We start from the raw sequence: 72089 nt of genomic DNA, 5'->3' as shown, positions 1-72089 counted from the left end.
TTTTATGAGTTTTTATCATATTTTAAAGATTTTTGAAGTCAAGATCAAGTTTTGGAGCTTGGAGACCCAAGGAGTTTGATTTCTCCTATCTCTGAGCTAGGGTTGCACCAAACCTCGATCTACAAGAGGTAAGTGTAGATCCTCATCCTTCATTAAGTTTTAAGTAAGTTTTAAGAAGTTTTATGAGGGTTAGATGCATGTTAGGGTTTATGTAGGTTTTATGCCAAATGTATGTTTATGTACATTTATGTTGTTGTTTGTTGGGGTTTTTGGTTAGTTTATGCCCTATATGCATGTGGGAGTGAGAATGCATGTTTGGGGGAGAGTATGTGAGGCTTGGGTTGTTTTGGTGTTGGTTTGGCTTAAGGCAGATTCGGACCTGTCGTTCAGGAGAGACCAGGTTCGGCCGCCGAACTCATGTTCGGCCGCCGAACCTGCATGGAAGGCAGCTTTGGCCGCCTAATGTGCCCCCGAAGGCCAGGACTTTCGAATCTGTTTTGGGGTTTCGGCCGCCGAAAGTGCCTCCGAAAGTGTCTGACTTTCGGATCTGTGGGAACATTCGGCCGCCGAACCTGCCGCCGAACCTGCATGGCTTTTGGCTCTGGAAGGGACTTCGGCCGCCGAAGGTGCCGCTGAAGGTGCTCTGTCCAGCCCTTTCTTGGGTGTTTTCTATGCATGCTTTGCTGATATTTTAAGGGGTTTTTGGGGAGTTGTTCAGTGTTATGTTAGAGTATGTTTGGTCCCTCATTTGAGTCCACCTATGTAGGATCGGACCTGAGGAACCGAGGTGATCAGCAGTGAGTTAGCTGCTTCAGGGTTAGTAAAGCGTCAGCCAGAGGTGAGTAGAACTAGACTTTATGTTTTAAAATAAATTAAATGTTTTAAGCATGTTCATGCATCATGAATACCATGTTATATAGTAGGTTGCTTGCATTAGAATTCACGAATATGTTGCATTGCACAATTTGATGATGATGATGTGGATGAACATTGGATGATCCATGAGCCCTCACTATGATACGATACGATATGACATGATATGATATGATATGAGATGGAAAGACCAGGTGTGGCCATATCGCCCCTGGCAATATGTTACATGTAAGAGAAGACCAGGTGAGGCTGTATCGCCCCCGGCATAGTTGGACATGTTATGACATGAGATATGTAAGAGAAGACCAGGTGAGGCCGTATCGCCCCTGGCATAGTTGGACATGTTATGATGAGGTTATGCAGAGGGCTATTGGTGACAAGTTCATCCATGATGTGTATTGTTGTGATGTGATGCATTCCATGATGACATGTTTTTATAAACTGTTTTTATATGTTCTGCTCACTGGGCTTTTTAGCTCACTCCTTTCCCTTAACCCCCAGGTTTGCAGGGTCAGAGATAGCAGGAAGTCGTCAAGGGTAAAGTCTATGGCTATGGTCATGTTTATGTATTAGAATAGTAGTGGACATGATGTAATGAAAAGTTATGTAATGTTGTAAAAAGGATGTATTGTAAAATAATGTAATGAGGTTTAGATTTGTGCTTAACCCTAATGTTTATGGTTTATCCCTTTGGTATACATGATCTATGTTTTATGATGATTATGTTAGACCAAGCTTAATGTATGTTTATGATACACCATTGGAGCATTTGATGAGGGCTCCAGTGTGTGGTTTATGTTTATGTTATGTGTATGCACAGATTAAGCTTGGCAAGAGAAAATAAAAAGTTTTATAGGTTTTTGAGTATGTATGATCATGTATGGGATTATACCAGTTATTCAGGATGTATATTAGACTTGCTACGGGTCCCGGCGACCTTAAGTCGATCTGGATCCTAGCGCCGGTAGCGGTCCGGTTTTCCGGATCATTACAAGTGTGGTCTAGCATGTGCTGGACCTAGCTTGTACTAGGGTCATACCTTCACATGTCAGATTCACATTATTTTTTTTTTAGTGGAAGGGGTTTTGGGTATCCCGAGTCATTCTATGGTGTTCAATTTTATAAAAACTAGCCCATTTTAAAGTTTTAGATTCACTAAATCTTTATATGATATAATTTATATATAATTATGAAATTTGAGAATAGAGAAATTAAAATATAAGGGTTTAGTGCACAGTTCATAGTGAAACTGTCCACTACCCATATTAATTTCTTTATTTTTTTTAAATTAAAATTCGAATTGATCTGACTTTTATTTAAATAAAATACAAAATTTTATTTTTTAGATTTTTAATTATTAGGCTCGGTGGACAGTTTCTTTGAGTTATATATATTAATATTTTTTATCTCGTCCAAATTGACTCTTCTCCTCTCCTTAAATATATTTTTCTTGATTCATATGAAATAAAAAGAAAAGGAGAAGAAGAAATAGAGTTATAAAAAATTATTTTAACAGTAATATTTATTATTGTTATATTTTTATAAATGTATGATAACAATTATTGTCGAATATTAATCCATAAAATAGTAAAATTAATTTCGATATTAAATTTTTTAATGTTAATTTTAATATTTACGACAATATCAATTCAAAGCATAACAAAATTGTGATCCCTTAAATGTTTCAAAGGTAAATTTCTAAAACTCCCTCTGTCAATTCATATGATGGAAATATTTTCTTGTTAGATAATTTTTATTATATTTTATTAACTTTTATTTTATCATTTGGGTTGTTATAGGCATTTGAATATGTTTTTACTTTAGGGTTTATCTTCTTCTGCAATTGATTAATGGTTCATATTTGTCTCAAAAGTCTTTATAAATAGCCAAATCAGGCCAGCAACTATGAGAGAGAAATTGTTTGAATAACACAGGCACCGGAAAATATTAAAAATTAAAATGTATAAGATAGTGAGTTTACAAACAGGGGAAAATCGATTGCTAAGATAGTGAGTTTAGGGTTTCTTTGGAAAAGAGGGAAATTGTAATTTTCGATGATGTTTTCTTCTTCATCTTCACGTAACTACTACTTGACGATGTCCAGGAGACGTCCTTCAAAGCTATATGGTCCTGATTATGACTATGAAAGTGAAGTGAGGATTTATGGGTATGGTCAGAAGGCGCCTCGTTTGGTGGCTTGGATCGATCAGAATGCTGGTAGGAGGTTTTATGCTTGTAGCTGTGCAGAAGTAACAAGCCAGTAATTAGAATGTGTGAGTTTTTTTCTAATTTGTTTGTTAATATCTCATGGTGACCATTATTCGCTATATACTGTAGAACATTTTTACTTGCATGACACTGATAGTAGAGGGTGGGCCAAGACAGTAATTAGTGAGCAAAGAAATCAGATACTAGGAATATAAAATTTAATGCACAAATTGAAGGAGGAACATGGCCAGTTGATAGACGAGAATGAAGAGCTGAAAGGCTTAACTGGAGAAAGGAACAATACCTTCAGAGCTCAGATTCTAAATCTTGAGTTTCATGCTGTTGAATTGAAGTGATGATTAGTTCTTCAGTTCTAAATTTTTGTGGTCCTTATGTATGGATGCTTAGTAGTCTTATTTGAGGACCGAATTTTGATTCAATGGGAATGAGTAGTTTGAGTTATTTTGTGTAAATATTAGTTTCTCCAATGGATGTACTGATGTAAGTTGAAGAGGTGCAACTAGAAGAGTTGCAGGACTGTCCTGCGGTCTAAGCTGAGGTGGTTCAGTTGGAGTTCCTTCTGACTGCGCAAGATTGATCTGAAGAGGTGCGATTGGCTCTCCTTTGTTCTGTGCGTGTTCGCAGTCCACTTGTTGGATGTAACAGTTAGTTTCTTTCAGTTCTGGCTCTTTTTGGCTCTCTTCCCTGCAAGGACCATTGTTTAGTATATCATCTTGATTTATATAAAAAATATCTTTGCTCAAATAATCAATGATATCTAAATCAACATGTTCTGTTTGATCAGTTTGTTTGGACAAACAGTATTCTGGTTGTGTTTCTTCAGCAGCTTGTTCTTGAACTTGTGAACTTTCATCATCATCCCATACATCTTGAAGCTCTTCCTCTCTTCTTAACATGATTGCATTTAATGAGGTGGCCATTTGATCCATCTGCTGTTGCATCATTTGCAAAGTCTTTGCCAACTCACTAATGGCGGGGTTTGAACTTGGAGGTGCTGGTTGGGCTTGGTATCCTTGATAGTCCTGGTAGTCATTAGCCTCAGCGTAGCCATAGTTCGGTTGGCCTCCCCAATATGGATTGTATGTGTCATGGTAGGGGTCATGTCTTGGCTGTTCATAGTATCCTCCATATGCATGAACTGGTTGGTCATTGAATCCTCCAAATGTATGCATTGGTTGGTCATTGAATCCTCCAAATGTATGCATTGGTTGGTCATCCTCATAAAGTGTAGGACATCGGGAAGTTAGGTGTCCCACATATCCACAGATCATACAGGGCTTTGGTGGCTGGGGCGCTTGAATCTGTTGCACTATGTCTATGGCAAGATCTTTTATAACAGATGTGAGTTGAGAATAGAGAATAGATGTACTTACCTCATCCATGATTTAGATCTGCGATGGTGACTTCTTCAGAGGTTGATTCGGTGGTGCTATCTCTTTTTTTTTTTTTTTTTGGTCCTGAAAGAAAAACAAATGAGTTAAATCAATTCCCCAGCAACGGCGCCAATTTTTGACTCGCGGTTGTCGAAGCCGGTCAAAAATAACCTTTCTGGTTATCAACAATTTACAACTGCAGATAGTGGTGAAAGGATCGAATCCACGGGGAATTGAAGACTTACCTATTTTCCTTATCAAGACCAATAAAATAAACTGAAACAAAAATAAATTGCAAAAGAAGAAAACTGAAAACGAAATAAACTGAAACGAGATAAAACTGAAACGAGATAAAACTGAAACGAGATAAAACTGAAATAAGATAAAACTGAAACGAGATAAAACTGAAACCAACTAAACTGTAAGTAAAATGGGGGGGTTTTGAGATTGATTTAATTAACAAACTACTAAAAGCAATTAAAATAAGCGAATAATAAAATAAAAGAGAAATAAATAATAAGAAAGATCTAGTTGAAGAATTGGATCCACTTTAGTTGTTGGGATTGATCATTGACACTTAGTTTCTTTTGGGTTGATTCAATAGATTAGTTATGGAGATGAAAGACGCTTCTCACCACCATTATCTCTCCTTAAGATTAAACCAATTAGGGAACGTCCTCTAATTAATTACTAATTAACAAATTGTCAAGGAACGTCCTTGGGCCTTAGGCATCAAAACAATTGTCAATTGCATTAAGAAATAGAGAGATCCAATCCTAGCTACCCAAACGTATGGAGATAACGCTAGATCATACAATTTCCTTGGGTTTTATCCCAAGTGTTCTTATGTAAGAATAATCTAAGCAATTACGGACTTAAATCATCCAAACTAACATATTATTACTTTGCAATCAAGAATCAACGTAGATCTAAACAACAAAGCAATATTGAAATCAAGCATGAAATTGCATCAATATTGAACAACCAAAAGTTAAACAATGTTTGATCAAGTCTCCCAATCCATAAAACAACCAAAGTATCACCTAATCTTCAACTAGAATAAAAGGTTTCAGCCTCTCATGGCTGAAACAAAAATAAAAATAAAAGAAAAGAAGAAAGGTAGAAGAAGAGATGTGAATTTCGTAGGTGTCTCCCAAGGGGAGCTTAAGGGGCATGTAGAGGCTCCTTATGTGGCCTTTTATAGTTGAAAAGTGTTGCCCTAGGTCATACTTACTGCCCAAGAGGTATTTTCTGCCCAAGTTGTGTCTGAAAAGGAAAGAATCGCGTTTTTCGGCTTCAGAAGGAAGGCTGCGCGCGAATGCTTTGCGGAAGGAAGTTGGTGCGCGCGGTTTGGTCTCCGAAAGGGAAGGAGGCACAGATTGTGCTTCCTAAATAAGTTTAGATGCTGACCTTGCTTCCTAATTAGTGTAGAGGCTGCCCAAGGTGCTGCCCATGCTCAACTTGTTGCCCAAGTTGTTGTAGAAAAGGAAGGTGGCGCGCAGATGGCTCTTAGAAGAGAAAAGCGCGCAGATTGTTTCTGAATAGGAAGGATGCACGAATTTTGGTCTTCAAAAGGGAAGATATGCTGTCCATACATTCCTTTTTAGGTGGAGCCTCTTTTGAAATTCAAATGTTGAACGCAGAAGAGGAAGAGCATCTCTTTGAGATCTTACTGCCTAAATAGGAAGATATGACTGTAGCAGTGTGTGCACATTTTTGAACAAGGAAAGAAAGACCTGCGATTTGAATTTCAAATAATCTTCTGACTGAGCTTTCCTTGTTTTCCTTTGCTTCTGCACTTTCCTCATTTGAAAACTTTCCTTTTCTAAAAACTTTTCTTATTTGGCACTTTTTGGCAGTTTTAAGAGCATTTTCTCCAGATTGTCTCTTTACACCTAATATCTGCAAAACATAATTAAAACCACAAAATTAAGCAGAAAAGATGTAAATAAACATCAAGAACATAATGATAAAATGGACTAAAATATGCTCTATCACATAACATTTTTAATAACAAATTTCAAAATTTTTTATCACAAGTTAAAATTTACAGCCATTTTTATCATAATGACAATAAAAAATAAGTAAACAAACATTTTTGTAATTATTAATATTATCCTCTATTGGTGGGTATATTGTGAAACTGATCCACAAGCGTGTGTCTGGAAATGGTAGAGCCTGACCCTTCAACCTCACTACGTCTGTTTGTATAAAACTTTTCACATTTCTCTTTGTACTAAGAAGTGTTCTAAGCTTCCTGCCACATTCTCAAAAAAAATATAGTGTAGCTAGATTTTTTGTCTTTCTCTTTTTGATTTCATACACAAGCTCCATATATCTCTTAGCAGCCTTGTTCTGCCATGCAATTTTCACCAAATTATCAATTGCTTCATTCCATAGAAAGCATCTCTATATACACATTATAATATAAGAGCAGTTAGTCATTTTACATTTCACAGTGGTACAATACACATATAATTTTATTCTTACTTTGAATTCTTGTCAATAAACATCCTTCATATCATTTGGTACAGTCTTCCAACAGTGACCTTCCACGATCAATCACTATTTTATTATAAGAGTGATTTGGCGAAAATTCCGATGGATACAACCTATATTGGTAGTTATTAGTATTTAAAGGATACCAATGAATTTAAAATTAATAAAAGAAATTAATAAAAAAATAATTCATTCTTACATATTATTAATAAGAGATCTGTTAGAATGACTGTATGTCGCCTGCAGAAGTGGTGGAATCTATAGATGACCTAAAAGGATAGAGTGATGTAGATGGCGATGCAGAAGCTGGTGCAAAAGCTGATGCCGTAGCAAAATAGAAGCTGGTGCAAAAGCTGATGCCGTAGCAAAATAGAAGCTGGTGCAAAAGCTGATGCCGTAGCAAAATAGGATGCATGATGAGGTGACTGTGCATGCCATGCCGAAGGTCATGGAGCTGCATTGGGACATAGAGGAGCTGAAGTGGGATGAAGAAGAGCTACAATAGGAGGTGGAGGAGCTATAGTGGGACATGGAGCTGATGGTGGACAAGTTATGAGACTTATGTACTCTTGATGCAAGTGGTACCCATATTTGGAGCTGTTATCACCAAGTTCCATGGACGTCCATGGCACTTGTGACTTATGATCTCTTGCTTCAACTGCAGGTGGCTCATCCTTACTTGAATGGTCAATTATCCAAATTGGTCCCTTGGCCTTTTAAACATTCCTCGTGCCCTACTCCCATCATTTTTATGATCCCTCACTTATGAAAAAGAAATAATAATTTTGTTAGTACAAAATAATTCCGTGAATACAATAATATTAAATAATAAACTTGCAAATATACTAAATTACTTATAAAATTTGAATATAGACCACTATAATACAAACGAGAATGTAAATTAATTTATTTATTTCGATGTATCACATTCAAACTCATTATCACCACCTATATCTTCATCTAAACTAGGATCAGTAAGGAAATCATTTACATCCATGCAAACATCATAATGAATTTTAGTCATTCCTCCACTTGGATCATTCATTGAATGTTGTTCATTTACATCATCCAAATTTACTTCTGCATTTTCAATTTCATTTTCTTGAAAAGGTATATTTGTCTTTGAAAACATATCAGTTACTTTTACAACAGGTCTACCTTTAACTTTCATCACACCCACCAATAATTTTTGTCACAGTGCTTACTCGAGTATGAAGCATAAATGACTTGAGTTGCTTGAGAGGCTAACACAAAATGTTCATACTTATTGACTTTTGCTTATTATTAATAGTAACTATTCTATACTCTCTATGTATCTTAGTTCAAGTATTTGGTATTGGATCAAATCAATCACATTTCAACAGTAAGATCCTCTTAATAGGTAACCCTACATACTCCAATCTCAAAACTTCTACCAACTGTCCATAGTAGTCACTTTCTTTTGAATTGTAATTGCTTCCTTTTATACAAATACTAAAATTCATTATGTTCATGTTAGAACTTTCCTTAATTGTGTTGAATTTTAATTTGTTAACTATATACCCATCAAAAGTTGTGACACTTCTCAGTGGACCTTTGGCAAATCGTTCAGAAATTGATTATCTACATTATTCTGCAAATCATGTGCATAATTATAAAACTAACTGAGAAACTCTCCAATTTTCCATCAAGAACTGTCTCTATGATATTTGATTGTACTAAAATTATTAATACATACTCGATGTATGTTTTCACTTCTAGACAATTTAAGAGAATGTATGTTTGAGCGGCTCGAATTTCATCTTCAGTCATATACCTTGATGTCCTCTTTTCTAGTGTTCTACTTAAGTATTTGAATACGCTTAATTTAACTAGTACATCACCATTAGTAAATTTACGCAAGTTTCATGGCATCTTTTGGTGTCTTATCATGACATGTGGTTCAAAATAATGAGCATAAAAAGCAGATGCTTCTTCCAATAAGTAAGCATTATATATTGAACCTTCCACCTTGGCCTTATTTTTAACATTGTTCTTTAACTTTCTTAGGTATATGTTGGTGCACCCTAACAGTTAGCAAACTTTTATGTGTGAATCAATGAGGTTATTATACTAAGAACTATACCTCTCAAATGGACACATCCACCGATATTGTAATAGTCCGGCAATTGATCCTTCATATGCAAGATGTACTCGAAAATGTTCCATTGAATCAAATAGGCTTGGAAGAAGTATTCATTCAAGCTTACAAATGATCATTGGAATCTGTTCATTTAACCTTTGCATGTTCCATCCAGTAACTGTAGTTGAAGTAAGTCCTCTAAAAAATTTATTAAGTTATATTATTGGCTGCCAAACAAATTTGGCAACAACTCTCTGAAAGCTATAGGAAAAATGTGTTGCATGAAAACATGACAGTCGTGATTTTTCATTCTAAATAGTCGAAACTTCCGGCTGTTAACACATCTTCCTAGATTAGAAATGTATCCATCAGAGAATTTTAGTGTTTTCGGCTAATCACACAGTATCATCTTTGATTTCTTATATAAATAATAACTTGCTTTTGAATATTTTCCACTGATTGGATCTTTATTTAATTATAGCTTTTATATGTTTCCCTCAAATCTTCTCGTGATTTTATATTATTGTTGTCTTCCCCTTCACATTCATAACCGTATTGAAAATATACACAAAAACATTATTTTCAATATACATAACATCCAAATTATGGTGAATCATGTTTGATGACCAATATGACAAATCTCATAATATGCTTCTTTTACGCCAACCAGTTATTATCGATATCTGACTATTTATTTATGGGCCTTTAGTCTTTCTTACCCGCATCAAGCCAAACGACTCAATCTCCTTTAAAATGTATTCCCCAGGTCTAATTGGTGGCAGTAATTTAACGAAAAATGTCTTATTTCGAAGGAAATGGTGATCTTATGGTAAGAACTTCCGATAGCTATCGAACCATATTTATTTACCTCCTCTCATCACGGTAAAAGCATTATGTCTCGCTGTGCTCCACCCTAAGAGCATTGAACAAATAGAAAAGTCACTAATAGTCCATATTAAAGTAGCAAGCATGATGAAATTGTTCTTATGGTTAGCATCGTAAGTGTCAACACCAACTTTTCAAAGCTCTTTCATTTCATTAACTAATGGTTGCATGTATACATCAAGCATCTCTTTTAGATTCTTAGAACCATAAATGATAATCGTTACAAACATATACTCATTTTTCATACACCTTTAGGGTGGAAACTTTTATAGAGCTAACACTATCGGCCATGAAGAATATTGCTGACCAGATTGACTGAATGGTTGAAAGCCATCAGTGCAAAGGCAGAGTCAACATTTTGGGCCTCTCTTGAAAACATTGGATGAGTTTGGTTGAAAAGCTCCCAAGCAGGTGAATTTGAACAATGACGCATGACATCATCCGCATTTGCATGGTCATTGTGCCGAGTCATGTGATTTGCTGTAACAGATGAAGTATAAAGCCTTTGCAAAAAACATGGTGTTATAGAAAAATAATACATCTTCTTATATGGTATAAGAATCTTACCTTTTCAAACTGTTTCTCTTTGTCATTTGAGCCTTGCATAGTCATAAACTTTGTATCTGGTTAGTCCCCTATCATCTCTCTAGCAAATCATAGAACCATTAACACAACAATGTATCTTTTTGACAGGAAGCCCTAACCCTTACATTAGTTTTTTCGTGGAATAAAAATTGTCTATCATGATATTGTCACCCGATAACATCTCCTTTATAAGTTTACAAATTTGATCAAAACACCTCTCTGAAAAATAATGTTTCGCCTTCGGGTTTAGTAGACATGAAACCGCTAATAATTGAGAGTGATTTTGACATTTGAGCCACAATTCTTGCTTTGCTACACTTTAGATATCATATAGTGTTTATGCAGCGGCATTTGGCAGTTCCCGTCTCATTATTTATTATGTGAGAACTAGCTGCATCCATGACCATATCTTCAAACCACTTAAAATGAGCATGATTGTCATTGTCAAAGTCTTGAGAAGAGTCTAATACTGCATTATCAAAACCATGATGCACTTCAGTTTCACTGTGCAAGTACCAAACAAGGTATTTTGCACAAAAACATACTTCATTATATGATACTTGATTGTATTTTCATTTCGAAAGCTATGGTTTTGACACTTAAATCAGATACAAGAACAACGAATATGATCACCATTTAAATAACCTGGATAATTCTTAGCTTTCTTTATAAATTCATTTATTCCCTCAAAAAATTAAGAGTTCAGTAAATCCTCTTTGAGACGAGAATACATCTAGCTTCTTTCAATGGTTAACAACTTTGATTAGTATGCTAATATGAAAGTGGAATATTTACTAGCAATGTATTTTGAAAATAAAGTTGCAACTTGGGTATAGTGTTAAATAGTTAAGTGACAATAAGAAAAGGAATTTCTATCTAACAAATAGGATTTTAATTAACTAATTATGGTTATTTCTAGTGCAAAGGGAATACTCTTCTACTCATTCACAGACACTTCATAAACAAGCAGAGTGCAAAGAACTCTTAACTAAAATGTTGCCTTCTCTTTTTCCATATATTTTTTTCTAACAAAAACCACCTCATTACAGCTTATTTAATATACACAAAAAAGAGGAAACATTATAATGAATATTGTTGCACCACACTATGTTCTAGTTGAATTATAAACATTATAATATCCATGAGTTAATATTTCATATAAATAATGTGCAATGCATTTGCAAACTAAAATCTCTACCATTTTTGCACATTCCATTTATTCTTTACCACAACATTATTAATGAAGCGTTACTGATCTATACTAAAATTTAAATTCAGGAATATGGATTCTTATAAAGCAAATGATGCATTTTTAAGCAAAATAACTACAGTTATATGACTATTGAGTAAATAATTTCTTCCCCGCCTTTCTTTTCACCTTTTTCTTCTTTAGAAATAAAGATAAGTAAATAAATAAATAAAAAAGAAACTATTCCATGATTTAAGAGCACCATTAACCAACCAAGACACACAAAACAAGTAATAAGGTCCAGAAGACATGGACCATATATACTCATCGTCAACTCATAAAAATACAATTAAAACAGAAAAAAATAATTTTAATTACATCGCGATATAACCACAAAATCTGAAATTCTGATTTTTTAATTCTTTATGGACATTTGAACAATGGTTACTGCTAATCCTCAAGCCATTCAAAATGTTGATTTGCCAGCAAAGCTGAAATACTCTCTTTGTGGCACCTTTTTCGAAGAGGCCATGATGATACCATGCTGTTAGCATACTTTTTATGAGAAATGTAAGTGCTTCTAGTGGTAGTAAGCTAATGTTATTCATACTTCCTGCTTTTTTCACATTTTATTGTTTGTGATTAATCAGGATTATGTATTTTCACTTTTTATAATTTAGTACCATATTTACCTACACAAGTTTTTGGTAAAGGCTTAAGCTAAGATTTCTTCTCATTTATCAATTCTTGCAAATATACAAGCATTAACTGTCTAATTGGGTGCAAGCATTCGACAAGTGCTTATTGAGAAAAGAAATCGTCCCAAGTGCTTATCTACTAAACATACAGTAGAAGATTTGCTACCGAATGTTTCTCTTAGACAAGCTATTGAACATTTCCTTAAATCTCGAATTCTACTCAGAAGTTCAGACAATGCCTTTGGATGTGCCCCACGTAGGAAAGTTCAATCTTGCTTGAATTTGCTCAATTTCCCAACTCCTGAATTTTTAAGAAATTGTAGTATAAAATGGTGCATAAATTCTTGGTTGACCAAAAACAGAAGGAGAATTTGGAATTCAAGTGAAAGAAATGTCATGTTTTTGTGAGAATTCATAAAAACAAAAGAAAAAAGCATTGTTGTTAGTTGTATGCTCTACAACCAATCTATTGGTTGTATTTAGACATTATCTTTCATGTATTTAACATTTTAATAAAATGCATTCATTTATCTTTAATATTCATTTAATTGAATTTCTAGTAAAGATAAAATCTATAAGACAATATTATTTTGCAAAGGAAATTATAATATGTTATAATTGTGAGATTCCTATTGTATTTATATAATATTTCTAAATGTTCCTCGTCAATGTTTTTGTTATTTTTGGACACTTATTAGAGATGTAGAGACTGATACATATTATGTTTTTTCATTTTCAAATGAAGTATTTAATTTTATAGGTTAAGACATGTGAGATATCTAGAACTATTATGTATATGCTTATTTTATATAAATAAGTACATTGAAATGATCCACCGAGAATTCCATATGGAGAATTACCTGTGTCTATCGATTACTCTAAGTGATGGTTGTGTAAATGATTTTCTGACTTGAAATCACTAAATCATCTTATATAGGGATTTCTATCCTTTAATTTATCTTACACATTGTTTAGTTCATGAGTAATAAATAGGGATACATTAGGTATAGTAGAAATTGTATGAAGATGTTTATATGATTGAGATAGAATTCGTCACCCTAGGTTAATTAGAAAATATTCCATTTATTATCTGCTAGCATTAATTATAAAATCCTTGCGCAAGGTGGAATGAAATTAATAAATTAGATTTGGAATTTTATTTGATAGGTTAATGGTTATTACAAAGAGAACTAACATGATTTAACATGATAGATATGCTCTATGCATTAATTGTTAAATCGAAACATTAGTGATAAAAGAATATTAATTACAATAAGAAACTATGCACTGAAAGTTGAAGTTAAACCACTATTGATATTTTAAATATTTGAATAGTCTTGACATGTTAGCAGACTATGTTTTTCACCTTCAAATTAATTAATTATTTAATTATATTTATCGCCAATATATTTAAAACCTAATGGTTCATACAAATAAAAAATAGCATGAGAAAGTAAAATAAGAAGTCAAATCAAGTAGGACTTGATTGCATATAAGTTTTATGACATTAGGGATAAAATTGTAATTTGCAAGGATTACAAGTTTGACCTATTAAATTAAATAGAGACTTAATTGATTTTATCTTAAAATTTTTATGGCATATTTATTAAAGTTCTGGACTATAATTATAATTTATTTATTTAAATAAATAAATATAATTATTATACTAAAACCTTAGGAAATTAGTATAAAAGGCCATCTGATCATAGCCTAGGTAGTCTCTAGTTTGGTCATTAGAATTTCACAAAAAAGGTGGAGACCTAGCAGCTAACACTTTTCTTCTTCTCTTCCCTTAGAATAGTTTTAAGTTCTTTCAATTGATATTCTGTGTAATATTATGTGTGGATATCATTAGAGGTCATACACTTGAAAAGTTTGTGGTTTGCGACAACTCAATCGAGTCGAACAGTTTCATGTTTTAGCTTCAAAGAAAATAACAATGTAATTGTTTTCTCTACACTTTATTGCATTAATCACTTAAAAATGTGATCCTTGTTGGGAAAAAAAAAAATTAATTTTCATGTTTTTCATTGCGCATCAATTTGATTTAAACCCAACAGTTGCCTCAATCTCCATGTGCTATAGGAAGAGGTTCCAATCAAATTACTGGAAAATCAGTTGGTGGCAAATCATTGCTCTATCATAAGCTAAAAGAAATAGATGCAGGAAAACATGGACCTGGACATCCTGTGGGTTTAGAAAGAGGAATTGAGGACTTGGTTTCTGATTTCAAGGGGAAAATCAGCCCAGGCATGAGGAAGGTATAATTTGTAAAGTTTTCTCCTGAGTTTATTTCTAAGTGGGTTTTGTACTGTTTGTCTTAATTACTGGTGGCCTGTCTTCATTTTTCTTTGTCGCATCACCTCTTAACTTTTTTGTGCTTCTCATGTGTCTGTCTAGCTGAGCCTACCATGAAGAAGAAGAAAGCATCATGGATGAACAGTGCAGGTAGAATTTGCATCTAAATTCTCACATCTTACCTTTTTGTACAGTATAAGCATTTTTTCTCACCTAAGCAAAGCATTTACGTTTCTCATGGCCTTTTGAACAATATGATTGGAAATGTTAGGTATAGAGAGAAATGAAAGCCTTGGGCCTTAGAGAATGAAAAACCAAAATGGTGGTTGTATAGAAAAATTCACTATATAGTATACTGAACATTGAATGTCCCTATTAAGCAAAGGACATAAGAATTCAGAAAAACCTAAAATATTGCATTTATAACAGAAATTAAAATGCAGTTAAGCAAATCCCCAATTCTTCATTTTAATAACAAATGACAAACCACAACTAAGCAAACTTCAAACAAAAAATCACAGCATTTCAATTCACTATTTCACCATTTTTTTCAAAGCACAAACCAGAACTATCAAGTTTTAATTGAGTATAGGCTTACCTTCAATTGAATGTTTGGGACAGAGAATAAGGTTGTCGAGGAGTGTTTTCAAACTGATGATGTCGGTGATGCGGTCTACTGATGAATGGTGAGACAAGAAGAGAAATTCAGAAATGGGGGAGGGAGAATTAGCTAGGGATTTCACAAATGGAGAATTGAGGGTTTCTGTTAAGAACATGTATAAAATCATTTTAGAGTTTAAAAATCAATAATGGATAAATTCTATTAGTGACAATACTAGATGCCAACTATTTTATGCACTAATAGCTTTTATGATGCAAAGAAGTCCATTAGAAAATTTATAACTGAGTTGTTATTATATTATTACAATCAACGTTTATAGAAATTATTTTTATCTTGTATTAACTTAATGAACATATCAACTATATCATACAAGAAGCTTAATTCCTACTAAATGTATTTATATATCATACACTATGAATAAAGCCTACTGAATATAATAAATAATTCCTATTAAAATTAAAGCATTAGACTCATCGTATTATATTCTCTTATACTATTTTTTGTCATTGCGATAGATCAAAATCACATGCAACCACTCACATTTACTATAGTAATAATTCATATAAAATGTTCCACGGTTGAAATCAAATCGAATTAAATAAATTAAAAATTAAAAAATTTATTATTCATAAAAATTAAATCAAATTAATTTTGGATAGAATCAAACTGAATTGAATCAGTATGATTAGATTTGATTTAATCAGTTTGAATTTTTAATAAATTTTTTATTTTTTACACTTATGTTTAATATTTTAAAATTTAATTGAAATATTTTAACCTTAATTATAATATAATTTTTCTATATTATTAAAAATAATATACTATTAGTGATAATAGATTCGCTTCGTTTTTTTAATTACTTTTATAAAAAATAAATTAAACTAAAATAATTAAAAATTTTAAAATAAAAAATCAAATCGAAATGAATGAAAAATCAAATTGAATTTTTAAATTAATTCAGTTTGATTAATTTTTTAATTTAAACTAAATATTATTCACTTTGATCTATCGCAATGACAAAAACACTCAATGACAAAAACACTCGTGCTGGCACTCACAGGCTTAGCTTGGTAGTAAGTGCATCCGAGTAAATTTGAGAGATCTCATGTTTGAATCCCCAATTTCCAGTTCAAAAAAAAAAAAAAAAAAACACTCGTGCTGCATACTAAGTGCCAAGTTTAATTTTTAGGTATTACAATTTCTGCATTAAATACCAAATAAAAACATATGGAGCACTTATATCTATATGTCGATATTTCGTACTAATACTTGTTTATAAAACAATAATTTATATTTAAAAAATTTATTTTGTATTATTTAATTTTAATTTAAAAAAATATAATTTAGTAATAAATTTATATATAGTGGTGAAGAAGAAGTCATTTTTTTAAAAATAATTTATTTATTTTTATTAATAAAATTTAAATTTTTTATGTATTTCAAACGTAAAAAAAAAATATAAAAATTTTTTTTGGGTATTTTTTAGTCGGATATAAGTATAAATTACATCTGATTGTTTTTAAAAAATAATTACTCGAAATTATCAATTACATTTTGAAGAAAAATTAAAATGTAATTCATGAATCAAACATACAATTTACAATTTACAAGATCTCTACCATATTCATTCCACTAGTCTATGTATCATTTTATAAAAATTTAAAGTGTAATTATTAAAATTTCTTAATGATAAATCAAACTATTTTTTATCTTTTATAAATATGGTTAATTTATATTTAATTGTTATAATTTTTATAAATTTAAAAATTAAATAAGTTATAATTTTATTTCAGATTTTTAATGCACTAATATAAAATAGTATAAGAGTGTAAATATATATTTAACTTTTGATCAAAAATTGCTATTTTTCTTTTATATATATATATATAAAATAAGATTCTAATGAATTCTTGATATTATCTCGTATATTTATATGAAGTAAAAAACTAAAAAAGAATAAGGAGAAAAAAATTTAGGAAGATGAAGCATTTATTGCAAACTCTTCTCTTGACGCTCCCAAACACTTGAAATATTGTATTTCTACAGTTTAAAGGTACACTTAGATTGTGATTAATCTTTATAATTCATGTTCTTCTAAATTATTAAAGGAAAATTATTATGAGATTTCTGAATTTTAAAAAAATTTATTAATTTATTTCTATTTTATAATCATTCAATTAAAACATGAATGATTAGTGGAATCAAGTGCGTCCTCGTAAAATATGAATCGAATGAAAAATGTTGAATTGGTCTTAGAGGAGTTTGAATCATGAATGATTAGTGGAATCAAGTGCGTCCAACATTGGGATCGACCCAAAAATGGCCTAAAGGCTCCAACGACGTTGCATTTCTCTCTTTAGCATCTATTTGCTGTTTGGAAGAGGGTTTCAATCATGGCAGACAGGGTTATTGGCCAGCGAGGACTAGCAATAATGGGTGGTGTGTCCTTTTCCTTATCCCTCTCTTACGACTTCTATCTCCTATCAGTTCAGGGATAATTAAATATGAAATACAAATCTTGAATATTGTAAATAACACTAACATCTTGAGAAATTCATCACATTACCAAATAAATTTTGAAAAGTTTAAATACAATTAAATAAAAAATTTAGGGTTTTACAAACAGTTAAATTTTCTTAGAATGATTCTTTAAAGACTTTGCACAATGATTCGAACTTTCATATCGATTAAAATTTATCTATATATTAAAAATATTAGGTCATCTCTCTTTTTTTTTTTTTTTTAACATGCAATATGAAATTATATCATTTAAATGTAAAAGCAACGAAAATACCAGTTACAATAAAGGACACAAGGCATCCAGACTATAGGTTCACTAAGAACAAGGCAATATAGCTCACAAACAGAGCTTTGTGACAGCATCAACCAAGGAATTTGCCAAATGAGGAATACACGAGAAGAAAAAATGTTGGAATTGAGAATAAATCTTTTTATGGTTACAATCGTTGCACTAATCACCCACAATTGTGAAGCGGTGGATTGATGAAGAGTGTCAGGGTCATGGAGTTTTCAAGGATCAAAACTGTAATTTTTCAACATTGGAATTCCTAGAAAGCAATATTAGGATAAAATAATAGAAATTAGTAGGAAGATAATGGCCGAGACAATTTGTTGTAATTCATTTCCATGTATTTGTTTTAGGGGGGGTGTCATATGAGACATGTTGATGTCTCCTCCTGCCATAGGCCAAGTTGTTCTTAAGGCTCTTTAGGGGGGAGTGACTAGTTGGCCACCAGCAGGGGCTGGGCCCAGTTGGCTACCGTAGGCCTACGGATATCCAAGTTGTGCCTTCACTCCTTGTAGACCGTCCCCCCTGTCTACAAGGGAGGTGAGAATTATTGTAACGATTGCATCGATGATAATGTATAATTACTATTTTGCCCCTATAATAAAATAAGTAGTCTGTTCATGAATTTCCATGTTCAGTTCTTATCTTTTGTACCTACTGTGAGGCTTCTGATGGCATGCTGTCTGTTGGCTTCGTTGTTCATTTATATAACATTGACTAATCAGGGTATTCATGTTCACAGGATATTGGGTGATTCTTAAGGCTGACTTGGCTTGAAGGTGTTCAAGTCAAGTGCCGCACGGTTCCTGGCGATTGCTAAAATCTGAAACCGTGACAATTGGTATCAGAGCAAGAAAGATCTGCGAGCAATATAAAGGAATGACGAAGTTTGGCATATGCACGAAGACCATTGAGAGAAGGGTGAGAATCGTGCTGCCTGGTGGCTTGTCTATACCACTTAAGAGGAGAAGGCGTTGGAGATTGATTCTGGTTAGAAGTGCTTTGAGGCACTAGAAATGGGAAAAAAAAATGAACGTTGTTGGCTATGATAGCCAAATTGGCGAGAGATTGAGGCCATCCAAAAACCTCTTTCATGCGAATGACACCCAGTGGGGTGATCTTGAGCATAAAGTGGGGAAAGGGGGAGGTAGTGACCTCCCAATTATGAAGCTACGAGGAGTAATAACACATTGTGAGGCAAAGAAGACAAAAGCATGAGCCTTCGGGCTAGACTGGCCATATTAACTAGAGGTGCTGCACGCTCCATCGGGACACCATTGGGAGAGAGGTAATAGCCTAGTACTGCACACTCCATTGGAAATGTCTTCTGGAGAGAGGGTAATGACTAGGTGCTACCTACTTCCTTTTAGTGGCCCTTGGAGAGGGAGTAATGATCTCAGGTATAGTGATAAGGGGGAGGATGAGCCAATAGAGCTTGAGGCCATCTGAGAATCCCGAGACCATTTCACTCAAAATTAAGGCAAGAGGCCTTCTAAGACATAATTGAGGCAAGAGGCCTCACAAGGCAGAATTAAGGCAAGAGGCCTTTTGAGACACGATTGAGGCAAGAGGCCTCCTGAGATAGAATTGAGGCAAGAGGCCTTCTGAGACAAAAGTGAGGCAAAAGCCTCTCATGTATTGTTTTGCTTGCAGGAATGGTGCAAGAATATTAAAGATAACATAGGAGAGACTATGAGCAATACTTCAGAAGTGAACCAGAGGAACATTTATTAATGGCGTGCATTACGAGCTAATGCCTATGAAGTAGGCAAGGGTGGAATCCCAGAACCTCAATCTGTGTCGTGGGATGGAGGTAAATGATTTTCTCTTTAATATGAACTTATTTGTTAATATTATTGGGAATTGTGATTGTGCATATATATAAAGAACAACATTTATGTGATCGAACTATAAAGCTAAATTTATTCCAAGGATGAAAGTGTAAAGTCTTATGGATAGAGAGCGTTCCCACTGGACATGAGAAAAGGGATATGAAATGGTAAGCTTCAATTTTACTACAAGAATGTAACATTCGTTATTCAAGAGAGTTGGTAAACTCCAACAAAGTGTTCATAAGGAAAGTACATAAAGGAATTGTTTAGCATATATGGCTAACACAAAAGAATGTGGCACTTGACTTTAATAGAGTAAGCGGATTGCGACAACAAATTCAAGAGACATGGATGAGCTTAAAACCTTCCTGAATATGGTGTAGAGCAAAGGATGACTAAGATTGAGTTGATTCTATTACCAAGGAGTTAAAGAGATGTTCAACTCTGGTATCTAATTGATAGCCGCCTAAGAAGATGGGCTAAAGCAGTAAGTGGGGGAGCGATCTGAAATGTGATTAACAAGATGACATAGAAGTGGCATAACTAAGCAGTATAAAGTGTTCTCTATGAAGAAAGCCATATTATTCTACAAATTGCTTGGACAAAAATGCTTTGAAGGTCTTGAAGGACTTGGTGAGTAAGGGAGGAGGGAACATAAGGTATAAATCATAGAGTTGTCAACTCTAGGTTGTTTGTACTTTCTTGTTCCTCCTCGTCTAAGGTAGTATTGTTCGCGTGAAGGTATCAAGCATGATAGAAATATTCTGCGAGTTGTGTGTCAAATAAGGGACATGGGACGGACGAGGAGATCTTTAAAGTCTCATGGAGGACTTTAAGAGAGGAAATGAGAATCGAAGCTAGTATAAAACAACATGTCATTGCCCGGTGTCAGGTACATTGGAGTTGATGCTACAAAGCGGGCACAGATACAAGATTCGTGGACCGTTTACACAATTGCTAGAATCAAGACTAAAACTGAAGTGGATGATATGAGGAAATAGAGATAAAGCAGACAACTTGAGTGCAGGGATTAATGTGAGCATGTCCTTTGACAAACTCGCTTAATCAAGGACATCAAAAAGCAAGATGGACTTCACAATTCCTTCCTGTAGTGAATCCGAGACGTTAATGGGTGTGGCGTCTCCCAAGAAAGACACAAGTTATCTCTGTATTGTCCAATAATTGTTCCTTGATAAAGGAGAGGTAAGCAAGAGTAGTGAAGAAGAACCTAGTGGCTATCCAGCACGAGGGGGTGCAAGAGTAAACTCGACAAAAAGTAGCATTCGATGAAGTATTGTCTATTTGTGAGTAAGTGGAACAAAATAAGTAAATAAATAAATGTGGTCATTATGAGAAATGGGTACCATGGTTATCAACTGTTATGATATTCTTTTATAAATTACTTGATCCTGGTGAGTAATTAGTGAGCAAGTTATTGCTCCTGTAACTCTTGCTAGGTTGTGCAACGTTGTTAGTGCAGAAAGAAGAGCCTTGAGGGATCCATGTGAAACACTGGTGTGGATGAGATGGTGATAGATCAAAAGTGGTAGTTGCCTCATCTCTCAAAAACATATCCTTTACAGGAATACAGAAAACGAGCATCAAAATAGGAAGGGCATACCCTAAAAAGGAAAATAACAATTACAAGAGTATGAAACAATGGATGATAGGTGCCAACCAACTATGATTGCCGAGTACATGTTCATTCTCTTTGAGGTAAGTGAACATTTTGATCGGACAACCAAGAGGCATGTAGGGTGACATTGGGCGAGAGTTGTATCAAATTCCATTGAGAGCAACAGGGCTGTGAAAGCAAGTAATTCACTCGTCCTACGACACAAGAAGGAGGATAAGTGGAAACTGGCAAAAGTGAGGACCAGTGAGCTAGTCAAAGGAGTGTGGGGCTCAAGGTAATGAGGAGAGATGGAGATCCTTAGTGACAATTCAGTACGAAAGAAGGGAATTTAACAAGAGGGAACTCTCTCACACCAGACAAGTATAATGCTTTGGTGTTTCCTGATATTATTCTGTCTTACTTCATTTTAGTTATTCATTTTTGAGATATTTTGTGTATTATTGAGTCAGGTTCCTCGTGATGTGGGACTTGACAAGTTGGTGCTAACAGATATTGTGACCATACAGGGTATAGCTTCCTTAAAAAGAGGATTGGAAAATAATGTATAATTAAAAGGACAAATTTAGTCCTACCCTTGTTGTTGAGCAGGAAAGAGACCTCAGGGCTAAACAAAAGTTCTCACAAGTGGATCAACATGGAAGAGGACCGAGATAGGTCGAGAAGCACAGGTTGCTTAAGCCAAGTTGGTGAGGCAAGTCGATGTTGAGAGCTATGATGAAAGCGGCATAATAAAGGGGGTATCTTCTAGTAATTTCTTATTATTGAATCATAATGATGATATTAATTGCTTTATGTATAGTCAATCTTAATAGCTGTTTTGAGTAGTCTTCTGCGGCTCATAGGGTTCAGTGGTCGTGGTTATTTGGTGTGTGATGTGTGTCGTTTTGTAAGCATTTTGCATTACCTACATTCTTAGGGAGAGAGAAAAGGAGATTAAGTGAGCATAATACCGGAGCTTATGAAGGGAGGACTGTAAAACGGACAAAAGAGAAAGAGAGTGTGGAGTGATCTCTATTGACAATGGAGACACCGATTTCTTAGGAGTATTCGCCGAGCTTCGCTGCAAGTGGGATAATGTGGTGTTATGTCAAGGGAATGGATAAAATCAGTTCAAGTCTTAGTGGTCAAGTGCGATTGGCACACCTGTTGAGTTGTAATGGGTTGTATTTTAGATGACTTGCTATACTAATTTGTATTTGAATCTGACATGGGTGGTACTAATCTTTCTTATAAGACTATTACAGGTTAATCACGATGTCGTGTGGCACGAATGTATACAGGTTGATAGATTTGTTGCCCGATGGGGTCATGCTTTTTGAGGCGAGGAGTAAGGTTGACAATTAAAGACGAGTAATGGCGAGACAGGTTTAGGAGAAAAGAACTAGTGATCAATGACTTCAGGAAATAAGTTCGTGCACAGAAAAGAACCAGTGATCAATGACTTCAAGCAATAAGTTCGTGCAGAGGAGGAGAGCAATAATTTCTAGCACCGTTTGCAGTAGTCTAAGGAATCAAGGGCAGAACATTTACCACCAGAAGATAGAGCTTTTGTAGTCTCATCATCATTAAGAAGTAGCAGTCCACAAAGATCAATTGGGAGGAGATACTAAGGATTAAGGCTGTCCAACAATTTAATGGAGCAGGACTGGGATCAAATCACACTACAAGCCTAAGAATGTCGGACTCAAAGATTGAAGAACCCCAACAAACCCAGTCGACGAGGACGTCGACCGTTTAAGTGGGGGAGTGTCAGGGTCATGGAGTTTTCAAGGACCAAAACTGTAATTTTCCAATATTGGAATTCCTAGAAAGCAATATTAGGATAAAATAGTAGAAATTAGTAGGAAGATAATGGCCGAGACAATTTGCTGTAATTCCTTTCCATGTATTTGTTTTAGGGGGGGTGTCATATGAGACATGTTGATGTCTCCTCCTGCCATAGGCCAAGTTGTTCTTAAGGCTCTTTAGGGGGGAGTGACTAGTTGGCCACTAGCAGGGGCTGGGCCCAGTTGGCTACCGTAGGCCTACGGAGATCCAAGTTGTGCCTTTACTCCTTGTAGACCGTCCCCCTGTCTACAAGGGAGGTGAGAATTATTGTAACGATTGCATCGATGATAATGTATAATTACTATTTTGCTCCTATAATAAAATAAGTAGCCTGTTCATGAATTTCCATGTTCAGTTCTTATCTTTTGTACCTACTGTGAGGCTTCTGATGGCATGCTGTCTGTTGGCTTCGTTGTTCATTTATATAACATTGACTAATCAGGGTATTCATGTTCACAGGATATTGGGTGATTCTTAAGGCTGACTTGGCTTGAAGGTGTTCAAGTCAAGTGCCGCACGGTTCCTGGCGATTGCTAAAATCTGAAACCGTGACAAAGAGCATTGTATAAAATTTTTTAATGCATCTTGCAAACAATGGACTGAAAATCTATAATTACAGCCAAGCATATGCCAACTAAACAACTCGAGCCTCCCCAACAAAAAGTGAAGAATACCAGCTCCATTTTTCTATGCCATGTACAACTAGTTCTAAACTATTAAAGGCAACTATCATAGCAGCAGAAGATAAAAACTAATATTTTCATGCTACATCATAATTAAGTTTATTGATATCTGATGACCGCTGAACTTCTCTACCCTGTTCTGGGGTCAAGCCCACGGTACCAGCCCATTATCTAGAGACCCTCAAGCCTCGCACACACACCAGGTCCGGTCCGCTCATCTCAAGATCGGGCTCCAATCAATTTCCTCAAATTAGGCCGGTCTAGCCCTTTGGGCCCGATGGGCAAATCCATTCTGGGTTCGGCCCATGTCTCTCCTTTCGGTCCAGCCCGGAATCAGAAGAAAAGCCCACTTGTCAATCGTGTGGGACCTTCTGCATGCACGCGTCTGAGAGAATCAGAGGCCGTTACGTATGGAGCAGGGATCTGATTTCCTAGTACGTCCATATCTGCGTAGCAGGGACAGGTGGCCCAATGGTAGCCAATCTGTTACTCGTCACTGACAGGCAAAGGGAAACAAATAAAAGGAGGATAATTCTCCTCAAAACAAAGGGTTTTTTTCCATTACTTAAAAAACCTCTGTAAAACCCTATTTTTTCTGTATCTCAGATTATCAAGTGGCGCCGTCTGTGGGAACGAAGGAGATCTTTCCATCACCGGAGTTTCACCCTCATAATACCCACGGAGATCCACAATGGCTAACCACGACGAGAACAACGTTGCTCCAAATGACCCGAGCTCTGCGCGGGAGGGGCAGCAGACCTCCAAACCGTCGCCCTCCAATTACCAAACACCGCCAAATGGCCGGGGAAGATAATGCAGCAAAGAGGCCTTGGTACCCTAGTGAATGCGTTGCTGGTGGTAGAGGAACCCCAGACCAATGAACCTCAATCTACCTACAATCGCCTCCAGATCGTCAGACGAGAGATGGAAAAGAGGGAAAACCAAAAGCCAGGGTTCGTCGAAGGAAGGTAAGGGAGTTGATAGGAAGCAACGAAGCTGATGATTATTCGGGCTTGGTTATAGAGCAGCGCCCCTTAAGTATCGGGGCAACATGGAGACAGAGGAAATAGTCAAATGTCTAGGTCGATCGAGGTGGACAAGCTCCGACTCGGTGTGTCGTCCAACTTAAAGACAAGGCAAGCTGAAATTCTCTGGTCGGCATCGTCAGCATCAATCCGTCCAGTCGTTGAGAGAACGACTAATCAAGCACCACTAATGAGACTGCCGATGGTCCCACCGGTTGGAGTAACAAAAGAGGAAAGAATCTGAGTTGGCACACCGACCTAAGGAGGAAGTTGCTAGTCTAGTCAAGCTCCAACAAATGAGGTCGGCGCGACGTGGAAATGGACCAGATGAACAGAGGTGATGATGCTAAGGACATGCCGACCTGAGTGAGTTCATTCTCCTAACTATTCTTATTATTGTGCGAAGTATCTTGGAAAATCATATTTAATCATAAGGTTCAAATCTTAGAACAAAATTCTCATGGACACCCAAATATATATTCAACAACATACTAGCTTAGTGGAAAAATTTTCGTTATTAGTTAAGAGTAGCATGAATATTCTAAGAAAAGGGATTGTGTATTTAAGCATGTTACTTTATGAGGAAAATTTTGAGAAACTTATGCATGCGAATATTGTTTATGGAAATCCCTGAATTGCATGAACTAACATGTGCATTCATCCGAAATAGGAAACTGAAAGACATATGTGACGTGTTATTGATGGATGAATATTATTGAATTAACAATGGGTATCCCCGTCATATATGACCTGTGGAAGCTCTTATTTTTCAGGAGAATCACGAATCTTGGGCAAAGAACTCAAAGAGGTAAACGGCCAGGATCTCGTAAGATTTCCTGGAGCAAAAACGGCCAGGATCTCGTAAGATCTCCTGGAGCAAAAACGGCCGGCGGGATCTCTAAGATCTCCCCAGAGCAAAAACGGCCAGGATCTCATAAGATCTCCTGGAGCAAAAACGGCCGGTGGGATCTCTAAGATCTCCCCGGAGAAAAAACGGCCAGGATCTCGTAAGATCTTCTGGAGCAAAAACGGCCGGCGGGATCTCTAAGATCTCCCCGGAGTAAAAACGGCCAGGATCTCATAAGATCTCCTGGAGCAAAAACGGCCGGCGGGATCTCTAAGATCTCCCCGGAGCAAAAACGGCCAGGATCTCGTAAGATCTCCTGGAGCAAAAACGGCCGGCGGGATCTCTGAGATCTCCCCGGAGCAAAAACGGCCAAGATCCCGTAGGGTCTCTTGGAGCAAAAAATGGCTAGGATCCCCGAGATCCTCCAGTGCCACAGGCAAAAGAAACAATTCATAAGAGCATGATACTGACCTCATATAAAAGGTCGGGGTACAGGATCATAAATAAACAACTAAAACTCCGATCTCCGCACGGAGCTTATATCATAAGGAAGAGAGACTTTGATCTCACACAATAGCCAAAAGCGCCAAAGCGCCATGCCGACCCCAAGAAGATACTGGGGCAAAAATAACAAATCAAAAATTCGTTCTCTCAAAAGAGTTCGAGTTGCGGGCAAAAAAGGCATCGATCTCACAAAATAGCCAGGATATATCGAAATTAAACTAAGGCGCCCCAATGACAGTATCAGATAGCAAGAGCGACCTGCTAACAAGCCAACGCAAGGCTCACAAGAGCACCCCGCCGATCTCGAGAAAATGAGCTCGGTACGGGTAAACTCAATGGGCAGACTGAATAAAGGCAAGACAAATCCTAAACAAAATGCATACTAAAAAACAGAGCCCAACAAAGGATCAGGGGCAATCATGAAAGGCACCGATCATAAAATTTGACCGCTGACGCTAAACTAATTTAGCTGACCTAAAAAGAGGTTTAGACCGCAAAGAGCCCAAAAAACGCTCGGGGGCAAAAAAAACCCAACCGAACGACACATATGCGAGAGCCAGAGGCTCAGACAAAGAATCAAGGAGACAGAAGCGACACAAAAAAAAGCCAAATAAGCCATTCTGAATGACCGAATGGGGTAGTAGAAAACCCTGACTCATCATAATATAAAAGAATCGAGCCGCAATATGGTCGAGTCCAAAACAGATAGTCCGACCTCTATAATCCAGGGTCAACCTCCCCGGAGGCTTGGAAGGGCCTTGTGTCCGTACTGGCAAGGCTATAAGCCAATAAAAGAAAAAGTTAAAACCGAACAAACGAGCAGTCAGACTGAAACACAGCCCGTATAAGGCTCGACAAGAAAGCAAGAAATTAAGTCTGACCTCACAAAAGAGCTCGGGGCGCCAAAGTGAGGAAACCGAAAATCCGAACCCTTGAGCCCGTAGCACAGGCAGTATCACAAGTTATAGGTGTAAAAACCTAAGCAAAAAGCAAAGAGCCGAGCTCCAGATCGGACAAACTCACGACATGAAAACAGCCAAGTTAAATAAAGTTGAGTGTAGAGGACATACCAGAGAGCCGAGCTCCCTACATGAAAAGGCCAGCAAATGCAGAAAAGCACAAAAGGATAAAGGAAAGCGAGAGACCCTGCTTATAGCTCGGATTAACTCACAGTAAACAAACACTTAGTGAAGATGACCCTGTGAGAGGAAAACGACAAAATACCGAGCTCCCTATCGGCTGACCTGAAATTCGTAAATATGAGCTCGTAACAAGAACAAGGTTTAAAATCATCTAAAGTGGGGCACTCATGCAAATAAAATATTTCTCTAGGTATCATGTATCCGAGCTCGCAACAATGGCGAGATCGTGAGTCAAAAACAGAAGTGCCCTCAGAGGAATAGGAAAAACTCGCAAGTCAGAAGTTTAAACAGATTCTGAGCTCTTAGCTCGGATCAGCTCGACTAGCAAAGCCCCAGTAAAGATAGCCCGGTCCGTCAAATAAATAAAACTGACAAGACCAGAAGACAATATGAGTAGAAATTAGTAATAAGGCACAGGCCGAAGTGAAAAATTATCATCAAATACACACTCCCAGATCGCCATACATCCAAACATCAAAATAAGACAGAGAAACAAAAAGCAAGGAAAAAACGCTTTTCGTGAAAACAACCCTCGGACCAGGCGGTCATATATAGAATTCAAGGATTTACCTCCACACCACTTATGTAATAACTGCTGGGGAGGTAAAGGGGGCAACAATAGATGACCGCCAAGGTTCCTTCGCCTTGAGCAAGGCCAAGCCCAAGAGAAAATCCAAAAGGCCGACCTGAAATTCGTAAACATGAGCTCGGAAAGCTCAAAAGCAAACTGAAGACAACAGACCTCCTACGAGCTGAAAGGAAATTTAATAGCACGAGCAGACAAAGCCCTGGCCTCGGTTCCTATTCAAACAGAAATTAAAGCAAAAGATCAGTGCTGCTCCTCATGATAAAAGGTGTATGATCCTATCTATTTCGGCTATATGAAGGGTATACACCCGAGCTCATATTAACAGAATAATGAAAGAAAGGCGAGAATATCCTCGTGAGAATCATTAAAACTCATAAGTTGAAAGTTCAATTAGCTGTTAAAAACCGAGCTTAGAATGAAGACCCGATAGGATCAAACTCTATTAGGGATTAAGCGAATGCATAGCCTGAGAGCAGCTAGACTTAAGGCAAATTCAGCTCGGAGAAATCCTAGACAGGAATACCTTTGCAAAACTAAAGAAATTCATAAGTCAGAAGCTAAGACCTTCGATAAAACAACAGCCCTGATTAGCTTAAAAGCAAAACAGTAAGGAACTGTGTGTTTAATTCCTTGTAAATTATGGGGAATAATTTAAAATACTTTATTTTCAACTATCGGGTGAACAAGTCATGCTTATAACAGTATAAGTAGCTCGACGAAGTTAGAAAAATAAGCAGAACAGTTTAAGTGTGAACAATAAAACAAAAATTAAATTTCATTAAAAGAGAAAAGTAATTACAACCCAGTCTAATCATTTTTTCTACTGAAGGAAAAACCGTCCTTAAAGGACTTACATGCCCAGGTGCATTATCGATTACACTCACGACATTATCAACTACACTATCATCTTAGTTTTTAACTCAGGTGAATCCTTATAGTTCGGAAGACGAGCTTCACGGGCCTGTTGGGTCCTCCCCTTTTAGCTCGGCGGACTCTTTATACTTCTTAGACGCTCTATGCACTTCATTTAAGCTCTGTCTCGTTATTATGGGAGAACTGAACAAGTTGATTCCCGTAAGCATTTCTCGCTGTTCCATCATAAGCAGGCATTCGATTGCCCAAGTGTGATGCGCGATACACTTAGACAAGTCGAAATACCATATGCTGCGTGTATATCACGCATGAAAAACATAAGTCTTCGAGTCGAAACCCTAAGAAGATCGGGGAACATATGTTGGAAAGCACTAATAGAAGCTTGACTGAGTGCAGCAGATCTCTGTTTCTCATAACCCAAGCGCTCCACACCAAAATTAACAGTAGGTTGACCGTTTCCACACATACGAACGGCATCCTGTATTCCACAGTAAATTTTAGAAATTATATTACTCCATGAATCTGAGTTAGGAGCAGACGGCAGGGGCACCGCAGAACTTTCCCTTTTATTTTCGAAGGAAAGCAAAGCTGGAGCCGACCTCCTAGCGACCTGGAACTTCCTAATCCCCACTTCCTTCTCTGAAGCCCATCGAGACCTGGCGACCTGAGAAGACTGACGAGCTGAGCTCGACCTGCTATGGCTGCATAATCCTGAAGACCTAGTCTCCCGGAAGCTTGGCTTGAGGGCTTGAGAAAGAACTAGAGGAGGAGGTCGGCGGACGACCTAGATGGTATAACTTCAACGACCCGTTGAGTGGTCTCCCACACTGATCGCCTTGTCAGGAGGGCGTCCAAGGCATCATTTAAGCTCCTCAAAGGCAGCATAATATTTTTGAAAGATTTAATCTGGTCTACCTTCATCTCAGCAGCTGCAAAAAATCCAAAGATCGGGACAAATCAGAGCGATCTGCAACAGGAAATTACAGAAGCAAGGTTAAAACATAACTCAACGAGAAACCAAGTGATGAAATTTTTGATTCATCTTTACCTGCCTGAAGGAAGTAACGAATAAACTCCCCGTGGGTGCGAAGCTTCAACTCAAACGTACAGATCCGAGAGAAGGCATGAAGAGAACGAAATCAAGGGCGAGTGTTCTAGAAGCAACTTCGAAATATTGGAAAACCCCATCAAAGAAAAGAAAGAATAAGCTATGCTCTTTCTGTCTAACAAAGAAGACTAAGTTTGCGTCCCCATAAAGGCCAGTTACACCCAAGGTATATGGATGGGGGAGGAGAATTTCTTCATTCCAGTAAGGACTCCGAGGATGAAAAGGGGGGTGGTATCAATATATATCCAGAAAGCTGAGGTTTTGATGTAGGACAAGACAATGCTGGGCTCTAGGCTGACGACCTCAGGATCCTTGAAAGCTATTCACGGAAAAGGGAATAAAAGCGTATCTTGAAAATAAAGACTTGGAGGTGAAGAAAACAGAATACGCGAAAGGAAAGAGGAAAGCCGGAAGTGGAAAAAGACAGAGAGGATTCTAAAGTCAAAATGACAATAAGGTGAAAGGATATTCTGAGGCGAGCTGTATTTAAACAGACGCGGTCATAATGATCCTTGGAATTTACCCCCTCGACAGTCGAGCGACAACTGGCGAGAAGGTAAAGGGGCAATTGATGACCGCTGAACTTCTCTACCCCGTTCTAGGGCCAAGCCCACGGTACCAGCCCATTATCTAGAGACCCTCAAGCCTCGCACACACACCAGGTCCAGTCCGCTCATCTCAAGACCGGGCTCCAATCAATTTCCTCAAATTAGGCCGGTCTAGCCCTCTGGGCCTGATGGGCAAATCCATTCTGGGTTCGGCCCATGTCTCTCCTTTCGGTCCAGCCCGGAATCAGAAGAAAAGCCCACCTGTCAATCGTGTGGGACCTTCTGCATGCACGCGTCTGAGAGAATCAGAGGCCGTTACGTATGGAGCAGGGATCTGATTTCCTAGTACGTCCATATCTGCGTAGCAGGGACAGGTGGTCCAATGGTAGCCAATCTGTTACTCGTCATTGGCAGGCAAAGGGAAACAGATAAAAGGAGGATAATTCTCCTCAAAACAAAGGGTTTTTTCCATTACTTAAAAAACCTCTGTAAAACCCTATTTTTTCTGGATCTCAGATTATCAATATCTAAAGGAGGAGGAGACTAAGCAAACTCAATCCGGAAGTGTATTGGTGAGTATGAATTGGAGCAGTAAAAAACACCATTATGTTAGAGTTCACAAAAATCAACAAATATGCATCATGAGGTAGTAAAACAATCAAGTGGAACGATATATAAATACTTTTGTAACGACCCGAAAATCGGACCGCTACCGGCGCTAGGATCCAGATCGGCTTAAGGCCGCCGGGACCCGTAGCAAGCCTGACATAGAACCTGTAAACCTGTATAATCCCATACATGATCAACAACATGCATAAAAATTTAAAACTTTTCTTTCAAACATCCAACTCAACCTGAACATACATGTACATAGTCATGATCATAATCATGATCCCTCTGTGGGGTCTCATCAATGCCCCAACGGGCGATACAACATGAGATGAGTTGGCTTTCATAAACATTATAAAACATTTCTATAGATCATGTATCAAAAGGGATAACAATACTCATAGGGTCAAGCACATCTATAACCTCAATATACCTCATTACATAACATACTGTAATCTCTTACATTACATCATAATACAATTGTCATGTCCACAATCTAACTATTACATCAACATACTTCAAAAACTCTGGCTAACCTTCTGGTCTACCCTGTACCTGCACATCTGGGGTAGGGGAGAGGGGTGAGCTAACAAGCCCAGTGAGCAGAATAATAGAAAATAATATTTAAAAAAAATCTCATGCCATTATGTAATGCAACACATCACAACTAATCACATCTCGGATGGTATTGTCACCAATAGTCCTCTACGTAGTCCAACTGTGCCGGGACGTAGAATGGGTACAACCGGTCTTTCTCTTAACATAACATATCATACAGTCCAACTGTGCCAGGGACGTAGAATGGGTACAACCTGGACTTCCTCTTACATCGTGCCAGGGACGTAGAATGGGTACAACCTGGACTTCCATACCATATCATGCCATAACATCATCATATCAAATGAGGACTAAAGGATCATCCAATGACCAATCCACATCAACATCATAAATGCAATGCAACATATTCGTGAATACTAATGCAAACAACCTACTATATCTCATGGCATTCATGATGCATGGATCATGCTCAAAATTCATACTTCATTTATTTTAAAACTTTAAGGTTTATTCCACTCACCTCTGGCTAGCTCTGACAAACTCTGTAGCAGCTGGCTCACTGCTGGGGTCCTCGGTTCCTCGGGTCCGAACCTACACAGGTGGACTCCAATGAGGGACCAAACATACATGAACATAACTCTAAAACATCCCCCAAAAACCCCCTAAAACATCATAAAACAACTACATAAAAACATGCAGAAATGGCTGAACAGGGCACTTTCGGCGGCAGGTTCGGCGGCCGAAAGTCCCTCCAGAGCCGAAAGTCCCTCCAGAGCCGAAAGTCAGGCAGGTTCGGCGGCACCTTCGGCGGCCGAAACTCCCAGACAGAGGCGAAACTCATGCATGTTCGGCGGCACCTTCGGCGGCCGAAAGTCCCAGACAGAGACGAAAGTCTCTTTTCGGGGGCAACTTCGGCAGCCGAAAGGCCTGCCTCCCCAGCCACGTTCGGCCGCCGAAAGCTCCTTCGGCTGCCGAACCTGGTTTCTGCCAAAGGGCAGAAACTTGGCTCCCTTATGCATTTATGCCTCCAAAACTAACCAATCATGCATAAACCTATTCTACAACATTCCCAAGCATTCACAAGCAAACATACAAGCTCCTAGGGGCATCAAACCAACAAAAGCCCCAACTACAAAACACAAGCAACTCACATTGTTCAAAAACATAACATTTGCTTAAAAACTCATACAACCCTATACATGCCATTCTACCCCATAAAACCACTTAAAACTTACTTAAAACATACAATGAGCTTAAGATCGGCTCTTACCTCTTGAAGATGGAGAGAGAGACGACCTAAACTCGGAGATCCAAGCAAATGAGCTCCTGAGTTCCCAAAGCTCCAAAACTTGTCTTAAATGCTCAAAACTTGCAATGAGAGGTGAAAACTCAAGAAAAATGGAGGATATTTGGAGAAAGAACACAAGATCTGGGGAGAGGGAGGTCGGAAGCTAGCTGTGGCTGAAAATGGGAGAAAGCTCGCCCATTTCGGCTAAGTGACCCTTTTATAGGTGGCTGGCCAGGCCACGTTTGGCCGCCGAAAGTCAAGTTCGGCCGCCGAACATGGCATGGCGCTAGGATCCGGGTCGACTTAAGGCCGGCGGGACCCGTAGCAAGCCAAACATGTAACCTGTAAACCTGTTTAATCCCATACATGATCAACAATATACATAAAAATTAAAACTTTTCTTTCATTTCTCATACACCAAACTCAACCTGTGCATGCACTAAAACATAATCATAAACTTGACCCCTCTGAGGGATCTCATCAATGCCCCAATGGGCGATATACATGTGTTGAGTTGGCTAACATCTGTATCATCAATTATCTAAGATCATGCATCAACAAGGGATTATACAGGTTTACAGGTTCTATGTCAGGCTTGCTACGGGTCCCGGCGGCCTTAAGCCGATCTGGATCCTAGCGCCGGTAGCGGTCCGATTTTCGGGTCGTTACAACTTTCTTGTTATGCTCCTTCCAAATATACCAAAGAGTATGAGTTACTAGGATCATAAATAGAACGCCTTTTGAAACCACTTGAAACCCATCCTACAGTATTGCCCACCGAATCGAGAAAATAGGAAATCCTATTGAATCAGGTCTATAATCACAAGGGCTAATGAATCAAGCTAATCACTGTGATGACACTAAAATAGAGCATGCTCTAATGTTTTAGGCTAAAACCAACACAAGAGACAAAGAGAATAATACATAATTCTCCATTAGAACGAATTAGACACAACTGGTTAGGCATCATGAAGAAGACACCATGATAAAAACTTTAGTTTGGGGGAAACCTAGAGAGACCAAACACTCTTACAAATTTTTAGAGGTAACTTGGTGGAAAAAGAGGAACGAGAATTGTTCTAATGAGTAGATGAATGTCGCACGAGTAGTCGATAACTTCACAGTATACAGTCTATGGTTCTCATAGTGACAGACCAAAGTATCCACTGTCTCTAAGGACGTAACCGAAATGGAGAGAATAGCTCGAGCCTAGTATGAAAGAAATAACCAAAGCACCAACTAATGATTTCGGCCTAAAGCATCGTGGCCAATTAAATATGCTACCAAAGTGAATGGGATCGAGCAATGTAGAGACCTGAAAAGGTGAAAAAGAGCTACTTGAGGTACCCATGGAATGAAATATATCAGAGTTTTTCATCCATCTTTAATATTCATACAGAATCCTATTTGTAAAACATCTATCCCTGCCAATAAACTTTTCCATATCCATGAATTACAATGTCTATTACCTGCCGGCCAGAAAGAAGATTGCAGATAGTGTTTACCTTTTAGTACTCTCGCCCAGGGTATTAAATAACGGCCGTTGTTATGTAACGGTATCAAGGGAGGCTGTTACCCGTGAGACCGTTACCCAACTGCCCCCCTTGAATTGCATCTGTAACGGCCGTTACGGCCATTACCGACAGTGATGTAACTGTAACGGCCGTTACTTTATCCCAACACAAAAATCAGACTTCAGAGAATATATTCAGATACTAGCTATGCATTGAATTTGACCACTTTTGTCCATCTTCTCCAGCAAGCAGCACATGCACACACAGCAGAAGAAAGCCTCACTTTGCAATAAAAATTTCCAACTTTCTCTTCCTTTTCTCTCAAATATCTCAATCTCAAGCTTTCCTAAACATTTCTCATTTACAATTACAAGCTTAAATCTACCATTAACTACTTCATTTCAAGGCAATTTCTTCTAAAAGGTGAGTTAATATTTCTGATTATTTTTACTTTCAGAGTTGCTGTATTTTTTTTAAAATTTTTGTAGATTAAATTTGTAGTTTTGAGTTAAAAATATACATTGAGCTATTAATTTGTCTGATCTATAAAGATTGTATGGTTTTTGTTAGTTTAGACTATTTTTTTAGAAAATATTATAAAATTAAATTAAATTTAGTTGCTGTATTTTTTTTTTTTGGTTTCATTTTTGTGGATTAAAGTGTTAGATTTGAATTAAATTAATAGTGTTTTTTTACTTTCAGAATTCAGAGAAATCGGAGCTACTGTATTTTTTTTTTAAAATTTTTGTAGATTAAATTTGTAATTTTGAGTTAAAAATGTACTTTGAGACTATTAATTTGTCCAATCTATAAATTGTGTGGTTTTTATTAGTTTAGTTTAGACTATTTTTCAGAAATTATTATGAAATTAAATTATTTTTAGTTGCTGGATTTTTTTTTTTGGTTTAATTTTTGTGGATTAAAGTGTTAGTTTTGAGTTAAATTAATAGTGGTAGACTAAGACTTGTAGTTTGACAATTAAAAATTTTATATTTATATAATTTGTGTTAAATAGAAATTAATGTATGTAGTTAGGTTAAAATTAAAATATTAGTTATGAAAAAAAATATTTGCCTTCCATGTATTTGACATTTGATATCTTTTAATTTTTATGAACAGTTATTAAATATTTGTATTGAAAATGCCTCGTGGAAATGGTTCTGGTTCTACTCAAGGGGGTGGTAAACCAAGTGAAGATATTGGGTGGAAGTTTGCAACACCTACAGAGAAAAAAGGAGAACTGATTTGTAATTTTTGTGGGAGAAAAGTCACAGGTGGAATAACAAAATTGAAGTTGCATTTGGCTAACATACCTGGTCAAATTGCAGGTTGTCAAAAAGTTTCTTCCCAAGTTAAGAATATTTATCGCCACTCCACTAGAAAGTAAACAATAAATTATTAAGTTTTGCAAAAAACTATTTAGGGTAGAGAAAAAAGGCCATAAAATAAGTAAAAATAGCAGATAAAACCAATTGAATTAAAGTATTATGACTAGCTTGAGAAAAGAATTTTTTATTTTCAAAATTGAGTCGTCGATCTAATTTTGTCTTCCAGCATAGTTAAAGCCTACAGCCTAGAAATTCCTAACTGTATTGAAAAATCTAAGTAGTAGTTAGAAGGAAGCATTTCTTGCATCTGATTAGCTTTAGACAAGGAGGGTATGTTGGCTAAATAAAATATGAGACTTTAAAAAAATTTAATGGATTGACGAGAAGTCCGAGTATAACACTCTGTATAACACTCTACAAGAGTATGCAAACTGAGAGCTTTTGGTCTTGTTACTCATGCGAACAAGAAAGTATCATTTACAAATAGAATATCAGTGATAGCTGGGGCATAGCACAAAATTTTAAACCTTTAATATGATCTCTATTATGAGCTATATAGATTAGATAGGAGATTGCTTGTGAGACAAAAAAGATAAGGGGATAAAGGGTCCCCTTTTCTAGGTCCCTAGGTAGGAAGAAAAGGAGTTGTAACCCTATTAATAAGAATAGAAAAACTAATTGTCGTAATACCATCACATGATCAAGTTTATCCATCTAGTGAAAAAATTCATCTTTGATAGCAAATTTTCTTAAAAAATTCCACAAAAAATGACTGTATACTTTATGCATATCCATATTCACAACCATGATGTGAAAATGACTATTGGAGGTTCTAAGAGAATGAAAAGCCTTACGTGTAAGAACAATATTATCTTGAATTGCAAGGGCATGAATAAAAGCATTATGATCCTTTGACATAAGAGAATGCATTCACAGTTTCAACCTGTTCACTATAGTCTTAGAGATGACCTTATAAACAAAATTGCGTAAATTGATAAGATGATGAAGGCCAAAGGGATTGCCATTTTAAGGATTAAAAATGATTAATAGAATTCAGCTCCCGTAGCAAATACCCATTATTGTAGAAGCTACAAATAGCATGGTGTAAATTAGGGCCAATTGCATCCTAATTACTTTGATATAACACACTGAAAAACCGTTAGTACCTAAAGCTTTATTGCCACCCAATTAATATATACTGCCTCTGCCTCATCATCATACAAAGGCAATAATAGTGCCTTATTAATATTCATTGTAACTAAAGGTGGATTAGGACTACCTCGCAACTCGTTATAATGTTTGCTTTATAAAGATTAAAAAAATATGTCCTGGTCAGCATTTAGATTTTCAAATTTTCCTTTATCCACTAGCCTATAATAGACTGAAGACAAGTGATTTGATTTCATTGTATCCTTTGTTGAGTAGACAAATGAAAGAAGCGAGTGTTATGATCCCCTTCTTGAAGCCACTACACACAAAAGCTTTATTTCCAATAAACCTCCTCTTACTACCAAAGGTCTTCAAGCTGAGCCACCAAGTAGGCCTCTATATATGCTTTATTAGAATCAAATGGCCTAGCATACAAACCCTTTAACTCGCATTGAAGATGTGGATCCGAGAATGAGTACCTGGAAAAGTAGCTTGATGTTAAGCACTAAGTTGAGATCTAAAGATTCGCTTAAAAGAGAATATAGTAAAGCCCCGTATAGAAACATTCAATGCTTGTTGAATCACATCTGATTACTAATTATGCCTCATCTATTTAACTTTAAAATGAAACAAAAATGATCAATTAGGTGAAGAGTGTTCAAGTAAAAGAAGAAAAGAGTGATGATCAGAATCAATCAAAGACTTATGAATCTTTTGACCTTTGAGAAATCATTCCTACCATTCAATAGAAACTAAAGGTCGGTCAAGTTTTCGTTGATTGCCAAAATGTTTATTGAATAAATTAAAGGCATTACCTTGCCATGCAAGTTCCGTTAGAGCACAAGATTGGATGAAAACATTGAAATCAGCCACCTGTGATTCACACAGTACTCCACCACCTTGTTATATGTACAACTTCTAATAGCATTAAAATCTCCTATACAACACTATAGTATATGAAATGATGAATGAAGCTACAATAAATCATGCTATAATAAATATTGATTACACTAATCATGATAATTATATATAAAAGTTAACAACCATTTTATTATGAGTTAACTAGTTGTACGTAGCAATCTATTCCACCATAATGACACATCGTCCGCTTTGCTCAACTGATCTATAAAAGCTAAAAAAAGGATAGCCATTGATAATCTGAGATCCAGAAAAATAGGGTTTTACAGAGGTTTTGTGTAGATGATCCCTTTTGGGGGAGGGCAATCCTCCTTTTATCTGTTTTCCTTGTTCGTCAGTGGCGTGCAACGGCCTGGTTCCCATTGGGCCACTTGTCTCTGCCATACTGATACGATCGTACGAGAATATCGGGTATCTGTCTCATGCGTAACGGCCTCTGATTCCCCTTACGCGCGTAGGGTAGGGTCCGCAAGACAGATGGAGGGATCTTCTTTCTGATTCCGGGCTGGGCCGGAAGATAGGAATAAAGCTAAGCCCAGAGGGAGTCGGCCTGAGAAGCAATGAAGGCTGGGCTGGGTCGGCCTAGTTGATAAATTCAGATGGGCCCGGTATCAAGGCCCGAACGGGCTGGATCTGTGTTGTGCAGAAGACGTGTGGGCCTCTGGATGCCGAGTCATGGTCTTGGGCTTGACCTCGGACTGGGGTGAAGAAATCCAGCGGTCATCAATTGCCCCTTTACCTTCTCGTTAGTTATTGTCCGACTGACGAGGGGGTAAACATCGAGAGTAATAATGACCGCGCCGCCTCAGGACAAAACTGTTCAGAACCACTTTTCGTCTCATTATCGTTTCACATTTTGAATTCTCTCTGTCTTCTCAGAAAGCTCGCTCTCTTCTGCTCTCTGTTCTTCTTCGGTTTCTCCTGCTCATCGGTCCTTATTGTTCTTCAGGTACGCCTTCTTATTCTTCCATGGAAAGTCCTAAACTTCCCGACGTTTTCAATCTTGAGTCCAGCATCACCCCATCTACCCTAACTAAGTTCATTTCTCGGAGGTATTTAGATACTTCGATTTACTTCATAAGAGCTCCTCTCCGGAACGAGAGGATAGTTCTTCCAAATCCTCCTCCTCCTGGTTTGATAGATCCTCAGAAGGGTCGTAGCTTAATATTCTTCCTCAAACAGTGGGACTTCGGCCTGACTTTTCCGTTCACCCCTTTCTTCATCGAGGTTTTCCAGTACTTCGGGATAACCCCCCGGATGCTGTCTCCCAATTCCATATTGTTCATGAGTTGCTTTGAATCCATTTGTTTGAGTTGGGGTTTTACGCTCACGGCGTGTCTATTTGTTACTTTCTTCCGTCTTGTTAGGGCAGTTCAGTGTTTTTACTACTTTGCCCCCCGTGGTGGGTTGTCCATCTTCACGGGCTACAAGGACTCAATAAAGGGCTGGGTAGAGAGTTTCCTTGTGGTAGAGTTGAAGAAAGAGACCGACCTGTCGTGGGGAGTGGGGCTTGACTGGGAGGATGTCTCCTTGGGCTGCAACGATCCGCCCCAGCTGAGCCTTACCGAGCAGGTGGGGTATCTTTGACTGACTTCTGTTGATAAGAAGTATGACGTCGAGAAGTGTATGTTCGCGTCTAACCTTAGGGATATTCAAGATGCGGGTAGCGTGCTTTGTCCAACAGTTCTGTTTTTTCTTTGTGACTTCTACTGGAAAATATGCTAATTAATTTTTTTTTCTGGTTTTGTGTTTTTTACAGCTTCTGACGCCAAGATGGACCAAATCAAGCCCCCGAAGAACTTAGTTTTATCCCGGGAGAGCATGAACGCCGCGCTGGATGCCCTCCGATCTAGTTGTCGCGTGTCTGAAGCCACTGAGGAGGTGGCTCGGATTATCTCTTCTAGGACGATGAGTCGACCTCCTGCTCAAGCTTCTTCTCGAGCTCTTAAACCGAGCTCCCGCAGTACCAGATCCTCTCGGCCACCTAGCCGTGGTAGGTCGGACTCGGCCCCTAAGCCTGCCCAAGCATCTCAGTCTAGTCAGGCATCTACAGAGGAGGCTAGGGAAGTTCCACGAATCATTACAGGACCGATAGAAGATACTGAGCGGGTGAGGTCGGGTCCTGTTCTTCCTCCTGAGGAGGTGCCCGAAGGAAGGCTCGAGACCTAGGTTTTTGAAGAGGAAGCTTCGAAGGAAAGAATGGAGGTTATCCTTGTGGAGGATGATGTCCCGGAGGCCCCTACTGGGGATGCCCTTGCTCCTGCGGAGATTGGATCCGGCCCTGTTGATGGAGATGTCATAGAGAAGGTTGGGGACAAACGTCTGTCCCCTCTTGAGATGCCTGTCCCAGCTCCTGCTCAGAAGAAATCCAGGGCTTCTAAGGAATCGACTCCAGCTCTCCCTCCTATTGGGAAAGAAAAGAAAGCTTCCAAGGGATCAGCTCCAGCTCTCCCTCCCCTTGAAAAGAAGAAGGATGTCCCCGTGATACCCCTGTTGTCTGCTCCTGACAACGATATTCTGAACGCGGAGGATATCACCCACCAATCTCCAGCTACCGTAGTCGCCGAAGTCATCAAAGAGCGGATGTTTGGTGGCATTACAGAGGCCTCAGACCCACACTTGCTTGCCCTTATTGGTCTTCTAGCCAGTTCCACCAAGGAGCAGGCAGCGTTCCGGTCTCGACCTCGGGGGGAGCTCGGAGAAACAATTAGGGAGATGCTCCTGATGGTAAGTCATCCTTTTGTTTTCTTTCTGACCTTTTCTTTCTTTAATATTGTCCTTTTATTCTAGGTGATGGGCCTCTTCATGGAGGTGGATGCTCGCGACCACTCTCTCCGGGAATCCGTGAATCGCCAGATTGAGGAGGCGCGTCTAGATGAGAACTTGTTTGCCACCAGTAACGCCAGAGACAATCTCGCGGCTGCTCAAGAGAACTCCAAATCCCTCCAGATCGAGCTACATGCGGCCCTGGAGGCCCTCAAGAGGGCTGATGGGAGAACAGTCGAGGCACTGGATCATGCCAAATCCCTAGAAGCGGAGTTGTCTCATACCCGAGAGGTTCTTAAAGAGTCTGACACGAGGACAGCTGCAGCTGAGGTCCGCTGTGAAGAAGTTTTGAGGCAGCTGTCCTCCATGGTGGAGACCCTTCGTGAGAGGGACGAGGCTATCAGCCAGAGGGAAGAGGTCCAGCGTCAGCACGAGGCCCTGAAGGCTGATTTCGTAGGAGTTCAAGCTCACCTCGATAAGGTGAAGATTCAAAAGGAGGGAGCTCTAGCTCGGGTGGAGGTTCTCGAGTAGGAGCTGAGTAGGAGCTCTGAGCGTATTAGAGACTTGGCTTCATTAGCGAAGGAGTCCAAGCTTCATAATCAACAGCTTAGCTATGAAATCAAGACTTTGGAGCATAAATGCTCAGCCCTGCTTGAGGAGGCTAGCCATGCTGAGGACAGGATCCAGATGGAATGTGAGAGGCGTTTGATGGAGTATAAGGAATCGGCTGAGCTGAAAAAGAAGATTGACCAGGCCTGTGAAGCTTATCTCCAAGCTTACAAGGATTCTCCTGAGCTGAAAGCAAGTTAGCTGAGGCCTGCCAGTCACATCTTGTGGAGTATAAAGCCTCTGATGAGATGAAGACCGCTATTTGGTACAAAGGCCTCCGCATGTTCGTGTCTGGTTTCAATAGGGGTTTAAGAGATTCCAGACTTGCTCTTTCTACCCCTCTAGCCAAGCTCTGAGCTGCTGAGGTGGACTCCGATGGTGAGGACGTGCTATATGGGGAGGATGATCTGCCCTTACCCAAAGGAACCCCTCACACTGTAGCTAGGCCTTCTGAGGCAGAACCCAAGCTGGAGGATGAAGACGCTGGGTGTAAGACCCCGCTCGTTCAGACATCGGAATTCCTACCGTCCGGTGGAATCTCGGGTGTCGGATCCTCTTTGGGGGGTAGAGCAAGGGTAAAGGAAAGGTTTTCTAAAATGTTTTTAAGTGTTTTACGGTTTTAAATAGAAAAGAGTTGAGTTTTTGAAGAGGAAAGACCAAGGAGGCGTTTGCCAGGTTCGGCCGCCGAAAGTGAAGTTCGGCCGCCGAACATGTGAAGGCTTCGGGAGCGCCTTTGGCCTCCGAAAGTCTTGTGGGAGCAAGCCAAGGTTCGGCCGCCGAAAGTGAGGTTCGGCCGCCGAACATGCATGAGTTTAGGGGGCACGTTAGGCTGCCGAAGGTTGATGACCAGGCCACCTATAAAGAGCCCTCAGATCGGAAATGGGCGAGTTTTCTCCCCATTCCCGAACTCAGGTGAGTTTCAGCCCTCCCTTGGTTGCTTGTGTGTCTTCTCTTCAAAATCCTTCAAGTTTTCATAAGATCTACCCTTGGTTTGAAGTTTTAAAGCTTAAAGGGAGTTTTGGGAGCTTGGAGCTTTTGAAGCTTGGATTCTCCACACCTCCGAGTTAGGGATCGCACCAACCCTCGATCTTCAAGAGGTAAGTGTAGATCTTGGTTTCCCTTGAGTTTTCATGAAGTTTTAAGTAAGTTTTATGAAGGTTTTATATTAGAATGGGTAGATATGCATGTTTAAGGTTTATGTGGGTTTTATGCCCAATGTATGTTCTGTGATGATGTGTTGAGGAGTTTAAGTTAGTTTCTTTGCTCTCTTTGCTTGTGGGAGTGTGTATGCATGCTTGGGAGAGAGTATGTGAGGTTTGGGGTTGTTTTGTGAGGTTTAGGAGGCTGGTATGCACGAAGGCTGAGTTCTGATGAACTCAGGTTCGGCCGCCGAAAGTGGTTTCGGCCGCCGAACGTGCCTTTGGATGCATGGTTTGGCCGCCTAACCTTGCCCCCGAAAGTGGGGTTGTGGCTTGAAAGCAGACTTTCGGCCGCCGAAGGTAATGTTCGGCCGCCGAAAGTGCCTGACTTTCGTCTCTGGAGTGAGGGTTCGGCCGCCGAAGGTGCCGCCGAACCTACCCGAGTTTCGTCTCTGGAGGAGACTTTCGGCCGCCGAAGGTGCTGCCGAAAGTGCCTGTCCAGCCTTTTCATGGCTGTTTTCTATGCATGTTTAAGTGCTGTTTAGAGGGGTTTTTGGGGAGTTGCTTATGAGTTGTTAGCATGTGTTTAGTACCTCATGTGAGTCCATCTGTGTAGGATTGGACCTGAGGAGAGGTGTCTAGCTTCAGTGCTAGTTGACCCTGAGTTTGTTGAGCAGAGGCTTCAGGTGAGTAGAACTAAACTTAATGTTTTATTTTAAGAAATTCTAATGCCTAAAGCATAAGCATGCATCATGATTATGTATAGTAGGTTGATTGCACTAGTTCACGAATCTGTTGCATTGCATTATTTCATGTTGATGCTGAGGTAGGTTTGGACCAAGGCGACTCCAATAGCCCATATCTGTCATTGAGTCTTGTCTATGTCCTTTGAGAGCCGGACGAGTACCTGTAGGAAAGTCCATGTGAGCTCTCTGTGGACCAGACACCATGTTATGTCTAAGGTAGTCCTGTGAGCTTCTTTGGGGAGCCGGGCACCGACAGAGGGATTTTTGGGGTCATGTCCGATCCTTGAGAGTAAAGATGCTAGCAATTCAAAGAGTACTCTCTAAAAACACTCCGTGGGGAATAGTTATCTGCATGAGCCCCGAGACGGACCAGAGAAAGTTATGTGATTTACTTGTGTTATGACGCATTCCATGAAAGCATGAAAATAAAATACATAAAAAGGGTGGAACAATAATAATAAAATGAACTGTTTTCTCTGTTTCTACTCACTGGGCTCTTGTAGCTCACCCCATCCCCTTAACCCCAGTTTTGCAGGGCCAGAGTATGTCAAGCCAGAGTAAGTAGCCAGAGTAAGTCAGAGTAAGCTTTGGAGATAGAAGAGGTTCAAGCATGGGTTGCCATGTTTGGTTGTATTAGTTTGTTTTGTTATGTCTATGTATAAGGAGAGATGCTTATTGTATATGTTTATGGAGATAGTATGTAATGTAAGTTGTAAAGAGATGATATGTTATGTAATGCGACGTGTGCTTTTATAGCTTAGTTGTGGACATGATGTTGATATTTGGACTTTTGTATTTTAAGAATATGATGAATGGAAAGAGTAAAGAGAAATGTTATAAAGAGATAGAGCCAAGTTAAGAAACGTATAGATATGTCATGTGTTGTAGCATGAGATGTATAGAATTGTGCTTTGCCTAGAGTTTGGTAAATCCCTTTTTGTTATGCATGATCTTGAGAAAATGTTTTAAATGTTATGAGTTTTGAATGGCCCGTGAGGGAAGAAAGGGTTTCAATCCCTTGACCCAAAGCGGATATGTTTTAAAGCAAGCTTGATGACCCATCTAGTATGAGGTTCTATGTTTTCATGCATAGGTCAAGCTGAGGTAAGGAAAAACAAGTTTAAAGGTTTTTATGAGACCAAAGATTAAGTTTTCAAGAAAATGTTGATCATGTATGGGATTATACCTAGAGTTCAGGATGTATAGAGGCTTACTACGGGTCCCGGCGGCCTTAAGCCGATCTGGATCCTAGTGCCGAACAGGTCGGAGCCGCTACAGAGGGGTACCGGTTTTCGGGCTGTTACAGTTGGTATCAGAGCATCGGTTCCTCGAGAGTACGGTGTTTTGATGCGAAGGTGCTCAGACATCGGAAAGAGGTTGTGCTAGATGTTAGGAGGGCAAGCACATTAAGAAAGATTGAGAGTAAGATCATGTCCACTAGGATAGGATGAGGAGTCCTGTCTTGCTTGATGATGTGTAATGCCATGTGTGATGCATGTGCATTTATGTTGTATTATGGATGTTGATAGTCCCTTAGCTGCGAGATGGCATGATATGTACTGATATGAGATGAGCTGAGCGACCAAGAGTGGCCCTTGGCACAGTTGGTCATGACATGTTTTGCTATGTTGTAGGCTGTAGGTGACAGGTTCATCCATGATATATGTTGCTTGAGGGGTCATGTGTGTATCACATGGACCATATGATATGATGCCATGCTATGTGTTGTGAGTTCATGTGTTTGTCATGGACCACATGATATGATGTGATGCTTATGTGTGCTTGTGTGCCTGTTGTGTTTCAGACAAGCTGAGATGCAAGGTGCTAGGAGCTCTATGGAGTCAGATCCATCTGAGTGGGAAAGCGAGCCTTTTCCCCTTGCAAGGTCAGGTGGAGATGACAGAGCAAGAGACCCTGAAAGGTCTGTTGAAGTCAGCAGAGAAGTTATGGTGCAGAGGAGGGATGTAGGTTTGCAAGTGAACATGGATGAGGAAAGTATGGAAAAGTCTAAGGATTCTAGGAGTTCAAGTTCAGGAGAAGTTGATCCCTCCATGCTGAGTACAGCTACCAAGAGAGGTAGAAAGTGGGGAAGAGCCAGAGCCCCTAAGCAATGGGGCAGAACTAGAAAGGGTAGGCTATGGAAGAGGTTTAGGCTTGATGCTGAGGATGGCTCGAGTTCTGGCCAAGGTCCTACAAGATGTTTGAGGTGCGGAAGGTTGCACAGAGGGCCTTGTCGAGTTGGGACAACGGCATGCTTCAGGTGCGGACAGGAAGGGCACTTCGCACGTGATTGTCCTACTGCGCCCAGGAGAATGTGGTCCCAGCAGCGAGTTTCAGGTGTTGTGGCTCAAGCCAGTGTCCCAGGAAGGGGAGCAGACACATCGAACGCAGTGATGCCAGGTACGCTCACTTGTTCATGTTCTGATGTGTGTGTTTGTGCTCTAGTGTGTTTCCCTTTTCTGTTGTTGCTCTAGGAGCCTTTGAGAGGTTGAGTTGATAGCTTCTGGGTGTAGAGTGTTCTCTTTGGGTTAGTAGACCGGATAGGATCCATCTGTAGCTGAGATTCAGGCCAGTGTCCGATGAGAGTAGATGCCTTCCACCCGTGCATGAGGTCCTAGACTTGAGTGTCTGGATGTCAGCCGGGGGATGGATTGGTTTTCTACTTGTGGAGCTGGTAATACTTGCGTCTGCAGCGCAAGGTGGTCGGGATCGAAATGCAGAGTGGGTCTGAGGTAGGCTTCAGAGAGGACAGTGTAGGATGCCTAGAAGGTTGATGTCAGCTGTCAGGCTCGTAGAGTGTATGGGAATAGTTAGTAGAGAGTTTGAGAGGGCAGCAGGCAGGTCTAGGAACCAGCCTTGGTGCCATAGATAGAGCGAGTGTTCAGAGGTTTCAGGCTAGTGTCAGGTTGGCCATCAATCAGGGAGGTAGAGTTTGGTTCAGAGGTGGTGCTTGGTACCCATAACCATTTCTCTCTTTCCTTTCGGGATGGTACCTGCAGAGAGTAAGAGTATAGCAGAGAAGAGTAAGAGTAGAATAGAAAGCAGAAGAGAAGAGTAAGATCAGTGAAGAAAGAAGAGAGAAGGATCAGAGTAGCGCAGCAGAAGCTTGTGGCGTTCAAGCGCAAGTTTGAGGTTTTGATTGTTTGTTTGTGTTTTTGTTTGAACATTCGGGGACGAATGTTCTGTAAGGGGGGAAGAATGTAAGACCCCGCTCGTTCAGACATCGGAATTCCTACCGTCCGGTGGAATCTCGGGTGTCGGATCCTCTTTGGGGGGTAGAGCAAGGGTAAAGGAAAGGTTTTCTAAAATGTTTTTAAGTGTTTTACGGTTTTAAATAGAAAAGAGTTGAGTTTTTGAAGAGGAAAGACCAAGGAGGCGTTTGCCAGGTTCGGCCGCCGAAAGTGAAGTTCGGCCGCCGAACATGTGAAGGCTTCGGGAGCGCCTTTGGCCTCCGAAAGTCTTGTGGGAGCAAGCCAAGGTTCGGCCGCCGAAAGTGAGGTTCGGCCGCCGAACATGCATGAGTTTAGGGGGCACGTTAGGCTGCCGAAGGTTGATGACCAGGCCACCTATAAAGAGCCCTCAGATCGGAAATGGGCGAGTTTTCTCCCCATTCCCGAACTCAGGTGAGTTTCAGCCCTCCCTTGGTTGCTTGTGTGTCTTCTCTTCAAAATCCTTCAAGTTTTCATAAGATCTACCCTTGGTTTGAAGTTTTAAAGCTTAAAGGGAGTTTTGGGAGCTTGGAGCTTTTGAAGCTTGGATTCTCCACACCTCCGAGTTAGGGATCGCACCAACCCTCGATCTTCAAGAGGTAAGTGTAGATCTTGGTTTCCCTTGAGTTTTCATGAAGTTTTAAGTAAGTTTTATGAAGGTTTTATATTAGAATGGGTAGATATGCATGTTTAAGGTTTATGTGGGTTTTATGCCCAATGTATGTTCTGTGATGATGTGTTGAGGAGTTTAAGTTAGTTTCTTTGCTCTCTTTGCTTGTGGGAGTGTGTATGCATGCTTGGGAGAGAGTATGTGAGGTTTGGGGTTGTTTTGTGAGGTTTAGGAGGCTGGTATGCACGAAGGCTGAGTTCTGATGAACTCAGGTTCGGCCGCCGAAAGTGGTTTCGGCCGCCGAACGTGCCTTTGGATGCATGGTTTGGCCGCCTAACCTTGCCCCCGAAAGTGGGGTTGTGGCTTGAAAGCAGACTTTCGGCCGCCGAAGGTAATGTTCGGCCGCCGAAAGTGCCTGACTTTCGTCTCTGGAGTGAGGGTTCGGCCGCCGAAGGTGCCGCCGAACCTACCCGAGTTTCGTCTCTGGAGGAGACTTTCGGCCGCCGAAGGTGCTGCCGAAAGTGCCTGTCCAGCCTTTTCATGGCTGTTTTCTATGCATGTTTAAGTGCTGTTTAGAGGGGTTTTTGGGGAGTTGCTTATGAGTTGTTAGCATGTGTTTAGTACCTCATGTGAGTCCATCTGTGTAGGATTGGACCTGAGGAGAGGTGTCTAGCTTCAGTGCTAGTTGACCCTGAGTTTGTTGAGCAGAGGCTTCAGGTGAGTAGAACTAAACTTAATGTTTTATTTTAAGAAATTCTAATGCCTAAAGCATAAGCATGCATCATGATTATGTATAGTAGGTTGATTGCACTAGTTCACGAATCTGTTGCATTGCATTATTTCATGTTGATGCTGAGGTAGGTTTGGACCAAGGCGACTCCAATAGCCCATATCTGTCATTGAGTCTTGTCTATGTCCTTTGAGAGCCGGACGAGTACCTGTAGGAAAGTCCATGTGAGCTCTCTGTGGACCAGACACCATGTTATGTCTAAGGTAGTCCTGTGAGCTTCTTTGGGGAGCCGGGCACCGACAGAGGGATTTTTGGGGTCATGTCCGATCCTTGAGAGTAAAGATGCTAGCAATTCAAAGAGTACTCTCTAAAAACACTCCGTGGGGAATAGTTATCTGCATGAGCCCCGAGACGGACCAGAGAAAGTTATGTGATTTACTTGTGTTATGACGCATTCCATGAAAGCATGAAAATAAAATACATAAAAAGGGTGGAACAATAATAATAAAATGAACTGTTTTCTCTGTTTCTACTCACTGGGCTCTTGTAGCTCACCCCATCCCCTTAACCCCAGTTTTGCAGGGCCAGAGTATGTCAAGCCAGAGTAAGTAGCCAGAGTAAGTCAGAGTAAGCTTTGGAGATAGAAGAGGTTCAAGCATGGGTTGCCATGTTTGGTTGTATTAGTTTGTTTTGTTATGTCTATGTATAAGGAGAGATGCTTATTGTATATGTTTATGGAGATAGTATGTAATGTAAGTTGTAAAGAGATGATATGTTATGTAATGCGACGTGTGCTTTTATAGCTTAGTTGTGGACATGATGTTGATATTTGGACTTTTGTATTTTAAGAATATGATGAATGGAAAGAGTAAAGAGAAATGTTATAAAGAGATAGAGCCAAGTTAAGAAACGTATAGATATGTCATGTGTTGTAGCATGAGATGTATAGAATTGTGCTTTGCCTAGAGTTTGGTAAATCCCTTTTTGTTATGCATGATCTTGAGAAAATGTTTTAAATGTTATGAGTTTTGAATGGCCCGTGAGGGAAGAAAGGGTTTCAATCCCTTGACCCAAAGCGGATATGTTTTAAAGCAAGCTTGATGACCCATCTAGTATGAGGTTCTATGTTTTCATGCATAGGTCAAGCTGAGGTAAGGAAAAACAAGTTTAAAGGTTTTTATGAGACCAAAGATTAAGTTTTCAAGAAAATGTTGATCATGTATGGGATTATACCTAGAGTTCAGGATGTATAGAGGCTTACTACGGGTCCCGGCGGCCTTAAGCCGATCTGGATCCTAGTGCCGAACAGGTCGGAGCCGCTACAGAGGGGTACCGGTTTTCGGGCTGTTACACTGGGTCCCGAGAGCAGGAGATCGTACTTTTTGCTGGTACGGAGGGCTCTAAGCAGAAGGAGGCGGGACCTCCCATGGGCAGCAATGTAGATAATGTAAATACAGGTAGCGTAGATAGTGTAGAGGATAATGTGGATGCTAGTGTAGCTGAGGATGATGCCCCTAAGCATGTAAGTCCTTTGAGGACAATCTTTCCTCCAACAATCTCAGATGGTTAGATTGTAAATTTTACTTTTAATGAAATTTTACTTTTGTCTATCATTTATGTTTGAGCTGTTCTTATTTCTACTTGTCAAAAATGGGACACTTAAATTATGTGCTTCGTAATTTTTCTAGGGAGTCCTCTGTACTACCTTTTCCTTTTTATGCCTTCGAGTTTGTCAGAACTGAAATTCTATCCATTGACTGAGCTTTTTACTTATAAGTTTATCTACTTCACTAAAGCATTCTTATCTGTAAGCTCTTTCCGAGCTGGATTAGCCATACTCATGAGTTCTGTTTTTAACAGTATGCTGAGCTCTCAACCCACGAGTTTTATGATTTTTGTAGGGACATCTCTATTTTTCTCTTATTATTTAGTTACTATGAGCTCGGGTATATAGCCTTTGCCTAATAATAATAAGTCAGATTATGTACCTTTTAAGATGATGAGCAGGGCTGGCCTTTTTACTTTTGGTTTTGATTTGATAGGGACTGAAGCTGGAGTCTCATCTGCTCATACCATTGGATTTCTTCTGGAGTTGCCCCTTTACCTCCTCAGCATTTATTACATGAGTGGTGAGGGGGTAAATCTTTAGACTTCATTTGTAACTTCTAGGCTTTGTTTTAGATGATTTTATCTTTCTTTTTGGTTATGAGCTTGGATATCTGATTCCTCTTGAAGTGAACCCTTTGTCAGTTGGTGCACTCTGGGCTGTGTGCTTCACTGTGATGGGGAGTTCGGATATTTGTCATTTTCTTCTTCCAGGGTCATTTTTGTCTGTTTACTGTGAGCTAATCCGAGCTGTAAGGAAGGTCTCTTGCTTTTGTCGCAAGTCCGTCTACTCAGCGGATGAAGGAGCTCGGATTCTTGTTCTTCATTTAGACCGTTGTGCTATCTTTGTTACAGGCTCAGGAGTTCGGAGGTTTCTTCTTCCTCATTTTGAGGTCAATGTTTAATTTCTTGTCTTCTTGTCGAGCCTCTTTTCGAGCGGTGTTTCAGGGATCTTGGCCGTTTTTTCTCTAGGAGATCTTACGGGATCCTGGCCGTTTTTGCTTCAGGAGATCTTACGAGATCCTGGCCGTTTTTGCACTTCATTGAGGTCTTGTACAAGATTCGGGCTCCTTGGCCTTACTGTCGCTCTGTCATCTCAGTCGGTTTTTTGAAGCCAGGGGCCTGTTGGGGGCTCGGTCACCTATTTCGTTGAGATATTGGGCCCTTATGCCTGTTTCATTTTTCTTTTTGTTTCTTTCGCGAAAGCAATGTGAGTAGAGACAAGTAATAAATAAGGACGGCAATCAACGTCTATTTTATTATCACGCTTTAAGATACAATTTTACATTTGATGATATCTCAGGGGAAGTACCTTTTTAAGTGCTGGATATTCTAGGCATGTGGCTCAGGGTTTCCCTGCATATCCTCAATTCGATATACCCCCGGTTTAACTACTTTCGCTATTTTGAAGGGGCCCTCCTAGGTTGGCGCCAACTTGCCTATTGCCGCTCTTTTTCCCGTAGCCTCTAAGTTTCTTAGGGCCAGGTCTCCCACCTTTAGGCTTCTTTCCCTGATCCTTTGGTTGTAATAATGGGCTGCCCGTTGTTGATAAGCGGCAGTTCGGACTTGAGCTTCTTCCCTAACTTCTTCAAGAACGTTGAGGTTGCTTCTCAATTTGTCATCGTTGGTGCTTTCACTAGCAAATTGGACTCGATGAGTGGGAATTTGTAATTCAATTGGGACTACAGCCTCTGTGCCAAAAGCAAGTGCAAAGGGCGTTTCTTTAGTGGACGTTCTGGGGGTAGTTCTGAGTGCCCACAGGATGCTGTTGAGTTCTTCCGCCCAATTTGCCTTTGTCCCATCTAATCGTTTCTTCAATCCTTGGAGGATAGCTCTGTTGGTGACTTCTGTTTGTCCATTGGTCTGAGGATGGGCCACCGAAGAAAACTTGTGCCATATGCCCATGTTTGCCGTAAACACTCTAAAGGTGCTACAGTCAAATTGTTTACCGTTATCTGAGATGAGCACCCTCGGTATGCCAAATCTGCATATGATATGCCCCCATACAAAATCTATCATCTGACAGGCTGTGATTGTAGGGATTGCCTCCGCCTCTGGCCATTTTGAGAAGTACTCTACAGCCACTACTACAAACTTTCTCTGCCCCGTGGTTCTGGGAAAGGGTCCCAAGATGTCTATTCCCCATTGGGAGAACGGCCACGGGTTGGATATGCTGGACTGAGGAGTGGCCGGGACATTGATAGCGTTGGCAAACCTTTGGCACACATCTCATTTCCGGACGAACTCTTCAGCTTCTTTTTTGACAGTGGGCCATTAGTACCCTTGCCTGAATATTTTATTGGCCAGTGTTTCTGCTCCTTCGTGAGCTCCATACATTCCCCAGTGTATCTCTTCCATTACTTTTATTGCCTCCTCGGGACTCACACACCGGAGCCATGGGCTGGACTTCCCCCTTTTGTACAAGGTCCCCCTTACTGCTTGGTAATTAGCAGTACGAGCTACTATTTTTCTTGCTTCATCCTTGTCTTCAGGGAGCTTTCCCTTTTCTAGGTATTCCAGGTACGGGGTCATCCAGGTTTGACCTTGCTCTACCTGCAACACAGTGACTGCTTTATTGAAAGCGGATGCATTGACATGCTGTATGTATACCTCATCTGGGAGCTGTTCTAGCTCTTCCTTAGACAGCCGACTAAGCAGGTCTGCTTCCTCATTTTCCTCTCGAGGTATTCTTTGGTATTTGATGGTGACTCCCCTACTCTTGAGCTCGGCTTCTATGACTTTTACCTTTTCCAGATAATTCTGCATGGTTGGGTCTCTGGCTTGATATGCCCCAGTTACTTGATTGATTACCAGCTGGGAGTCAGTATTTACTTCGAGGTCGGTCGCCCCCACCTCTGTAACGACCCGGATTTTCGGACCACCATCGGCACTAGGATCCAGATCGGCTTAAGGCCGCCGGGACCCGTAGTAAGCCTGCTATACTCTTTAGACATCTGGTATAACCCCATACATGACCAAGCTTTTCTTTAAAACTGTACTGAAAACTGTTCTTTTCTCTCTACCAAGCTTAACTCGTGCATGCACTTACTCTTAGCTTATCCCCACTCTGGAGTCCATAAAGGCTGCTCCAATGGAGAAACAACTCATTAAGCTTGGCTAACATGAAAGCATCTTGAAAACATTTCATACATAATGAAAACGTTTATCTCAAAACTCATGATCATGTATAACAAAAAGGGATCAACCAACACTAGGCAAAGCACAACTCTATATTTTATCTCATATACCTTTCTTAACTTTACTCTATCTCTTTATAACATACTCTTTCCATTCATAACCTTAATATATCCATCATGTCCATACATAATGTCCATACATCATGTCCACAACTATACTATACAAGCATACAAACAGAACATAACATCATTTAATATCACTTAAACTTACATCATCTTAGCATAAACATATACATGCCACATATCAAAACCTAGCTATGCTATTACAACCAACACATGGCAACCCATGCTCAGACTCTATTTTCCCCAAAGCTCACTCTGACTGTACTCTGGCCCTGCAAAACTGGGGGAAGAGGGAGGGGGGTGAGCTACTAGAGCCCAGTGAGTAGAAACCATAAAAACAGTTCATTCATTCATTGCATGCTCTCATGAAATGCGTCACAGCACAAACATATCACATCTCGGATTAGACATGATCCCAGGACTCCCTCTGTCGGTGCCCGGCTCCCTGAGGAGCTCACATAGGTCACTACATGCTCTAGTGCCCGGCTCCCTTGGAAGCTCTCACAGGTCTTATCTAAGCATAACAGATCGCGGGCTACTGAGATCGCCTTGGTCCATCCCAACAACAGTAAATAATGCAATGCAATGCAGCATATTCGTGATCTGGAATGCGATACAACCTAGTATCACATGGCATCCATGATGCGTGTCTCATGCTCATACTGCCATTACCTTTAAACATTAACTTTAAAATATGCATAGTTAGTTCTACTCACCTGAAGCAACTGCTCGACTAACACTGGGCTGACTATCACTGAAGCTAGACACCTCGACGTCTTAGGTCCGATCCTACACAGACGGACTCACATAAGGCACCAAACAACTCTAGCATAGCTATAAAACAACTCATAAACATCTCCCCAAAAACCCTCTAAAACATCATAAACATGCATGGAAAAACATGCAAAGGAAGGCAAAACAGGGCACCTTCGGCGGCACTTTCGGCGGCCGAAAGTCCTCTCCAGAGGCAAAACTCGGGCAGGTTCGGCGGCAGGTTCGACGGCCGAAACTCCACTCCAGAGCCGAAAGTCCAAACTTTCGGGGGCAACCTTAGGCAGCCGAAACCACCTCCTCAAGGGGTTCGGCGGCCGAAACTCCTTTCGGCGGCCGAACCTGAGTTCCTCCAGAACCCAGATTCATGCACCAACCAGCCTCTTTACACCCTCCAACCTTTCATATCATGCATAAAACCTCTTAAAACCTTGCATAAACCCTTAAACATGCATATAGCCTCCTAGAACAACCTTAAACTCTAACACTTAACATCATATAAACACATATAGCAAACATAGGCATAAAGGGTGCATAAACCCCTTCATGCACAACTCATGCAAACCATGCAAACCTAACCCTTTTCCCTCCATAAAACTTGTTTAAAACACTATAAAATATAAGGATCAACACTTACCTCTTGAAGAACTAGGGCTGGTGTGATCCTAACTTCAAAATATGGAGAAACCAAGCTTCAAAACTCTAATTCTCCAAAACCTTGCTCAAAGCTTACAACTCTTCAAAACAAGGATAAAACTCATTAAAAATCATGGAAGAACTTGTAAAAACCATGAAATCACATCAAGGAGGACATGAGCTCACCTTGGGTGGGAAGAGGAAGAAAACTTACCTCTTGAACCGACCTAAGGAGCTTTTATAGGTGGCTTGGTCAATCACTTTCGGCAGCCAAACATGCACCCGCAACTCTACCACATTCGGCGGCCGAACATGGGGTTCGGGGGCCAAAACTATACCACCTTCGGCGGCCGAACCTCTATTTTTCCCTCCTTGGCCTTTTCTCTTCAAAACTCATTTCCTTTCCTTTCAAAACCATGAAACACTTAAAAACCTTTTTTGAAAACCTTTGTTAAAACCTTACTATACCCCTCAAAAAGGATCCGACATCCGAGATTCCACCGGACTGTAGGAATTCCGATGCCTGAATGAGCGGGGTCTTACATTCTTCTCCCCTTACAGAACATTCGTCCCCGAATGTTCAAACAACAAACAAACAAGCAAAAGAACCACTGGAGTATAAACTCCTGGGTCTCCTAAGCACATCTCAAGCACACTTCATACTGTGGTGATCCCACAGAACTAACATTCTCGGAATTCCTTATTCCTCCATTCTCCATACTGATATGCTCAAAATAGGTGAGATTTTCTGAGATCTCCACCTCTAGTTCCTTAAGAACTTATCTTGGACCTGACACGCACTTTCACAAGCTTCTGCCGCGCACTCTGATCCTTGCCCTTCTCTCTTTATCTTTACTAAACAGGCTTCCGCTGCGCTACTCTAATCCTTTCTCTTTTTGCTCTACTCTTACTTTTCCTCTGCTCTATTCTTACCCTCTACTAGACTAACCTCTTTCTACCCTTCAGCAACCTAAACCTGAGCCTCAATCTATCTTAGGAAACAACCGACTCTCGCTAGCTGATCCAATAGACCTGTGATCCAAGATAGAGGCTACTACTCCTGATAGAGACCTTGTACAACTACTTACAGTTGCTACAAAGACTCAAGGATCTATCCTTCTTTTCCCATAACCATACTGGAGCGTTCCAGGGTGAGGTACTGGGTCGGATAAAACCCTTGTCTACTAAACACTCCACTACTCTTACACTCCTTCTGTAGCCCTACCGGCACCATCCAGTGAGGAACAATAGAAATGGTTCTGGTACCACGTACCACTTCTAAACCAAACTCTACCTCCCTGACTGATGGTAGACCTGACACTAACCTGAAACCTCTAAACCTCTCTCTATCTATGATACTAAGGCTGGTTCCCAGACCTGCCTGCTAACCTCTCAAACCAGAACAAGAACCCGCTGACAGCCACTCCTATACACCCTACGAGCCTGACGGCTGACATCCAACTTCTAGGCATCTTATTCGGTCCCCTCTGAAGCCTACCTCGGATCCATCCGAAAGTCCATCCTGACTACCCTGCGCTGCAGACGCAGGTAGCTCCAGTACCACAAGTAGAAAAACCAATCCATCCCCCGAATGACATCCAGACACTCAAGTCTAGGACCTCATGGTCGGGTGGAAGGCATCTACCCTCAATGACACTGGACTGAGCCTCTGCCACAAATGAATCCTACCCGGGTCTACTAACTCAAAGAGGACACTCTAAGCCTAGAAGCTATCAACTCAACCTCTCAAAGCTCCTAGAGCAACCAACGAAAAGAAACACTAGGGGCACAAAACACACACATCATAATATTAACAAGTGAGCATGTGAGACTACATGAATCCACAACACATATAAAGAACATATCATTAAACATGCAACTCATCATGGCATTTCACCTCAGCATGCAAGACAGGACTCCACATCCTATCCTAGTGGACATGAGTTTAACTTATTGTGCTTTCCTTCCTATACAAAACAACACCTCTTTCCGATGTGGGATATCTCAACACACCGTACTCTTGAGGCCCTATGCTCTGATACCAATCTGTAACGACCCGAAAACCGGTACCCCTCAGTAACGGTCCGAACCATCACTGGCACTAGGATCCAGATCGGCTTAAGGCCGCCGGGACCCGTAGCAAGCCGACTATACTCTCTGTGTACCTGATAAATCCCAGACATGATACAAATAGACTCAACAATCCTGTAAAACTCTGTAGGCTTAATTGCTGCTACTCAGATATGTCAATCTGAAATGGCCCTCAGGGCCTATACCAGGGACTACTATCTGCTGTGGGTCATGGAAATGAAACCCTTTTATCTGTACCACATTCCACTGGTATCTCAGCGAAGCCATACATTAAGCCTAACTCACACATTTCTCATCAAGAAACGTAAAACAGGATTCATGTACAGGGGATTAAGCATACGTCATGCAACAGCAAAAACACTAGGGAAAGCACAAGTCTAACCGTATATGACAGTACAGATCTATACAGTACATGACAGGTAATCTTTTAATTACATCATGTCCACTACACGATTACAACATACATTCAAGCACAACTTTCCTCTGTCCTCTTGCTGACTTTGATTTCCCATAGCTATCTCAGGACCTGCAAAACTGGGGTTAAGGGAGTGGGATGAGCTCTAGAGCCCAGTGAGGAGGAACAGTAAAACAGTTCATTCATTACATGTTCGCATGAAATGCATCACATCACAATCATATCAGCTCAAAGATGAACGTGTCACCAGTAGCCCTCAACTACATGTTAGAATACCAACAGTGCCAAGGAGACAATGTCATCACCTGGTCTTCCACTTATCTCTGCTCTGATCTCAAACATGACCAATTGTGCCAAGGAGACGATGTCATCACCTGGTCTTCCACTTATCTCTGCTCTGATCTCAAACATGACCAATTGTGCCAAGGAGACGATGTCATCACCTGGTCTTCCACTTATCTCTGCTCTGACAGCCCAGCTGTCTCACTCACTCATAGTACCAGGAGCGACCTGGACTATCCAGGGGCGACCTGGTATGGCTATCTCATGCCATAAATCTGTATCTGCTCTCTGTCAAGGGCTAAGGATCATCCAACATTCATCCACAGAAACAACAACATATGCAATGCATCATATTCGTGAATTCTAATGCAACACAACCTAAGATATAACATGGCAATGTATGATGCATGGAGCATGCTAGAATCTTGTCATTTCTCAAAATAAAATAGTTAGTTTAGTTCCACTCACCTGTAGCCACTGCTTGGCTAACTCTGGGCTACCTCTAACTCTGAAACAGCTACGACGACTGCTAAACACCTCGGTTCCTCGGGTCCAATCCTACAATGGAGGACGCAAATGAGGCACCAAACATACTCTATCCAACTGAGAAACAACTCCCCAAAACCCCTCTAGACTACCTCAAAATATGCATGCAAAACAAGCAAAGGAAGGCTGGACAGGGCACCTTCGGCGGCACCTTCGGCGGCCGAATGTCTCCTCCAGAGACGAAAGTCAGGCATGTTCGGCGGCCTAACTTGGACTTTCGGCGGCCGAACCTGAGTTCATCCAGAACTCAGTTTCGTGCACAAGGACGCCTGCCAGTCCCTCCATCACCTGCTCAGCCCTCAATACATGCAGGTAACCCCTCTAAACATGCATAAACACTGTCACAAGTATAAAGGAGCATCAAACAACTTAAACGCCAACAAAAACAATACACATAACATGCTTACACCATTCAACCATCAAAACTACACCTAACCATGTCTAACCCATGAAACCACTAAAACAACCTATATAAGCAACTCTACCCTTATCCTCTGTACAACACTGTTAAAACCAAGAAAACAAGTTAAAAGCTTCCCTTACCTCTTGGAACCAGATACTGGAACAACCTAAACACTGAACTATGGCCACCACGACTTCACCTTCACCACACCTCCAACACTCTTCTTTTCTCTCAAAACCTTTCAACCCACTTACAAACGAGCAACCCTCTGCCTGAGCTGATTAAAAGCTTGCAGATGAGTCAAGGGAGACGTGGCCTACCCTCTGGTCATGATCTGGAGGTGAACACCTGGCCAAACCACGGACTGAGGAGTGTGCACAACTAACCGACCACCTCAGCTTCGGCTGCCGAAACTGCATGCAAAACCATGCAACTTTCGGGGGCCGAACATAACCTTCGGGGGCCGAACATTGGGCACTTTCGGCGGCCGAACTTAACCTTCGGGGGCCGAACATGACAAAAACTCCTTTGGCCAATTCTCCACGAAACTCAACTCGTTTTCTACGCTAAACCTTACAAAGTCTTAAAAACATTTAACAACTCTTTCTAATACCGTACTAGAAGTCTCTGACATCCCCGAATTCCACCGGACGGTAGGAATTCCGATGTCTGACTTAGCCGGGTATTACATTCTTCCCCCCTTTAAAAAACATTCGTCCTCGAATGTTTACAATACCAATAACATAGATGCAAAAAAAACAAGTACGGAAAGCCTAACACCTTGTTCTACGAAGAGACACAGATACCCCTGGAGTAAAACTCCCGGGTTGGCTATACGTTCTGACTCTGCTGACCCTTAACTGCTTAATCTGTGTCCACACTCTACCTGCATTACTGATCACTCCTGTCTGTACATCGTCCACTTGACTCTCTTTGCTACCTACTGACTTCCCTTTCTCTTTACCTTTTCTCAGTTCTATGCACACTACTCTGATTACACTCACCTTTGCTTCTCTGTACTCACCCGATCAGAGGAGCAACAGCTCTCAGGAACGGCTAGATGACGCGATTATAGCTTTCTCTATGGTGACACATCACGAGTCACACAGACATGCCCCAAAACCGAACTCAGATTACAGAACTTGGCCTCTATGCCGTGTTCTCTTATCTACAATACTTAGTAGATACTGGGCATGCTTCTCTATGTTTCTGAACTATTCTACGCTTTTGCTGCGCACTCTGATCCTTGCCCGCCTTTCTTCTTCTTTACTCTCCTGGCTTGTTCTCTTTTGATCCTTTGACCTACACTGGACTAGCACTTTAGCTCTTTAGCTCTTTAGCTCGTCTCTCTAGGATAAACTGAGAAGCGACTTTTCCCTGAGGGCAGCTAACATCTCATCTGCCTTTCCCAGTAAATCGCTGAGCAGTGTTACCCCCTTACCTCTGGTTTACTCATCTATTACACTACCTTTTCTCTCTTATTCGCAACATCTAGTTCCCACTCACCTTTTAGATCTATTGTGGAGGCTAATCAGTTCCAACTAGCGGTCTCCACCGATCTGCGTGGGAACACCTATCCTAGGTAGTGACCTTGTGCAACTGGTCACAATTGTGACAAAATCTCAAGGTTTCATCCTTCGGTTCTCACATTGATACTGGAACATTCCAGGGTGTGTGGTACTAAGTCGGATAGAAGCCTTCGCTACCAAGTGCACACTGCTTACTATCTCTCTCACTCCTGCCATTATGTTTCTTTCTAACTCTTACAACTTTTTCACTTCTTATATGCTACAGGTACCACTTCTTAGAGGCTACAGGTACCATTTCACAGGAAGAGATGAAGATAAGTCTAGTCTTCATCCGCACTTGACTTCCCGACTCTATTGGTAATCCTGCTAACGTGGCTGGAATATATCACTCTCTTTCTCTTTTTCTGTCTATGCGTACTGAGGCTGGTTCCCTGACCTGACTGTTATGCGTTCACACAAGAGCAAGAAAACCCCTGACTACCTTCCCAACGAAGTCACGAGCCTGTAGGGCTGATATCACACCTCTGGGAATACTATACTGTCCCCTCCTAAGGACTGCCTCTGATCCATCTTACCTTCTATACTTTCTTACCTTGTCTCTACAGACACAGGTAATACCATGAGTAGCTAGCCAATCCGCCCTAGAATGACATCACACAGTCAACTCTAGAACCATAAGGTCAGCTGGATCGCATCTACTCATAACGAACTATGAACTGCACTGACTGACTGACTCTGCCACAGATGGATCACACTCGGGTCTACCAACCCAAAGAGAGCACTCTAAGCCCAGAAGTTATCAAACCCCCCTCTATCAACGGCTCTCAAAACAATAGGGAAAGAAACATCAGGGTCCACGAGAACCTACACATCTGAACACCCTCAGGTGCACGTATCTGACGTCACCGTGTTCGATGTGTTAGCCTCCTACTGAGTCAGGATAAAGATCCAAGCTAAAGCTCTTTCCTTGGGAACCGACCAAAGAAAAGGAGAACTCTCTCCTTCTGCCTCAACCACTGTCCTGTGACATGGCTAGAGCTACAGGCTGAGTTACACTACTAGCAGTCATCTGCTGGGACTGTGCCAATCAGGGCCGCAGTAGGATACTCACATAAAATGAGTCCTTCCTGCTCGCATCTATGCATGCCGTAGTCCCATATCAACAGACTACTTTTGTGTACACTCCACGCCTTACGTATCCAGAACTATCTGAACTAAAGCTCCATCGCCATCTAATCCCAGACTAATTGAAATCTCTATTTGACCTTTCTTACTTTACATTATTCTACTCTGTTCTTTCTCTGCTTGGTTCTACCTCATTTACTCTTCTTTTTGCTTACTTTTCTCTTACTTCCTTTTATTCTTTTTCTTCCTCGTCACTTTCTTACGCTATGCTCTACTTTAGGTCAAGTATACTTGAGGTCTCTATTCCGGGATGAGAGATCACTCTCTCTCTAGCTGGATTGATAAAATCCACGGCTATAGCTCTCAAGCTCTTTCCTGGCTCACTAACCTTGCACTCTTTATCTCTGACCATCTAACTTTCTTACACTTTACTATTTTCACATCAACTGATCTTCTACTAGTGTCCAGAAAACCATACACATCAGAACACGCAGAAGTGAGCGTACCTGGCACCACTGTGTTCGGTGTGTCTGTCTCTGGCTGAACCTGGGTGAAAATCCGAGCCGGAACTAACGGACTTCCACTTAAGGAACCTCCTGAAGAAGGGACTACTCCCCTTTCGCTATCTCTGGTTGAAGCTTCTGGTGGAATGATATGGTCTGAGGATGTCTGTGGGAACTGTGCGGATACGGTCATAATGGGACACTCTCGTGCCATGTGCCCCTCCTGTCCGCACCTGAAACATGCTGTTGTCCCAGCCCGACAGACTCCTTTGTGCCTCCTACCACACGTCACACATCTAGAACTATCCCAACCAGAACTCGAACCTTCACGAAAACCCATGCCAAACTTTACCCTATTCCAGAACTCTCTTTTCTTTGACCCTTTCAGGCCTCTCGCTTTCTTTTTCTTCTTTGCAGCAGCCTCACCCAAAGGAAAACAGTCACTATTCTCTGGGTCATTTTCTACACTCATGTTTTCTATCTGCCCTGGCTGCTCACATGCCCTCTCTTTATGTTCCCTTAAGCTATCTGGACAAGCCCATCCTGCAAACTCTGTAGTAAACTGCTCCCAGGATAAGCTTTCTACCCTCGGGTCCACATACTGGTTGAACCATTCCCTTGCCTGCGCACAATTCAATGTGCTCCCTGCCATCTGAATGGCTCTACTCTCACTGACGCCTAACTCATCTGTTATCATCTTGACCATTCTAAGATACTCCAAAGGGTCATCACCAGTCTCAAATTTGGGAACATCCAACCTCAAATAAGCTGTCATCTGCACCATACTGTCCCCAGGTGAACTCGGCTTGGGTGTTTGGACAATTGGGGCTACTGGTTCTACTGGTGGTGGAGGAGGTGTAACATGCCCCGGGTTAGGGGTTACTGACCCTGGGTAACCAAAGACGGGTGGGAACATGGGATACTGTAGATATGACGGGTAAAAGGAAGGATAGGGCATAAAGGTGGGATATGGGTTATACCTAGGAAACTCTGATGTACCTCTCATCGGGTACTCTGCCCCCCACTGGTAGGGTGGATACTGAGGTGGAACAAACCTCGAGGCCTGAGTGCCTCCTTGGGACTCACCCATATCTCCTCCCAACCTACTCCTGCCAAAGCTACCATCTCTACTCTGCTCATCCTCCTCTATTCCTCTCATACACCCTGACATACCACTCTGAACGACTCCCCTTCTACTCTCATCAACAGACCTTCTAGGGTCCCTTGATGTACCTTCTCTGCTTATACTATCTGATGTTGCCCTTTGCAGAACGGGGAGATGAGCATCCATGTCCTCATCCTCCGGCGGAGCTCCTGTCAATCTAACAGATCGACGAGTTCCTCTCATCCTGCCTCTGAAAAGCACAACATCACACAACTATATCAGGAAATGATCCATGTGAGACTACATGAATCCACAACACATATAAAGAACATATCATTAAACATGCAACTCATCATGGCATTTCACCTCAGCATGCAAGACAGGACTCCACATCCTATCCTAGTGGACATGAGTTTAACTTATTGTGCTTTCCTTCCTATACAAAACAACACCTCTTTCCGATGTGGGATATCTCAACACACCGTACTCTTGAGGCCCTATGCTCTGATACCAATCTGTAACGACCCGGAAACCGGTACCCCTCAGTAACGGTCCGAACCATCACTGGCACTAGGATCCAGATCGGCTTAAGGCCGCCGGGACCCGTAGCAAGCCGACTATACTCTCTGTGTACCTGATAAATCCCAGACATGATACAAATAGACTCAACAATCCTGTAAAACTCTGTAGGCTTAATTGCTGCTACTCAGATATGTCAATCTGAAATGGCCCTCAGGGCCTATACCAGGGACTACTATCTGCTGTGGGTCATGGAAATGAAACCCTTTTATCTGTACCACATTCCACTGGTATCTCAGCGAAGCCATACATTAAGCCTAACTCACACATTTCTCATCAAGAAACGTAAAACAGGATTCATGTACAGGGGATTAAGCATACGTCATGCAACAGCAAAAACACTAGGGAAAGCACAAGTCTAACCGTATATGACAGTACAGATCTATACAGTACATGACAGGTAATCTTTTAATTACATCATGTCCACTACACGATTACAACATACATTCAAGCACAACTTTCCTCTGTCCTCTTGCTGACTTTGATTTCCCATAGCTATCTCAGGACCTGCAAAACTGGGGTTAAGGGAGTGGGATGAGCTCTAGAGCCCAGTGAGGAGGAACAGTAAAACAGTTCATTCATTACATGTTCGCATGAAATGCATCACATCACAATCATATCAGCTCAAAGATGAACGTGTCACCAGTAGCCCTCAACTACATGTTAGAATACCAACAGTGCCAAGGAGACAATGTCATCACCTGGTCTTCCACTTATCTCTGCTCTGATCTCAAACATGACCAATTGTGCCAAGGAGACGATGTCATCACCTGGTCTTCCACTTATCTCTGCTCTGATCTCAAACATGACCAATTGTGCCAAGGAGACGATGTCATCACCTGGTCTTCCACTTATCTCTGCTCTGACAGCCCAGCTGTCTCACTCACTCATAGTACCAGGAGCGACCTGGACTATCCAGGGGCGACCTGGTATGGCTATCTCATGCCATAAATCTGTATCTGCTCTCTGTCAAGGGCTAAGGATCATCCAACATTCATCCACAGAAACAACAACATATGCAATGCATCATATTCGTGAATTCTAATGCAACACAACCTAAGATATAACATGGCAATGTATGATGCATGGAGCATGCTAGAATCTTGTCATTTCTCAAAATAAAATAGTTAGTTTAGTTCCACTCACCTGTAGCCACTGCTTGGCTAACTCTGGGCTACCTCTAACTCTGAAACAGCTACGACGACTGCTAAACACCTCGGTTCCTCGGGTCCAATCCTACAATGGAGGACGCAAATGAGGCACCAAACATACTCTATCCAACTGAGAAACAACTCCCCAAAACCCCTCTAGACTACCTCAAAATATGCATGCAAAACAAGCAAAGGAAGGCTGGACAGGGCACCTTCGGCGGCACCTTCGGCGGCCGAATGTCTCCTCCAGAGACGAAAGTCAGGCATGTTCGGCGGCCTAACTTGGACTTTCGGCGGCCGAACCTGAGTTCATCCAGAACTCAGTTTCGTGCACAAGGACGCCTGCCAGTCCCTCCATCACCTGCTCAGCCCTCAATACATGCAGGTAACCCCTCTAAACATGCATAAACACTGTCACAAGTATAAAGGAGCATCAAACAACTTAAACGCCAACAAAAACAATACACATAACATGCTTACACCATTCAACCATCAAAACTACACCTAACCATGTCTAACCCATGAAACCACTAAAACAACCTATATAAGCAACTCTACCCTTATCCTCTGTACAACACTGTTAAAACCAAGAAAACAAGTTAAAAGCTTCCCTTACCTCTTGGAACCAGATGCTGGAACAACCTAAACACTGAACTATGGCCACCACGACTTCACCTTCACCACACCTCCAACACTCTTCTTTTCTCTCAAAACCTTTCAACCCACTTACAAATGAGCAACCCTCTGCCTGAGCTGATTAAAAGCTTGCAGATGAGTCAAGGGAGACGTGGCCTACCCTCTGGTCATGATCTGGAGGTGAACACCTGGCCAAACCACGGACTGAGGAGTGTGCACAACTAACCAACCACCTCAGCTTCGGCTGCCGAAACTGCATGCAAAACCATGCAACTTTCGAGGGCCGAACATAACCTTCGGGGGCCGAACATTGGGCACTTTCGGCGGCTGAACTTAACCTTCGGGGGCCGAACATGACAAAAACTCCTTTGGCCAATTCTCCACGAAACTCAACTCGTTTTCTACGCTAAACCGTACAAAGTCTTAAAAACATTTAATAACTCTTTCTAATACCGTACTAGAAGTCTCTGACATCCCCGAATTCCACCGGACGGTAGGAATTCCGATGTCTGACTTAGCCGGGTATTACAGTACCATCCAGGGCGCAACAGGACACTCACGCACTACGTGCCCTTCTTGTCCGCACCTAAAACAAGCTATAGTCCCGGCTAGAAAAATTCCCTTGTGTGGCCTACCACACCTTGGACATCTTGTAGTGCCTCGGCCAGAACTTGAACCACTCCCAGCATCTAACCTAAACCTCTTCCACAACCTACCCTTCCTAGTTCTGCCCCTCTGCTTAGGGGTTCTTCTCCACTTTTTATCTCTCTTGGCGGCTGTACTCAGAACGGAGGGATCAACTTCTCCTGAACTTGAGATCCTGGAATCCTTAGCCTGGGCGTCTCCTTTCGACTCTCCCATGCATTCCTCATCCATGTTCACCTGCAGACCTACATCCCTCCTCTGAACATCCCTTTCCATCTCTCTCTTATCTTTAGATCCTCCAGAAGTCTTTGATGATTCCCTACTACCAACTCTACCTGACTACACTCATGGCTGAACGGGAGGAAAGGTGTCCATACCTTCCCACTCAGAGGGATCTAACTCTACAGAACTGCTAGTACCTTGCATCTCAGCTCCTCTGAAACACAACAGGCACACAGGCACACATAAGCATCACATCACATCACGTAGCATAGCATCATAACATAGGGTCTATGTGACAAACACGTGAACCCTCATGCATCATATATCATGGATGAACCTGTCACCTATAGTCCTCAACCTAGCATAACATGCCATGACCAACTGTGTTAAAGGCCATACCTGGTCTCTCAGCTCATCTCATATTATAACATAGCATATCGAGAACTAAGGGATCAGTCAACATCCATAATATAGCATAAATGCACATGCATCACATATGGCATTACACATCATCAAGCAAGACAGGACTCCTCATCCTATCCTAGTGGACATGATCTTACTCTTGATCTTTCTTATTGTGCTTGCCCTACTAACACAACCTCTTTTCGATGTGGGATTCCTCTAATCCCTGAGCATCTTTGCTCAATACACCGTACTCTAAGGCCCTATGCACTGATACCACTCTGTAACGACCCGGATTTCCGGACCGCCACCGGCACTAGGATCCAGATCGGCTTAAGGCCGCCGGGACCCGTAGTAAGCCTGCTATACTCTTTAGACATCTGGTATAACCCCATACATGATCAAGCTTTTCTTTAAAACTGTACTGAAAACTGTTCTTTTCTCTCTACCACGCTTAACTCGTGCATGCACTTACTCTTAGCTTATCCCCACTCTGGAGTCCATAAAGGCTGCTCCAATGGAGAAACAACTCATTAAGCTTGGCTTGTAACGACTCGGAAATCGGACCGCTACCGGCGCTAGGATCCAGATCGGCTTAAGGCCGCCGGGACCCGTAGCAAGCCTGACAATAACCTGAAAACCTGTTTAATCCCATACATGATCAACAATATACATAAAAAATGAAACTTTTCCTTACATTCATACACCAAACTCAACCTGTACATGCACTAAACATAATCATAATCATATCCATGACCCCTCTGTGGGATCTCATCAATGCCCCAATGGGCGATACAATATATGTTGAGTTGGTTGACATAAGCATTACAAAACATCTAAGATCATGTATTAAAAGGGATATCTTACTCATAGGGTCAAGCACAATCTCTAATCCTCAATGTCATAATACATAACAAGACTATACTGTACTTTTACATTACATCATTCTACAAATTTGTCATGTCCACATTCTATCTATTACATGCACAAGACTTCATTACTCTTGCGGACCTCCTAGTCTACCCTGTACCTGCAAACCTGGGGAATTTGGGAGAGGGGTGAGCTACTAGAGCCCAGTGAGCAGAATAATAAAACATTTTATTATATATGATAACATGAAATGCATCACATCACAGCTAATCATATCAAGGATGAATTTGTCACCAATAGTCCTCTACATGGTCCAACTGTGCTAGGGGCGTAGAATGGGCCTCACTGGTCTTTCTCTTACATAATCATAACATAGCATAACATAACATTCCAACTGTGCCAGGGGCGTAGAATGGGCCTCACTGGTCTTTCTCTTACATGGTGCCAGGGGCATAGAATGGGCCTCACTGGTCTTCCGTACCGTATCATCATCATATCATAACATATGAGGACTAAAGGATCATTCAACATTCATCCGCATCATCAACATATTATGCAATGCAACATATTCGTGAGTTCTAATGCAAGCACCCTATTATATCTCATGGCAGTCATGATGCGTGAATCATGCTAAAACTGGTTTATTTATTTAAAAGCATAAGAGTTATTCCACTCACCTCTGGCTGAAGCTCTACTGACTCAAAAGCAGCTGAACTCACTGCGGGGGTCCTCGGTTCCACGGGGGTCCTCGGTTCCTCGGGTCCGAACCTACACAAGTGGACTCAAATGAGGGACCAAACAACTAGAACATAACTCTAAAAACATCCCCCAAAAACCCCTTAAAACAACTTAAAACAATCATGCAAAACATGCAAAGGAAGGCTGAACAGGGCAGGTTCGGCGGCACCTTCGGTGGCCGAAAGTCCCTCCAGAGCCGAAACCCAGGCAGGTTCGGCGGCACCTTCGGCGGCCGAAAGTCCCAGACAGAGACAAAGTCTCTTTTCTGGGGCAACTTCGGCAGCCGAAAGGCCTGCCTCCCAGGCAGGTTCGGCGGCCGAAAGTCCTTCGGCTGCCGAACCTGGTTTCTGCCAAAGGGCAGAAACTTGGTTCCCTTTGCACAAAAACCTCTCCTTCCCAATCCATCATGCAAAAACCTATTCTACAACACACTTACACAAGCATACAAGCTCCTAGGGGCTTCAAACTAACTAAAACCCCATCTACAACACATCAAACATGCATTTGCAAGCCACATTATTCAAAACACAACATAAACTCATAAAACCCTACACATGCATTCTACCCCATAGATCTTACATAAAACTCACTTAAAACATGCAATGAGCTTAAGATCGGCTCTTACCTCTTGAAGATCGAGAGAGAGACGACCAAATCTTGGAGATGGGAGATTTTCAACTTCCTTGGGTCTCCAAGCTCAAAACTTGCTCAAAACTTGAAAATCTTCAAAACAAGATGAAAATTTGTGAAAATCATGAAAGATTTGAAGGAAAAACTCAAAGATTGGTGAGGAACGGCGGAGAGCTCACTTTGGCCGAAAATGGGGAGAAAAGCTCGCCCGTTTTCGGCTAAGGGACCCTTTTATAGTGGCTGGCCAGGCCACGTTCAGGGGCCGAACGTGCCTCCGCATGCATGCCATGTTCGGCGGCCGAACTTGAGGTTCGGCGGCCGAACCTGGACTTCCCTCACTTATGCCTTCGGGGGCCTAAGGCACACTCGAAATGCATGCATGTTCGGCGGCCGAACTTGAGTTTCGGCGGCCGAACCTGAGTTTTCCTCCAAGGTTGTTTTCATTCAAAAAATCATTTCCTCTTTACTTAAAATCATCAAATATATTAAAACATTTCATGAAAACATGGTTTTACCCTTCTAGAAGTCTCCGACATTCGAGATTCCACCGGATGGTAGGAATTCCGATACCGGAGTCTAGCCGGGTATTACATTCTCTCCCCCTTAAGAACATTCGTCCTCGAATGTTCCTCAACTAGCACATAGCATGGCATACACATATCATACATACAAGGCACATATAACTCACAAGGGGCTAACCTCAGAAAAGATAAGGGTACTGCTGGAGCATGGACTCCCGTGTCTCCCAAGTGCATTCTTCCAAATTGTGGTGGTTCCATAGGACTTTCACCATCGGAATTTCCTTGTTTCTCAGCTTCCTGATCTGGGTGTTTATGATCCGCACTGGCTGTTCAACATAGGTGAGATCTTCTTGGATCTCCACATCAGGCTCACTGAGAACCTTGCTCGGCTCTGACACGAACTTCCTTATCATGGAAACATGGAAAACCGGATGGATTCTTTCCATTGAAGCAGGTAAATCTAGCTTGTACGACACATTCCCAATCTTTTGCAAGATTTCAAAGGGTCCGATGTATCGTGGGGCTAGTTTACCTTTCTTTCCGAAGTGAACCACTCCCTTCATAGGAGACACCTTGAGCAATACCAGATCCCCCTCCTGAAACTCTACTTGCCGTCTGCGGATGTCTGCATAACTCTTCTGTCTGCTTGTAGTAGTCTTGATCCTTTCTCTGATTATGGGTACCACCATGCTGGTGATCTCTACTAGCTCAGGCCCTGCCAAGGCCTTTTCTCCAACTTCCTCCCAGCAAACAGGTGACCTGCACTTCCTTCCGTACAAAGCTTCATATGGAGCCATCCCGATGCTAGCATGATGGCTGTTATTGTAGGCAAACTCCACCAAGGGTAGATGCTGCCTCCAAGAACCGCCAAAATCTAGCACACACATTCTAAGCATATCCTCGATAGTCTGGATGGTCCTTTCTAACTGTCCGTCAGTCTGGGGGTGGAAGGCAGTACTGAAATCCAACCTGGTACCCATGGCATTCTGCAGACTCTACCAAAATCTGGAGGTGAACTGGGGCCCTCTATCAGACACTATTGAAACAGGAACCCCATGTAGCCTGACGATCTCATCTACATACACCTGTGCCAACTTGTCCACAGAATAGCCACTCCTGACAGGGATGAAGTGAGCAGATTTGGTGAGCCTGTCCACAATCACCCATATGGAGTCCAATCTGTTGGACGCTGCTGGTAACCCCACTACGAAGTCCATAGCTATATTCTCCTATTTCCACTCTGGAATAGGTAGTGGGTTAAGCATTCCAGCCGGCTTCTGATGTTCCAGCTTCACCCTCTGACATATTTCGCAGGCTGACACAAATTGTGCCACTTCTCTCTTCATAGCTGGCCACCAATAAACTTTCTTCAGATCTTGATACATCTTGGTGGCTCCGGGGTGAACGCTGTATCTTGCATTATGAGCCTCTCTTATAATGTCTCCTTTCAGCCCTACATCATCTGGTACACACAATCGGCTCCCATAGCGGAGGATCCCCTTGTTGTCGAATCTGAACTCACTATCTTTGCCTGACTGAACAGTCCTGGCAATCTTCACTAACTCTGGGTCCTCGTGCTGTTTCTGAGCCACCTGCTCCAGAAACATGGGTGCCACTCTCATCTGAGCAATCAATGCACCTGTACCAGACAACTCCAACTGTAGACCTTCCTCAATGAGCTTGTAAAACTCCTTCACCACTGGCTTCCTCTCTGCTGATATGTGGGATAAACTGCTGAGTGATTTCCGGCTTAAGGCGTCCGCCACCACATTCGCCTTACCCGGATGGTACTGAATCTTGCAATCATAGTCACTCAGCAGCTCCACCCATCTTCTCTGTCTCAAGTTCAAATCTCTTTGACTCAGGATGTAGTGCAGGCTCTTATGATCTGTAAAGATCTCACATTTTACCCCATAGAGGTAGTGCCTCCACATCTTGAGTGCAAAGATTACTGATGCCATCTCTAGGTCATGCGTGGGGTAATTCAACTCGTGCTTCTTCAGCTGTCTAGAAGCATAAGCAATTACCCTTTCATTCTGCATTAGTACGCAACTCAGTCCCACACGGGACGCATCACAAAAGACTGTAAAGTCTTCATCACTAGATGGCAGAGCTAACACTGGTGCTGAAGTCAACCTCTTCTTAAGCTCTTCAAAACTCTCTTCGCACTGGTCGGTCCACACAAACTTTTGATTCTTCCTGGTTAACCTGGTCAGAGGAGCTGCAATTTTTGAGAAGTCCTGGACGAACCTCCTGTAGTAACCTGCCAAACCCAAGAAACTTCTAATCTCTGTCACTGAAGTGGGTCTAGGCCAGTTAGCCACAGCTTCTACCTTCTTGGGGTCCACCTCTATCCCATTTTCTGTCACAACATGCCCCAAGAATGAAACGCTCCTCAGCCAGAACTCACACTTGGAGAACTTGGCATACAAGCCATGCTCCCTCAAGGTCTGTAGAACCAACCTCAGATGATGGGCATGCTCTTCTGCATTCCTAGAATACACTAAGATATCATCTATGAAGACAATAACAAAGTGATCCAGGTATTGGCTAAACACTCTGTTCATGAGATCCATGAATGCTGCAGGGGCGTTGGTTAACCCGAACGGCATTACAAGGAACTCAAAATGCCCATATCTGATCCTGAAGGCTGTCTTCGGCACATCCTCCTCCCTTATCCTTAGCTGATGGTACCCCGATCTCAGATCTATTTTGGAGAAACAACCCGCTCCTGCTAGCTGGTCGAATAGATCGTCGATCCTTGGCAAAGGGTACCTATTTTTGGTAGTGACTTTGTTCAACTGCCTGTAGTCGATACAAAGCCTAAGGGATCCATCCTTCTTTCTGACAAACAAGACTGGAGCACCCCAGGGTGAGGTACTCGGTTGGATGAAGCCCTTTTCTACCAGCTCTTGCAACTGTTCCTTCAATTCCTTCAACTCAGCTGGAGCCATCCTGTAGGGAGGAATAGAGATCGGTCGGGTTCCAGGCATCAATTCTATCTCAAACTCTATCTCCCTAGCAGGTGGTAAACCTGGCAGTTCATCTGGGAAGACGTCTAGAAACTCTCTAACCACTGGCACCGAGGTGGGCTCTTTAACCTGACTGCTAAGCTCTCTCACATGAGCCAAATACCCCTGACATCCCTTCCTAAGCAACCTATGAGCCTGAAGAGCTGATATCAGACCTCTAGGTGTACCCCTCCTGTCTCCCCTGAAGACAACCTCTGACCCATCCTGACCTCTGAACCTGACTACCTTATCCCTGCAGTCCAAGGTAGCACCATGGGTAGATAGCCAATCCATCCCTAGAATGACGTCAAAATCTGTCAAGTCTAGAACCACAAGGTCGGCGGATAGGCATCTTCCCTCGACAAAGACTGGACTACACTGGCAGACTGACTCTGCCACTGATGGATCACACTTGGGTCCACTGACCCAGAGAGGACACTCTAACTCAGAGATCATCAACCCCAA

The 72089-nt window shown here is 41.2% G+C and overlaps 1 protein-coding gene and 1 long non-coding RNA gene across 4 annotated transcripts; both read left to right on the top strand.

The window, feature by feature from the left end:
* Window positions 1-14068: 14068 nt before the first annotated feature.
* Window positions 14069-14961, top strand: LOC110602640. 3 transcript variants are annotated; one of them, XR_002485998.2, is made up of 3 exons: window positions 14069-14373; window positions 14518-14693; window positions 14833-14961. It is a non-coding gene; the product is annotated as an uncharacterized LOC110602640 (long non-coding RNA). The 3 variants fall into 3 exon arrangements; XR_006348673.1 differs by having other exon boundaries at window positions 14493-14693; XR_006348672.1 differs by lacking the exon at window positions 14069-14373 and having other exon boundaries at window positions 14394-14693.
* A 25377-nt stretch (window positions 14962-40338) lies between these two features.
* LOC110602086 lies at window positions 40339-41715 on the top strand. Its single transcript, XM_043951411.1, has 3 exons — window positions 40339-40446; window positions 40930-41385; window positions 41488-41715. The coding sequence occupies exons 1-3, from the start codon at window positions 40339-40341 to the stop codon at window positions 41713-41715; spliced, it is 792 nt and encodes a 263-aa protein (XP_043807346.1).
* Window positions 41716-72089: the final 30374 nt, after the last annotated feature.

Source organism: Manihot esculenta, chromosome 15, assembly GCF_001659605.2.
Source record: "Manihot esculenta cultivar AM560-2 chromosome 15, M.esculenta_v8, whole genome shotgun sequence".
Lineage (NCBI taxonomy): Eukaryota > Viridiplantae > Streptophyta > Magnoliopsida > Malpighiales > Euphorbiaceae > Manihot > Manihot esculenta.
This window is presented reverse-complemented; position numbering and strand designations above follow the sequence as displayed.

Bases quoted from the DNA above. Each gene is read 5' to 3' on its own strand.
- LOC110602086 (XM_043951411.1), top strand. From the start codon at position 40,339: ATGGAGGTTATCCTTGTGGAGGATGATGTCCCGGAGGCCCCTACTGGG. The intron at 40,447-40,929 runs GTTGGGGACAAA...CTTTTATTCTAG, and splicing joins ATGGAGATGTCATAGAGAAG to GTGATGGGCCTCTTCATGGA. The intron at 41,386-41,487 runs GTGAAGATTCAA...TCATTAGCGAAG, and splicing joins TTCAAGCTCACCTCGATAAG to GAGTCCAAGCTTCATAATCA.